Source organism: Miscanthus floridulus, chromosome 18, assembly GCF_019320115.1.
Source record: "Miscanthus floridulus cultivar M001 chromosome 18, ASM1932011v1, whole genome shotgun sequence".
NCBI lineage: Eukaryota > Viridiplantae > Streptophyta > Magnoliopsida > Poales > Poaceae > Miscanthus > Miscanthus floridulus.
In genome coordinates this window covers 73,047,336-73,119,009 of record NC_089597.1, presented here as the reverse complement: position 1 = coordinate 73,119,009, position 71,674 = coordinate 73,047,336, and the positions used below count along the sequence as shown (strand labels likewise).

The window sequence follows — 71,674 nt, the reverse complement described above, 5'->3', positions numbered from 1 at the left end:
TTTTATGAGCCCCACATTTGCATCCAAGTTTAAATAGAAAACATACACCATAGAGGGTGAGGGTTATTGTATTAGGGCTGCCAGTGGTAGTATCCCAACAAAGCTAGTAGTTGGGGGTGTGCAACTTGAGGTAGATGGACAAAGTTATCAGGTTGATTAGGTAGTTTTACTGGGGCTGGGTATTGATGTGATATTGGGAATGAATTGGATGAGCAGTCATGGGGTTCTTATTGATACATCAACTAGAGTAGTCATGCTCAGAGATCCTAGTAATCAGGAAGGTTTTCTAGTGCAACTACCTAGGGACATCAATCTCTCTTGTGCGGCAAATGCGGTGCAAGCAAAGGCTATTGCAGATATCCTAGTCATGTGTGATTTTCCTAATGTTTTTCCTAATGATTTGCCTAGATTGCCTCTGGATCGGGATGTGGAGTTCAAGATAGAGTTGCTACCTGGTACAACGCCAATATCTAGAAGACCTTATAGAATGCCTCCCAATGAACTAGCTGAACTTAAGACCAAGTTGAATGAACTTCTAAAGAAAGGCCTTATCCATCCTAGTTCATCTCCGTGGGGGTGTCTGGCTATCTTTGTGAAGAAGAAGGATCAATCACTGCGCATGTGTGTAGATTATAGGTCTTTGAATGCAGTCACAATCAAGAATAAGTATCCTCTACCACGCATAGATATCTTATTTAATCAGTTGTCTAAAGCAAAAGTCTTTTCCAAGATTGATTTGAGATCTAGTTATCATCAAATCAAAATCCGACCTGAGGATATTCCAAAAACTGCCATCTCTACAAGATATGGTCTTTATGAGTATCTTGATATGTCTTTTGGATTGACCAATGCCCCCACACACTTCATGTATTTGATGAATTCGGTGTTTATGCCCGAGTTGGACAAATTTGTGGTGGTATTTATAGATGATATCTTGGTCTATTCTGAGAATGAAGAAGATCATATTGAACATTTGCGAGTGGTTCTCACTAGATTGCGGGAACACAAGCTTTATGCAAAGTTCAACAAGTGTGAATTCTGGCTTTGTGAGGTACCTTTTCTCGGACATGGGTTGGCCGACGGTGGAATTATGGTGGATCCCACTAAGGTGCAAGAAGTGTTGGACTAGAAGGCTCCAATCTCGGTGCATGAGATTTGGAGTTTTCTGGGGTTGGCTGGTTATTATCCTCGATTCATCCCAGATTTCTCTAAAATAGCCAAGCCTATGACTAAGTTGTTGCAAAAAGACACGAGGTTTGTCTGGACTTTCGAGTGTGATGCGACTTTTCACACCCTGTGAACCATTCTAACTTTGGCTCTAGTTTTGGTGCAACCGGACATCGAGAAACCTTTCGATGTGTTTTGTGATGCATCAGGCATAGGTCTAGGAGGTGTTCTTATGCAGAAAGGACGAGTCATTGCTTATACCTCTCACCAACTTTAGAAGCATGAGGTGAATTATCCTACGCATGACTTAGAACTCGCTGCAGTTGTTCATGCTTTGAAAGTCTGGAGACATTATTTGCTTGGCAATGTGTGCAACATCTACACTGATCATAAAAGTCTTAAGTACATCTTCACTCAACCTGAGTTGAATATGCGTCAGAGAAGATGGCTTGAGTTGATCAAGGATTATAACCTCCAAGTGCACTATCATCCTGGCAAGGCAAACGTCATTGCGGATGCCTTAAGCAGGAAATCTCATTGCCACTCTTTGATTGAAAGTGATCGCCATTTGTCACAGCTCCTACATCCTGTAGTCCTTCACAACATCATTGTCAGTTGTACTCTACAGAGTCAAATTATTGAGCTATAGAAGACAGATCTAGGTGTGTACCACATCAAGCGCAAGATGAAAGAGCAAGAAACCAAGCATTTTCGGGTAGATGAGAATGACGTGTTATGGTTCAAGGATAGGTTAGTGGTCCCAAAGGATAGAGAGCTTAGAAATCAAATCATATCTGAAGCACATTCCTTGAAATTATCTATTCATCCTGGTAGTAGCAAAGTGTACCATGATTTGAAGCCTCGTTTTTGGTGGACTAAGATGAAGATAGAGATAGCCGCTTATGTGGCTAGGTGTGACACTTGCTGTCGAGTTAAAACTATGCACATGAAAGCTAGATTGCTTCAGCCACTCTCTATTCTAGGTTGGAAATGGGAGGAGATAAGTATGGATTTTATTGTTGGACTCCCTACTACTTAGAGGAATTTTAACTCTATTTGGGTGATTGTAGACTGTCTAACCAAGTCTGCACACTTCATTCCTGTTCGCGTAGATTTCTGTCAAACTGACTATGCTGAGTTGTACTTCAATCAGATAGTCTGACTTCATGGGGTACCTCGCACTATTGTCTCTAATAGAGGACAATAGTTCACTACTCGCTTTTGGGAGCACTTACACAGATTATTGGGAACTAAGTTAGTACGAAGCTCTACCTATCATTCGCAAACCAATGGGCAAACTGAGCGAGTGAACCAAATCTTAGAAGATATGTTGAGAGCGTGTGTAATCTCGTCTCAGGGTTCATGGGAAAAATGGTTGCCCCTAGCTGAATTCTCTTACAATAATAGTTATCAAGAGAGTATCAAGATGGCACTATTTAAAGCTTTGTATAGCTAGAAGTGTAGAACCCCGTTGAATTGGGTTGAAGCCAGTGAAAGGAGATATTATGGAATTGATTTTGTTCAAGAAGCCGAAGAACAAGTCCGTACTATCCAAACCCATATGGCCATAGCTCAAGCTAGGTAGAAAAGTTATGCTGATCATCATAGAAAACCTATCGAGTTCAAAGTTGGAGACTTTGTTTATCTGAAAATCTCACCCATGAAGAGTGTCCAACGCTTTGGTGTGAAGCAAAAGCTTGCGCTGAGATATGTTGTCCATTTCAAATCATTGGACAAAGTGGTAAGGTAGCATACAATATCCAATTACCTCATGAGATGAGTGCTATATTCAATGTCTTTCATGTATCTCAGTTAAAGAAATGTCTTCGTGTCCCTGAAGAGAGCGTTCCACTGGGGGATATTGAGTTAGAATCTGATTTGACTTTTGAAGAAAAACCAGTCCGAGTAATTGACACTCGTGAGCGAGTGACTTAGAGTCGGGTGGTCAAGTTTTACAAGGTCATGTGGAGTAATCAGGGTAGTGAACGCGATGCAACTTGGGAAAGAGAAGATTATTTGAGGGAAAGTTATAAGGAATTCTATCAACAATGGTACGCTTGTCAAATCTTAGGATGAGATTTTTATAAGGTGGAAGGCTGTAACACCCTAGGTGTTTGGCCTCCACATTTGCACTTGCATTTCATAAACATGAGCATCATTCATCCATTCATGAGCTTGGATAGTTGAAACATGCTTTTGAAACATTGCAATATATTGTTATATTCCATGTGTGTTTGTTTTATGAAATGAATAGTGTGCTACACTTAAGTGCAACATGTGCAACTCACTCCTGAAATAGGTCACATACTGTAGTAACATGGTTAGTTAGTACTATGCAACAAACTAATGAAACATATGAAACATGGCTTTGAAACAAAAGTAATATTTCACTTGTCCTTCCTTGTTTCAATACATGTGATGCTTGATTTTGGTGTGATCAAGGTGTGGTGTGGCTAATTATCCTCTTAAACAACTTAGCTACACTTAGAATGTTATTAGGAACAATGTTTGTCGGGTTCATAAACCCAGGGTCCCTCGAGGACTGGCTTCCACGCCCGGGCTTGGCCTAGGAAAACAACATGTAGTTCATGGGCCGGCCCAAGAGTCTAAAACATAACAGGCCAGAAGGGCAATCCAGTCACCGACTGGAAGGTCTACCTAAAAGAACAAGCACCCATTCGTCAACTTCTTTAGCCCACCTCTCTGACCAGAGCACTCGCTTTGGGCACTAGCCGCCTTCGAGAGGTCTCTCCAATCAAAAGGCTTGGCCCAAAACGCTGCTTCCTACTCCAACCCCACGACTCCAACCCCACGACCGGGACTTGTGGGAACCCTGCTTACCACTCTTCTCTGACTGATGCACTCAGAGCTGACTAGAGCCATCCGACCAGGGGCACCCCGTTTAGTAGGCACCAAAAGACGTGTGGAGAAGGCAAGGCTCACAAGTCAAAACCACTATACCAGGGACCATACCCTGCATGAAACAATACTCTGCAGCCACCCTGACATAAGCAGTATTGTAGGTGCCAACATCTCCCCCTATAGTATTGTAGGGGTCGCTAAAACTCCCATACGGTAAGCCCCCCCCATGTGTCTCTAAACACCGATCACAATATGGGCACCAGGATCTGCCATACCGGGTGAACATAGCATGACTCCTCACATGCCACTAGGCATCAAATAATATTTGCAGGTACCGGCATCCATCCTTCCTGAAGAAGATAGCACGACCTCCCATGCGCATCTGACATTCTACAGCGACATCAGCAGTGTTGGGGGCTCTTACCATTATCCAATCTTCATCAGCATGGGCAACAAGGCTTAGAAACATCTATATTCTCTCCCTCTCACCTATAAAGCCATCCCCTTTATCTATAAAAGGGGATGCACTCCTTCCAATAAGGGGAGGCCGACTTCTTCAAGTTTAGACTCACTAGATCGATAGCTCACAATCCCTCAAGCACACGCTTGGACTTTTAGCTCATAGCAGAGTTTTGGTCGCCCTCGGCCCTTCTAGTTGGACCTGACCAGGCCTCTTGAACACCCCTCCTTTCTCCTTCTCATTTATAACCCCACTACAGACTTCGAGCGCCTAGGCTCAGGAATAAAGTCATCGATCGACCCTGACTGGACGTAGGGCACGTTGTCCGAACTAGTATAAATCCTATGTCATTGAGTGCTAGGCCACCTCTGATCACAACATACAGCAAAACTACAAATATTTACTAGTTGGTCACTTTCTGCACCGATAGTTGGCGCTGTTCATGGGGAAGACGTTGTATGTTCAATAGTTTTTAGTCATCGGATGGCCCACCTTTCCGCTAACCTCACCGTGATAGGCTTGGGTGATACAATTCGCTTTGGCTCGTTGGAGTTTCCCATGCCCTCGCCTGCCAAAGCGTGGGTTCCACCTGTCTTCGAGCCATCCTAGGCCTTCCTCTTCGGAAGCCTAGACTTCGTTGCCGACCAACTCGGCGTACTCCACCTCCACGAGAAGGCTCGTGACCTGGCACCCGTCGGAGGGACATCCTCCATCGACTCTAGGACACATGACTTCAATGACGCGGCATCTGTGGTTCATTCCAAGCATTGTCGTTGCGCTGGTTGCGGCGGTCAAAATTGTCGTTCTGACCATGGTTGCCATGGTAGTCGTCGCGGTGTGGGGGGTGGTCGAAGCATGGAACCCTTGCTGCTTCTTCGATAATTATCTTTTTAGTGTCGTTGGCATCCGCATATTTCTTAGCAGTGGCCAAGAGCGCTATGACTGATTCAAGTCTCTTACAGAGGAGCTTATCCCTTAGGGCGTCATGGAAGCAGAGGCTAGTGATGAAAGCCTCGATTGCCTCGTTGTCAGAGATTGATGGGACCTTGATGCGCATCTCTGAGAAATGCCAGATGTACTCACGCAGTGGCTCATCCTTCTGATCTTGAATCCGCTGTAGATCATATTTATTGCCGGGTTGCTCACAAGTAGCAATGAAGTTGTCGATGAAGGCTTGCTTGAGCTCTTGCCAAGAATCAAAGTAGTTCACCGGCAAGCTGACCAGCCATTGGTGACCTGCATGGCCAACAGTGACTGGGAAGTAGTTAGACATGACGTGCTCATTAGCCATGGCTAATCTACACGTAGTTTCATAGAGCATGACCCATAATTTAGGGTTCTCCTTGCAGTCGTACTTCTAAAGGTTTTCGAGCTTGAAGTTCTTGGGCCATATGACTTGGCAAAGGTGCGGAGTAAACTGCTTCAAACCCGGTGGGCCGTGGGTAGTATCATATTCCATACGGCGATAGCTTTCATGGGATGCATGATCGTTGGCTCTCTGGTTGATGCGATCGCGTAGATCACGTCCTCCGAGGTATTGGCGGAGATTGTTATTGCCATCACGACGATCTTGGTTGCCATCCAGATTAGCCCTGCGACCGTGGTTATCGTGGTGATTATCGCGGTTGTCTCGGTGGTTGTCGTCCCGAACGTCGCGGCGGTTGTCTTCCCGACGGCGGTTGTCATCCCGACCACCATCATGACCACCATTTCTGCCTTGACGGTTGTCTAATGGGTCATTGTTGCGCGAGCCACGTTGGTTGGGTGGCTGTGAGCGACTTGAGTACTGGCGACTGTGGCTTGACTCGACTGAGACAGATGGAGCCCGGGCTTGATTTACGATCTCTGTGGTCTGGGCCATAGCAGCCGTCAGGTAAGCTTGTATATCATCGCGAACTGCCTGGGTTTCTAGGGTATTGGGTAGCCGTTCCATTATCGCCATAGCAACGGCTACACTAGCGCTTGGAATCCTGAAGACCTATTTATCCCCCACCCTATCGAAGGCATTGTTAAGGTCACGTGACTGGACTTGTATACGTCGTGCCTCCTCTTCTGCTTCGGCTTTGATTTGTCAGCGATTAAACCGGTCAATATTGCATGCTTCGTGTGCAATCCTTTCTTGATCTATTTCGCCAACTGCCAGTGGTTCGTCATTACTGACAACATTGATCAAGTCCCCTCACCTTGGTGGGAAGGACGGGAATCGTGGGAACCCTGGGGCATGGTCTGGGATATCCAGATCGTATTCCACATCTTCATTGTCGTGATGCTGGAGCTCGATGTGGATGGAGGCATTAGATGCGATGCCAGACGAGGAGCTAGAGCCACCTTCTTGGACTATGTGGATGGATCCTTCTCGATAATCCTCAATCCAGACCATGTTGACGAAGTTGTGTGGCTTCAGCTGAGGTTGATGTACAAAACACCGATCCGAGCAGCGTTGTATATTGTATGCGTAGTTGGAGGCAGCATTTCGCAGGCCGTAGGGCTGGGCCTAGTAGTTCTCCATCGAGGCTTCATACTCAGAGAGCCGGAGGCCCATCACGGAGGCTGGCTGGCGATGAACGGGGCACCCTTCAGGAGTAGATGTGACCACAAGATCTGTACTGAGTCGTGCAGGGTGACTGGCCCGAGCTGGTCGGGTAGATCTGTTGTGGGCTGCGGTTACCTGCTCATTAGGTTGACTTTGAATTGAACTTACCAGAGCTAGGGTTTCAGCAAGTTTGGTGCTGACCCAATCGATGGAGTCGAGCAGGTCGGTGTTGCCGATCTGCTTTCCTTTGTAGCGAGGAAGCGGATGACGGGTTATCGGCATAGCTGAAGATGATGCGGGGGTCAGAGCCAGATGTACCATGGTCGAGACTAGATCCACCATGGTCGGAGCCGCACCCACCACGGTCAGAGCCATGGCTGATGCAGGTGAATTAGTGGTCGATGCAGATTGAATCTGTGCCTCCTCTATGGTCATGGCGATGAAGTTGTCAGAGCCGGTGGTCTAGGTGATCTGGCTGATGGTGAACGTGAGGCCGTTCGGCATAGCCACGAAGTCAGAGATGATGACCATCTTGTTTGCTTGGAGAGCAGTACGCACACCCCCTACCTAGCGCACCACTATCAACGAAATATGGTCGGCAGTCTACCTAGGGGTATGCCTAAGGTAGTAGATTGTCGGCAGACAGATGCGCAAGCCATAAACAATATGGTGACACAAGACAGACACAAGGTTTTATCCAGGTTCGGCCGCCAAGAAGGCGTAATACCTACGTCCTGCGTTTGATTGTATTGCTGTATGTCAATGAGAGATGTTTTTTAGAGGGGGTCCCTGCTCGCCTTATATAGTCTGGGGGGCAGGGTTACAGATCTAGAAACTAATCCTAGCCAGTTACAATTGCTATAGGTGGCTGGATAAGGATTCCTATTCTAACTGACCAGGATCTTGCTTAATCTCCAAATCTGCTTTAACTCCTTGCGTGGGACTCTAAACAGGTTGGCTGGGCCACGCATCATCTTCTAGTGGACCAAACCCCCTAATCTGGGCCGGCCCAAGCCTAGCCGTAAGGGTATAGGGGTTAATACCCCCACACCGACCAACTCGGCGTACTCCACCTCCACGAGAAGGCTCGCGACCCGGCACCCATCAGAGGGACGTCCTCAATTGACTCTAGGACGCGTGACTTCAACGACGTGGCATCTGTGGTTCATTCCGAGCAAACTCTCTGCTCAAACCCCCCTGTGAGTAATATACACGCTGTTATGTACTCACTATTGTCTATCTTCCGCTGATTTCCCGGTGGAACCCCATTGTCCCTAACGCAACCACCGTACGACCAGTTCCCCTGTGGCCTCATGTCTTCCATGGATGCATATGCCTAGGGGCTCTAAAGAATCCTCACGCTGGCTCCTCTTGCATCCAAATTCGTGGGAATGGTGAGCTATGCTCCCACCTATTTCTTTGACCTCATAGATGATGATGGCGAGAGCGATAACTCTAGCATCAGCGACATGGCACCTAGCCACCGTCGGTCCCAGGAATGCACCATGGCAGACCCTCCGGGACACCCACCAACGGAAGCGGAGTCCTCACGGACTCATGCCCCTCCGGGCCCTCATTCGGAGGCCCTCGAGCTCACACGTGAGCACGGGGAGGAATTGCGACAACGATGGCTGCATGAGCCACCAACTGCACTAGCTCGCTTGGCGCACCATACTGCGCCCTGTGCGCATAGACCGGCAAATGGCGCTTAGGGTCACGTCTGTCAGCCCCAGCACAATGTCCTAGTTTGGGGGACTAATCCCCCATAGTTCGCTCAGGCCAATCAGAACGTTGCCGCCGCGGCAATGCTCCTGCATAACCTACCCGAGCCGAATGACCCTCGCGAATGGGTGATCCACCAGAACCTCTGGGCACTACTGGAAACCACCGCCATTCAACAAGCGGAGTGCTCCATATCGTGACATTGACTCGCGACCTTGCTCCCTGTCCAGGGAACAGGGACGCAGCAGATGGGGCACTACACCCTATCACCACAACAACCATAGAGGGCGGCACAGGAAGCCATTGTGGCACCTCACCTCGACTTGACGACCGCCCCATGCCGACCGCATATCTATGCGTGGCTCGGGCTAAACCGAGATGCATGCAGCGTCGACCAGAGTCCCAGCCCTGATAGCCTGGAACCATGGACCTTTGTCTAACACCCCCAGCAAGCACCTTTTCTGCCGCGCTTCAACGGGGGCCGCGACAAAGGTAAGGCCAAGCGCCAGGATCAAGATGAGGGCCCCTCCACGTAGAGGGAAAAAACAGAAAGGATCGCCACCGACTGGCCAACTCCGTGTTGGTCGCCACGGCAGATTACGCGGGCACTTAGCCCCAGCAAGACCCTATGGGCCACTTTCACAAGCTCATGGAGAGCCCGTGCACCAACCACAACTATCCATCAACCATCTCTACAAGGATTGCCTGCTCCTCAAGCGCCTGTTGAGGTAAGCTAGTAGGCCAAAGGAAGGAAAAGGTGAGGAAGCAAGCAGATGGGGCACTACACCCTATCACCACAACAACCATAGAGGGCGGCATAGGAAGCCATTGTGGCACCTCACCTCGACTTGACGACCGCCCCATGCCGACCGCATATCTACGCGTGGCTCGGGCTGAACCGAGACACGTGCAGCGTCGACCAGAGTCCTAGCCCTGATAGCCTGGAACCATGGACCTTTGTCCAACACCCCCAGCAAGCGCCTTTTCCACCGCGCTTCAACGGGGGCCACGACAAAGGTAAGGCCAAGCGCCAGGATCAAGACGAGGGCCCCTCCACGTAGAGGGAAAAAACAGAAAGGATCACCACCGACCGGCCAACTCCGTGTTGGTCGCCACGGTAGATTACACGGGCACTCAGCCCCAGCAAGACCCTATGGGCCACTTTCACAAGCTCATGGAGAGCCCGTGCACCAACCACAACTATCCATCAACCATCTCTACAAGGACTGCCTGCTCCTCAAGTGCCTGTTGAGGTAAGCTAGTAGGCCAAAGGAAGGAAAAGGTGAGGAAGCAGCAACCAAAGAAGGGGGCGCAGCAGGCAAGGATCCAGACGACTGAAGGATGAAGTGATCTGACCAGACGCCTACCGACTGAAGGACAACGACGACGACGCTCTTTCCGAGCACCTTGGAATAGCTATGTCATTTCTTCTTTTACTAACTTTCAGTCTTACCTTTACTTAGCGAGCGCCCCTATAAGAGCACCCCGACCCGAACACTTTTTGGCTCGAGGCGCTCGGGGGCTCCACTAGGGGGCTCTACTACCCCTCTATTTTCATTTTTACTTTAAGTACTCTTCTACTTTCATATGGAGAAACTCCTTCCTACCCAAAACAAAAGGGCAGGTCGTTCCTTTGATTTACCTTACGTAGCTTTGCTTTAAAACATTCTGACAGATTGCACCCCACCTTTTCATATGGTTATGACTGGCCGAGCCTCGCGGGCCACGCCTCAGCTCACAAAGTTGCAGCCTACGGAACGAATGGGCAGGTATGAGAAAGAAAGAAATTTAAAACAAAATTATGCTAAGGGAAAACTAAGGAACGAAAGGGAACAAGCTTCCCTAAATGGAGCAACTCCATCACAAAAACAAAAACCGATTGCAGTCATTAAAACACACACGAACGTTTTTCACGGGGGCTCCCCCATGAACTTAAACTCTTTACGTTGACTAAACTACTTATATTTATGCAAGATATTAAACCCCCCAAACCAACGAAGGCACAGGCTGCTCACTCCCTGGCGGCACGACATTTGGCTCGGTCGAGGCAAAGGTGACATCCCTCCCCAAACTAGGCTCTGGGCTATCCACAGGCTCGGAAGCATCCTCTCCACGCATGCTTTGAGCCATGTCTTGATGGTGAACATCCATCACCCACTCAACGGAGACTTGCTCTAACACTGACCGCGCGTGCGGCAGTAAGCTCTCCCCGATTGTTTGGATGTCCTCCATGCTTAGGCCTTCAGCATACCCGCTGTAGATAGTGGTGAAGTCCAGATTCGGGTGGTACGTCGCCACCGAGGTTAGCACCCCCGACGCTCCATAAAATAGCCCGCTCTTGACAAGGTCCTTGACCTCATCTGGGACCTCCGCCAGCTGAACTGCGGGCGCGCTAGTACTTTGCGCTGACTCGAAGACTTCCAAGATGACGAGCTAGGCAGCGTTGTGGATCTGGTCGAGCTCCCCTTTGAGAGCATGTCGCTCTTCATGGGACTTGGTGAGCTCCTCGACATTCTGGCTAAAGTTCGCCTTGGTCATCTCCAGGTCTCGCTCCAGCGCCTTCACCTTTTCACCCAGCTCTGCAAGAAGGGCGACAAGCTCAGAAATAGGCTAGGGGAAAAAATCAACACCATAAGAAAACAAAAAGGTACGCACCAATGCGAGAGGCCTCAAGGGTGGAGAGATCCTCTGCCTGCCGAGCCACCTGCTCGCGCAGCCAGGCACTCGTGTCCTCCATCCCCATCACCTAGTCCTGGAGCACGAGCACCTCCCGATTTGCTTCCGACTAGGCCCTCTGCTCTGCCCCTAGGGCCTTCTGTGCTGACTCTAGGGTGGCTCGCTCTGGCTCAAGGGCTGCCAAGGCCTCTTGAAGCGCCGCCTCGGTGTTCGCTAGGGATGCCCGTAGCCCTGCCTCAGTCTCCTCCTAGCGGACCCTTGCTGCCTTGAACCCTTGCTCGACAGCAGTCGCCCGCTCCACCGCACGCTACCCCTCTGCCCACACCGCGACCGCCTTGGCCACCCGAACCTAGGACTCATGGCAAGCGGACTCCACCCGATGCTCAAGTTCGACCATTCAGGCATGTTCTGCTCGGAGGAAGAAAGACTTGCGGGATGACACCTTCCTTATTTCCTATGAAAAATAGGCATGCTAAAAACAACCGACGAAAGATTCAAAGGGCAAGGATAAGTACCAAAAACTCACCTCCATGGCAAGCTGCAGGTCAACCTCAACCAACTGCCAGGCAAACTGAACCTACTTCCGGGCACTCTCAAGCTTCGCGGATAGCTTGGTGAGTTTGGACACCACGGCATGCCCTTGCCCCCCAAAAATGTCCTACAGCTGGCACTCCTAGGAATCTCGAAGGATGAACCTCACCTTCGATGGGCCCCTAGGGCAAGGCCACTCTAGGTCACCCTCCGACGAACCGCCAGAGGGCCAAGCCTCCGACCGGACCACCGCCAGCTCCCACGGTGACATCGATGATTTCGCCACGGTATCCACCTCGTCATCAGACGAGATCTCCACCACCTCGCTCACATGGGACACCACCGGGCATCCCAACTCCATCCCAGCCATGCTTCCCTCCGATGCCTTTGGCCCCAACGGCAATGATAGGTCGTGCAGCCGTCCACCCGGTGAGGTAGGGAGCTCACCCCCCTTGTCTCCTCCACCGCGATCGGTGAAGGAAGGGCTACGAGGGTTACCTCTGATGCAACCTCTACCATCGGCATTGGGATCGCCACCAACAGCATCGCCACCACTGTCACGTTATCAGTAGCCGCCCCAGGCAACACCACCCCTGGGAGGGAAGGCTTCACTGCCGCCACCCTACTATCCCCTTCGCTCACCGCAACACACTGCAGAGTGGGCCTCCAAAACTGCCGCACGGGGGTCGGGGCAATGCTCAACCCCAGCATCCCCCATCTGCTGACAAAAAATCATGGGTAAGCCACACTCCAAAAAAGACTCAACCACCAAAAGTTGAAGAAGCAACAAAAGGAAACATACCGGCTGGTGAGCGACATGACTCTGAAGGTAGGCTCCGATGACGATGGGCCCATAGGACAAGGACTGCTTCCAAACTGCAACCCGTGACCCCTCACTTCAGATAGGGTCAGAGTCGTTCAGACTGGCTCCTACCTGACCTAAGGGTCGCTACGACCTCCGGCTCAGGGCTCCCCGACCAGAGCAGCGGGTGAGGCGTCCCCCGACTGCAAGTTGCACATCGACCAGACGCCAGTCTACCCCTCAGACCACCCGAACTAATCGACCACACCCATGGCAGGTGGGGCCTCCTCCGGCCGCAAGTCCAGCATTGGCACCGGCCCCGTCGCCGCATAAGCGTCGGTCCGCTCCTTGGACTACCCAGCTCCCCCAGTCATGTCTGCCACAGGCAACAATGGGACCGGCGATACCACCGAGAGGCGCGGTGACCATGTCCGCTTCACCGCTCGCTCACCAACGGTGTCTGCACTCACCGCACACTTCCTCGATGCAAAACCTCCGCACGCTGCATGGCCTCTTGCCCCTCATCGGCGGACGACGCCGTAGGGTCGCAACGCACCGCCGATGTCACAACAACCTCCCGACTCTCCTCCTCATCGGAGAAGACCATGTCGTCCAAATCCATAGGATCATCTAACGTGAGTTCCGACTCGATGTCGCTCCTACGTTCCCCAGCCTTCACACACCGGGCGACCTCCTTCTTCTCTTCTTTTTGCTGAACCTCCTTGGTTCTCTTCTTCCGGGTGTCTGCCGCCTCCTTCTTGGTGGGCTATCGGGCCTGGCCCGCCGGTCCCTTGGGAAGGTGCGGTTAGGACTTGTACCTCCCAAGCCCCTATGGAACGAATGAACCGAAATAAAAAAAAAGGGGAGTAGAGAAAAAGCATGAACAAAATAAGGAAGCATACCAGCGTGGGCACGATCGAGGCATTGAACGGTATGGGTTTTCCCACTGCCATCTCTCTGGGCCTCAGCTGCAGCACTCGACCGATGCAACTCCAGATCTTGTCATCCAATAGCTCCTCCGATGATGCATGGTCCGGGTCCAACCAGCCATCGTACGTCCACATCGGGTGCGTCCTCTCCGCCAATGGCACAACCCGATGGTGGTAAAGGGTATGGAACACCCGCACCCTATCGAGGCTACCCCTTACGAGCTTCTAGAGCTCCTCCTCGATGGCCTCCACCTTGTGCTTCTCTGTGTGGGCACAGCCCCATGACCAACTCTTCTGCTTCATCGACCTCTCGCTGGTAAACGCTGGAAACGGTGCCCCTACCGGATTCCTGATATAAAACCACTCCCCATGCCATCCCTGGTTGGAGTCACATGGGATGTATGTAGGATATGAGCCTCCTGCATGTGGCTTCCTCTGCAAGATGAAGCCTCCAACCTGTGCACGGGGTATCCTAATCTGCGCTCGTGGAAGGTAAGGAAAGAAACCACCTCATCGGGACAAGGTTGCGGGAACTCCTCCCCTCTAGGGACCCTCCAGTGCGCCACCTCCTGCGACGGTAGAAACCCCTTCATGACAAAAGCCTCCAGCACCGACTTCCTCACGTTGGACGTCCACCAATCCGACATTTTGCTCCGAATCAAAAAAAGGTCAGTGAGTTCCTCTCTTCTCCCTCGCTCTCTCCCCTTCTTTCCTAGAAACCTCCGTGGCTCTCAGGAATGCTCACGGCAAAAAAGGAGGAGAGAAGGTGGCGGCAGATGAAGAATAGGCAAAAGAACAAAACAAAAACCCTCTCCATGCTCCTACTTAAAGGAAAGGGAACAGCAGTTAAGGAAGGACATGCCGATCGGGGAAGGCAGAACAACGGAGCGAGAATTTCTCTCTCTTTTCCATTTAATGCAGATAAGACGTGCCATGAACTGATAAGACACACCATGCTCGATGGAACGACTCCTGATCAGATAGGATGTGGCCTAGCCATGGCCCACCACTACCGCATGATCAACCACTACCACACAACAGGCATAGAACCAAAGCGCCACCACACGTGAGTGTAGAGACCAAAAGCGAAATCTCCGCCATAAGAGACCACCGGACCTCCCTAAGTCGATCAAATCACCCAGGAGGGACACCAGGCGATAGGTAAGGAGCAAAGGGACACCTCATGCAGGTCATGCCAACTCTATCTCGAATGACGAGCATGGGTCCTGGTCGGACATTTCTGACTGAAGCTCTCCGAGCCCCGTCACTCCAATCATTAAGGTAAACATTACCAAAACCCCTCTATTTCTTTATAAATCATTCATACATCCATACATGCATTCATCTCATATGCCTGAACCCCCTGGATGGTTAGGGCATGAACCGCCTAGGGGCTCAGGAACTAAGCATCGCACATGTAGTGAAATGCACCACAACACTCCGTGTTGCGTCACGAAGCGGTGGTTTGCCCCATTCAACATGAGCAACTGAATAGAGCTAGGGGAGAAAACAGTAGATGAGCACCATGTGGCCCTAGCCCGGTCCGGCAGACCGGGTCATCTCAACCTTCTCGTTTGATCCTGAACCTCTCACTAGGCCCATAGAATCTCCATCGAAGGGGAGGCCGCTGGGCCACTCGAGTCAGTCTCTAGAATGACCTAGGCATCTATTGGGTTATAGGTAAAGGAGTAGTGGAATGTCACAAGAGGGCTATGCTGACCCCGTCACGAACGATGGACCTAGATTCCACTCGATCACACCCATTAGCGAGCTCACCGAACTAGTCTTTGAGCCTGAGCGATTGGGACAGGCGATGAAACTCAGCCCCTCCAGTTGTGAGGAACCGAATGGGGTAACGCACAATACTCACATCGACCCCCATGAGGGCCCGATAGGGCTCGGGGGCTCAAGAAAAATGCCAAGGACAACAAGCTCGAACTCGCCAGATCAATGACTATGACTCGCCCGGTCCCATGGCGCACACCGATGCCAGGATCTGCAAGCACCACCTCGTCCAATCTTTAACTTAACTAACAACATCTTCATAACAGCTTCACTTCCGACTGCGCTCCAAAGAAACTCTTGGGACCATGACTCCGAACTTACGTCGACAGGATCGGTGACATCCGGCTATGGATATTGGGACCACGACTCCAAACTCGCATCGACAGGATCTGCGACATCTAGCTACGGCTCTTGGGATCGTGACTCCGAACTCGCGTAACGGCTTCATTAACTGAAACTAACAAAAACTAACTCTCTTGATCCCACGGCACGCACCGACGCCTGGGTCTACTCGCAACTCTACCTCACCCGATCCTAAGGCATGCACCAACGCCTGGGTCTACTCGTGACTCCACATCAACCGATCCCACGACATGCAGCGATGCCAAAGATCAGTGAACTCTGTCGCATCAAAACTAAGTTGTCTCCATTCATGGCGCGCACCGACGCTAGGTTTTGTCTCAAACTAAACTTCCTCGCCCGATCCCCGACGCGCAACGATGCTAGGATCAATAAGTTCTGTCTTAATCCAATCCCTATGCCTAAAAACGCCTCAACTGCACAACGACGCCATGGTTAAACAAAAATCCGTCTTAGACTAAAAACACGCACACACGCTCCAAACACCCCCCAGACAGTTCTGCCCGAATTGCCTAGGGGCTCGGGGGCCACACCCGTGGGTGCGCTCGCGCACACCCAATGAACACAAAACCTCTCCCGCCGACAACGCATAAAACCCCCCAGCCGGTTCCACCCAAACCGCCCAGGGGCTCGGGGGCTACACCCGCCGGCAAGACAAAAAATCCCCCGGATGATTCGGCTCAAATCGCCTGGGGGCTCAGGGGCTCCTGTCGGGTTCATAAACCCGGGGTCCCTCGGGGACCGACTTCCACGCTCAGGCTCGTCCCAAGAAAACAACATGTAGTTCATGGGTCGGCCCAAGAGTCTAAAACACAACAGGCCGGAAGGGTAGTTCGGTCGTCGACCAGAAGGTCTACCCAAAAGAACAAGCGCCTGCTCGTCAACTTCTTTGGCCAACCTCTCCGACTGGAGCACTCGCTTCGGGCACCAGCCGCCTCCGAGAGGTCTCTCCAATCGAAAGGTCTAGCCCAACACGCTGCTTCCTACTCTGACCCCATGACCGGAGCTCGTAAGAACCCTACTCACCGCTCTTCTTCGACCAGAGCACTCAGAGCCAACTGGAGCCATCCGACCGGGGGCACCCCATTCAGTAGGCACTAGAAGATGTGCGAAGAAAGGCAAGGCAAGGCTCATAAGTCAAAACCACTATACCAGGGACCATACCCTGCACAAAATAGTACTCTGCAGCCACCCTAACATAAATAGTATTGTAGGTGCCGACATCTCCCCCTACAATATTGTAGGGGCCGCTAAAACTCCTATATGGTAAGCCCCCCATGTGTCTCTAGACATCGATCGTAGTATGGGCACCAGGATCTGCTGTACCAGGTGAACATAGCATGACTCCTCACATGCCACTAGGCATCAAATAATATTTGCAGGTACCGACGTCTATCCTTCCTAAAGAAGATAGCATGACCTCCCGTGCGCATCTGACATTCTACAGCGACATCAGCAGTGTTGGGGGCTCCTACCATTATCCAATCTTCATCAGCGTGGGCAACAAGGCTTAGAAACATCCGTATTCTCTCCCTCTCACCTGTAAAGCCATCCCCTTTATCTATAAAAGGGGATGCACTCCTTCCAATAAGGGGAGGCCGACTTCTTCAAGTTCAGACTCACTAGATCGATAGCTCACAATCCCTTAAGCACACGCTTGGACTTTTAGCTCATAGCGGAGTTCCGGTCGCCCTTGGCTTATCTGGTCGGACCCGACCGGGCCTCTTGAACACCCCTTCTTTCTCCTTCTCATTTGTAACCCCACTACAGACTTTGAGCGCCTGGGCTCAGGAATAAAGTCACCGACTGGATGTAGGGCATGTTGCCCAAACCAGTATAAATCCTGTGTCATTGAGTGCCAGGCCACCTCCGATCACAACGTACAACAAAACTATAAATATTTACTAGTTGGTCACTTTCTGCACCGACAATGTTTATGTTGACCATATTGCCTAATTATGTTTCCTAGTAATGGTTTGACTTGTGTTGACCCCTAGGACTCTTTTGTTTGACTATTTAAAAAGTATAGCTTAGAGTGTTTGCATGTCTAAGCAACCTAAAGCAAAGTTGTAGCAAATTTTATAAGGAACCAAAGTTATTTTATGACCATCTCATAAAAATGTGCAGAACATGCTCAAAAAGGGCCCATAAGTTAGTTTTAAGGTCTATTTGGAGACTATGAAAATTTTCTAAGTCACAAATCAAATTTTAGTTTCATGTACTCAACTTTGGCATGATTTTACTCTGCATCAGTTGAAAATTAGGCCTTGGTCCTTTAATAGAAGTTGAAGATGGGAGGAAGGGCTATGACTTTCATTTAGACTATTTTCGCTAATGATCAATGGATTAGAATATTTATCGTCGTCAAGTATCATTGTCAGGCTTAGATGGCCTAACTGAATGGAAGCTACAGTACCTGACTGGTTTAGATTTTCAGCGCCGCGCGTCATCGGCGTCCTGACCGTGTTGGCCACGTTGGGCCAGAGCATGCCAATTGAAGCCCCAGCATGCGCCCATGACTCCCAGCACCTCATTTCATTTCTTTGCCTCCTCTTCGCCTTCCTGCAGCGGCCGTAGCGGACCACCACCGTCGCCATTGGCTCTGCCACGCTCGCGCAAGCTCGCCGCTGCACCATAGCCAACAATTTCCCACCTAGAGCTCCGCTAGCACCCCATGAACCTCATCAACATTCTCTCCGAGCCAGACTAGCCTTAGGTGAGGGCCTTTGGCCAATTCCGACGTCGTTGCCTTGACCGTTACCTCATCGGAGTTGGAGCTCACCGTGTCCAGCACAACATTGCTCCTCTCCTCCTTCCCTAGCTCTCGCCTAGCCTTCTCCATCACGTGTAGATGCTCGAGTGAAGGTGCTACCGTCAATGCTGGTCCAGCCAAGCCGGAACACAGCCACGCACTGCCATGCGCCATGGCCGAGCCACCGTGCACCATGACCGACGTACCTAGAGGCCGGTAGAGCTTAGGATTAGGAAGTAAATCGATGCAGGAGGTCGAGGCGGTCACGCTGGTGCCATCCTCGTCGTCGGAGATGCCGTCGTCGACAAGCTCCGCCGGTCCGCATCGAGCAAGCTGCCTCCTCTGTTTTTCGTCTCACTGTCAAGCGGGCCCGACTGACCTGCGGGTCCTAGCTGCTAGGGACTGTTAGGAAATAGGATAGCTCATTTATGCAGATTTTGATGATGTTTTGTAAAATCCATATCTGGAGTTTGGTAGATCCAAATTTGGTCATTCCAATTTTGTTAGGATCTTGGTGAAGTGTAGTATTTAGGAAAAATATAATATTAGCACTTGTAGTAGGAGTTTCTAGAAGAATTAAATTGAAACTTGAAATATGTTTTTAAATGGATGCAAACTTGTTTAATTCATATCTAGAGTTCCTGTGCTCCACAAATTATGAAATTTGGATGGTGAGCTTTTCTTGATGAGTATAAGCTCTGGTAAAAATTTGAGAGTGAGTGCATGAATAGTTTTTGAGTTATAGATTTTCCTTTTATCATTAGATGATCCTTGTGTGAATTTTTATAATTAATCTGTGAATCCAATGGCCATGAAATTTATTGGAGGTTGTCCTAGTATCTTAAGGATGCTAAGAAAAATATAAAATCTGTTGCTTGACACTTTTCACTAGGGTTTCCCATTTATGTTATTTTAAGCCTTTATGCCTTGTCATTTTTGTGTAGGATGTTATACTTGTTCAAATGATGTGAATTTTTTACAATAGCCTACTTGGAGCATGTAGTACCTACTGTAATTTTTATAGATTAAATGATGCAGTTTTCATATATGTTTATTATTCCTCTTAAATAATTAAATAAATTAAGAAAGGCATTAAAAGAAATAAATTGGTGGTGAACACTTTACTTTCTAGTGTTATTTTGATATGTGTGATGAGTTAGTAAAGTTGGTTTTGTCCATTTATATGTTTGCAACATAAGTTAATAATTATTCTCTTGCATTATGTCTTTCTGGACAGTTCTGGGAACTTTGCAAAGTTCACAACGATAATTTAGTTTTCTAGGAAAGTGGTGAATACAAAAGTTGTAGATAACTTATGTATCTAGCTCCTGTTAAAATTTGGTGGCATTTGGCCTAGTAGTTTAGGAGTTACAGTCGTTCGAAGTTGGATCACAGTTTTGCTTGCTCTCTGTCTTGTTTGGACCTGATTATGTGGTTCTGTAAATTCGACCTGGTAAAGGTTGGAATCATGCCTTGAGATCTGAAAATGAATTGTAGGCAATTTCATAAGCTTTCCAAATTGTCTTGTTGCCTATCATTTCAATTTATAGATCTCCAATTATGATCAGTTTACTGTACCACTGTATAGTTCATGTTTTGCTGAAATACGAATGTTTGTGTGTATGCTTTGTTCCAATGTTCTTGTTGATTGTTTAGGTGCTAGCCTAACTTGAGAACATGCTTAGGTGCAGGTTCTAGGTCCTTAACTGAAGATGAGCAATTGTACATTAGGTTGTATAAACTTGGTAAGCTAAAGTGATTTGAATAGAGCTTAAGTTAGAATATGCGGACTGCAGTAAGCATGTGCATTCCCCGAGCATCCCTAACTTCATTCATGTGCATCCATGATATTTATCTTGCGCATGCATGCAATAGGTGTGCCAGAGGGAGTGACGCTTCTGGAGTTCAAGGGAGCGAGCTAGGAGGAGGAGGAGCCTGAGGTTCAGGCAATCGACGAAGCAACCATCGAGGAGTTGCCCGAGTGCCCTGACCGCCGCCCATCCTCTTTCCTGAAAGGCAAGCCCCAGAGCATATTAAGTCTCCCATGTTTTTACAAATATCTTGAGTATCTTTTATTGTCGATGATGCATTAAGTATAGGAATTTGTTGGAACCAATTGTTGCATTATATATCTATCCTTGTCCGGATATCGCACTTGAATCCTATTTAAGTTCAGAAACAAGTTAAATGCTTAACCATGCTTAGTGCGGTAGAAGTCGGGTGATTTCATATCACCTGCGAGCTTTAGGATGAGGTGGATCACGGTTGGCTATATTTGCTATCGTGGAAAAGAACCATGTTAATAATGAATTAAGACCAAGCGGAGTCTTGTGTAGGGTTCGACATAGTGACTCCATCTATGTCGTTTAAGGACCGACACGCTGTACGTCCTTATGTCATGTTGAATGTAGCCTAACATTTAGCTGGCTAGATAACTCATTCCGACCGTGAAGCCTAGTAGCTCGATTCAGGCTAGGAACATGAGCAATTGGTCGCAATCTGCATGGCAGTAAGGATGTGCGGAGAGCCATTGGCATAAGCCCAAGGGCGGGTTAAGTCACTGAGCACTCATGGCAGAGTGGTTCTCTAATTTTGTGGCACTGATCAGACTCATGACTCCTGAATTATACCAAAGGTGACTTGTTTGCGACCCTGATGAGGAAAGCAGGGTTTGTGTTAGGAATACCCCTCTAGCTGGATAGGAATCGATTCGAATCGTCGTCTCTCCCAGATAGTGAGAACTTGACTGAGCAGTGGCAACGTAGATTCACTTAATTGAACGATATGGTTAAATGGAGAATGATGATAATGTTGCCACAGTTTATACCTGCTATGGTTAATAATGTTTGCATCTTAATCAAGTGATTGCTTAGTACAGGTGCTAATATAGATGATAGGTTAATGGCTAAAAGTCACTGCTAGCTCAGGTTAAGAGTTGATCATTATTACTTATGCTTTTCCACAAAATGAAAGTGTTAGCTAGATCCACTAAATTAAGCTATGCATGATCCTTGATGTCAATTATTTTGGTTTCTGACAGGTAAGTCTAGCTGAGTATATTCTCGTACTCAGGGTTTACTCCCTCTTATTGCAGATGACCTTCTTTATCAGGGCTTCTGTAAGTACTGTCTCCACCCAGCGGGTGACGAAGACTAGATCACGGGCATGATCTCTGTTTATCTTATCTGAATGCTTTTGTGGGATGTGATCGGTAAGCTGGTACTTGTATTTGAACTCGTGTGTGTGAGTTAAACTATTTGGTTCCGCTACTTTATAAGACTTGGTTTATAATAACTATGACTCTGATGTGTTATAATCTATCTGCGAACTGTTTGTGAAATGTTGTAATGTGCGATGTGTTATGTTGAATTACTATGATCTTGGTTGTATGCAAGTTGGTTTGAAATCCTTCATGGTTTCAGTTGACTACCGGGTTTATATGGGCTCAAGTGCGAGAATTTGATCGTTCCAATGATCGTTTTGTACTTGTGCTCTTATAAATTGGACGATTCTGCGACACCACATGTACACGTCGGATGGAGAAAGGACCATGTGAAGATTTATGATGAAGTGCCATTCGTTACAGATCGAATATTGTTCATCACAGATATGTAATTAGTTCAATGACGAAGCCCTAGTCATCATAGTTCTAAATAAGATCGTCACAAATGAGCAGGAATAGTCACACGAGTGATCTATGACGAAGCCATGTGCTATTCTATGACGTTTTTTTGTGAATATCCGATTTCATCATAGATAAGAGGGGTTCGAGGATCATCATCGACTCACCGCTGTTCTATGACGAAACTAAAATATTCGTCATAAAAGGTGACTTATGATGGTTTTGGATTCGTCATTAAGATTTTCATCATAGAAGTGGATGCTTCTAGTAGTATTTATTGTTACTCTTGCCTTTATATAAACAGAAACTCATGTGCACTATTAATAGAAGCAATAGTGGCAGGAGCCTAAATTTTAGATCATCATTTAATTTTGAAGTTGTAATTTTACACCAATCAATATGGTACTTGTGCATTGTGCTTATGTAATCTATATCTATAACCTAATGTTTACTACTTGAATTTCATAGTATGTAATCCATATTAGTACCTGTGCATTGTGCTTATGTAATATATATATATCAATATGAAACCTGTGTTACTTGTCACTCTTGGGTTTTTAATTAAAGTCCTCTTTCACTATTTGTAACCTAATGTTTACTCCTTAAATTTTATAGGAAGCTATGGTAACTATAAGAGCAGAACCTGTTGCTGATGGGCACGAACCAATGACTAGTGCTGATGTTGTTTCCAAGGCCCTTTGCATCTCCTAGGGCTAGGTCCACTCCTAGGTCAGCATCAACACCCTTTTCTAAAGAACACTGGTATCTTGACAAGCTCCGTCAGAATAGAGATATCGGTGGAGAGAATGCTTCGGGAATAACTTGTTGAACAGGAAAGTTCTGCTAACCTCGTCAAACAAGTGGATAAACTGAAGAGGAAGACAGAAAAGTCAACTGAAAGGGAGTTTGTGGAGTTCAAGATACAACAACAGGTGGAGTACAATAAGCTACGTGAGGATATCATGCGCTTCAACTCTTCTGGTAACTCTCAGTCATCAACTCTATTGGTTTAATGCAGTGAACATTTGTGGTTTCATGCGTGGACTCGTGTGTCATTCGATGTGGTAAAACTCTGTCAATGGCTTGCTGCTAATGTGTGAGCTATAATTTGTTGTATTTGATTGTCATGCTGAATAACTATGTAGACCTTTGTTGAATAATTATGTCGTCAATTTGTGCAGCAGTGATGATCTCAAATTTTTTTTCTAATGAAATATTGTTGAGCACGTCACCTGGATATGCCATGTGATCAAATAAAAACATGACATGTGAACCAACCAGTGCATGACACGTGAAATAGTCAGGGCACAACACGTGGGCTAATAAAAATCAGAGACGTGGAAGACAGTCATCAAGCTATGTGGCCAAATCAAAAAACAAAACATGAACGAACAACACTGTGATATGTGGTCGAATAAGAAACGGCCACGTGGACTAATAAAAATACGACACATAGTCTAATGAAGAAGTGACACCTGCTCCAACCATAACACGACACGTGTGCCAATAGAAAACTGACATGAGGAACAATAGGGACTCGACACGTGGTCTAGTAAGAACCTAAAATGTGCAAGAACTAGAGATGGCCACACTGTCCAATAAGGTGACATGTACCCGAACCATTAAAAGCTCTAGTTTGGTTTTGGTTAATTGATGAAACCCTAAGTGCTAACCTAGTTTATCAAAGTGATTATGAGATAGGTAGCACTACTCCAAGTGATGAAGCAATGACGAAGATCATGACAATGGTGATAGCATGGTGATGATCAAATGCTTGAACTTGGAAAAGAAGAAAGAGAAAAACAAAAGGCTCAAGGCAAAGGTATAAAATGTAGGAGCCATTTTGTTTTAGTGATCAAGACACTTAGTGAGTGTGATCACATTTAGGATAGATAGCCGTACTATTAAGAGGAGTGAAACTCGTATCGGAATGCGGTTATCAAAGTGCCACTAGATGCTCTAACTCATTGCATATGCATTTAGGATCTAGTGGAGTGCTAACACCCTTGATAATATTTGTGAAAATATGCTAACACATGTGCACAAGGTGTTTGTAGGGTTGAGTTGGGTTTGGGTCCCTCTCTCCCTCCCGCCGAGCTTGCTCGGCGGGATTCGGCGCTTTCGGGAAAATGAAATGTCTATTTTCTATTGCGCCAGATGCAAAATTCTTGGTGGTTGGCACACTTGAGAAAGGGTGAAGAAGTTAGAGTTGAAATGGAGTTGGTCAAAATGATGCTGGCGTCGGTCTACTGACCGGACGCTGGGTCACTCAGCGACCGGACGCTGAAAGGCTGCGTCCGGTCGAGCTGGCAGAGAGGTCGCCAGTTTTGGTGTTACACCGGACGCTGGACCTGAGATGCACCGGACGCTGGTTTCTACGTCCGGTCAAACTAACGGGTCTGCACAGTGGCTAAGGGTTGAGCACCGGACGCTGGCTGCGTCCGGTCAAGGTGGACCGGACGCGTCCGGTCGAAAAAACATGCCTCGGGGAGCTTACTAGAAATGACCGGACGCTGGGGCTTCAGCGTCCGGTCAGTTTTACCGGAGCGTCCGGTCAGCTTCGTAGCCGTTGAAATCTGACGAACAGCGTTTGAAGCCGGTGACGCGTGGCGTCCATCGGGCGACCAGACACTGAGGGCCAGCGTTCGGTCAGTATGACCGGAGCGTCCGGTCAGAGCGCGTTTTGCCTAGTGAAGGGGTATAACGGCTCTATTTGATGGGGTCTCTATTTATAGCCCCATGGCCGGCTCAAAGGACAACTCTTGCACATTTTCATTGACATAGCATCCTTGTGAGCTTAGCCAAAGCCCTCCCACTCATCTCCATCATTGATCCATCATCATTGTGAGATTGGGAGAGAATCCAAGTGCATTGCTTGAGTGATTGCATCTAGAGGCACTTGGTATTCGTGTTGCACTGCGGATTTCGCTTGTTTCTCTTGGTGGTTGCCACCACCTAGACGGTTGGAGCAGCGGTGGAGGATCGGCACGAGTTGGTGATTGTTCGTGGCCGTCTCCGGTGATTGTAAGGGGAGTTGTACCTTCCCCGGCGGAGTGCCGAAAGGTAACTCTAGTAAATTGCTCGTGTCATTGAGTTACCTCACTTGTGGGTCGGTTCTTGCGGTGTCCAATCGTGTGGACGAGGTTTGTGAAACACCTCTTAGCCGCCAAACCACCAAGTGTTGGTCGACACAACGGGGACGTAGCGTGTTGGCAAGCACGTGAACCTCGGGAGAAAATCGATTGTCTCTCTTCTTTGGCATTCTCCCGGTGATTGGCTATATATTCATCTTGTGATTGGTTCATCCCCTACACATTGGTATAATCACTCTACTCACTCATTTACATTCTTGCAAACTAGTTGATACAAGCTCTTTAGTGTAATTAGAATTGAGAGCTTGCTTTATTATTTACATTCATCTAGTTGAGCTCTTTAGAGTAGCAAGGTTGAGAGCTCTTAGTGAGTAATTACATAGCAAGTTTGTGTGCCTAAGTATTCATTGCAACTAGAATTGTTGGATAGGTGGCTTGCAACCCTTGTAGAGCTAGAGCAAGTTTGCATTACGCTATTTGTCATACTAATCAAATTGCTCTAGTTGATTTGTAGATTTTTAAATAGGCTATTCACCCCCCCCCCCCCCTCTAGCCATATTAGGACCTTTCAACCATCTCCAATGCAATCGGCTATAGCATGTCCACGTGGAAAGCATCTCCAATGGAAGCACCCGCCAGCGTGGCTGCCCCCTGCCATGCATGCCAAAACAGTTCTATGACTGTCAGTTTTTTGTCACAGATCAAGCTACTTCTATGATGTATTCCTAGATTCATCACAAAAGTTCAAGTATGACGCGTTTTACGTCATAAATTCGTCATAAAACTAAAATTATGACAAATTTGGCTTCTTCAATGATGAAAGTTGTTCACCATAAAAGTGCAAATTCCTAGTAGTGCTATGTTTATACTATAGGTTACTACTCTAATATGAGTCCTTAAAGTAGACTAGAGCACTCAGTACGAGTGATAAACCTGTAAACAACCTACTCAATTAGTACTCAATTCCCATAAAATATTCACTGGATGTTCACTCGAGATGAAATTGCATCTACCAAGGTACAGGATGGAAAAGATGCCAATAGACTCCGACACTTCTCCAGACTCTCCCTCACTCTCTCCCTATTTTGTAAACACTATAGAGGCAAAGCTTCACTTGGATCTTTACTTGTGTACTCGTTCTTGCTATGTTGTGAAATGAGACGATCACCCCTATTTACAGTGACTATGAACCAAAGGAGTACTTATAGAAGAGGATGAGGCAATTTGGCGCAAAGGTAGTGTTAGGCGGTCATAAGGGTAGTCCCAATGAATAGTTTCTAGATGAAGTTTCCAAAAGAGAAAAGGAACAATTAATGTTGAGTAGAAACTATCCTTCACAATCCATGATTTCTATAGCAGTTTGTACACAAATCAAAACTTAAATGCAGCACTAAAAAGAGTGCATCAGCTGTGGCAAGCAACCATGTAGCCTCCTTTGCACAGTCTGGCACTATCTGCATCAAACACAAACAAGATTGAGTGCCACAAGGAGCCAGTAGAAGAGGTCGAGCCTGTCCTTGTTCAGGTCGTATTTGGCAAGCCAGCCGTCATTGCTTGCTATGGACTTGGAGCTACCGGTGATCCTGCATTCCTGTTGACAAGCGACACGAGCACGGAGCTGGTGTAGAAGCCGGAGTAGGAGCTGTAGGTCAGCAAGGCTTGCATTCCGGTGAGCGACTGCTTGACGGCGCGATACAAAAGATGGAGAGGAGCCAATCGTCCGTGGCCACGGCATGCCGGCGCCGGGCCTCGACGAGTGAGGCGAGCACGAAGAGGAGCCAGCCGTCCATGGCCACGGCATGCTGGCGCCTAGCCTCGATGAGTGCGGCGGGCATAAAGGCAGCCTCCTACGAACAGCGCTCGAGTGATGGGTAGCAGTGGTGCAAGCGCAAGGGATCCGGTGGCTAGCAAGAAGAAACGACTTGGGTGTCCCCAACGCAGATTTGTCGGTTTCTTGGCCCATCGGTGCACGTGAGCACTCGGTTTCCTCTCTAGGGAATGGTTTCTCTCTCTCTGTAATAAATCTACTGCCACAACAGTAAATTGCTTAGTTGACATGATAAATAATAGAGATAGAAACTATAATAAATACACCATTGGGATTGCCTTAAGGGGTCGATGGATTCTCTACTGCCTCCAATGCCATTCAAACTTTGTTGATGCATTGATCCACGACCCACGAGGCATGTCCCAAGTGGCTACGATGTATTTGAGTAGTTTTACTTTGGTTGGTGGGTCCATGAATCCTAATAATATCTTCCACTTGGCTTCATCACGTTCCTTAGATCTAAATGACATTGAATCCATGGCTCACAATGATGAGAACTGCGCTTTCAAGCATGCGAGTGGGATCTCGAGATGGGCCTCAATATGGTTGCCTGACCCCTGGTTGGGCCAAATTTCTTCCACCTTTTTCACAGAGATCACTAGATTCACATAATCACCAAAACTAGTGGATTTAGAAATAAGTCCTATGGCTATGTTGATGATAAAAACTTTGTCATTTTTATATAGGGTTGATGGTCGGATTGTGAGGGTTAATGACCATCAACAATCTACAAGAGCTCGAGCAAGTATCCTCTTTGTAAGGATCAATTGGATGGTTAGAGGAGGATGAATAACCTATATTTTTTTCAAAGATGCAAACAAAATAAGGCACAATATTAATAAAAGTGGTTGTCCCAAATAGTTCTACTGGCCTAGCCTACCAACAAAGCAAGTTTTCCTACACGATTCTAAGTAGGAAGATAAACAACTAGCTAAGCTCCATAGTAGTCAAGCTACTTGGCTTTGAAGCTATTGTCTTGTGTATTCGTTTGATAGGACCACTAGTAGAGAAACGACCTTTGATCTCACCTCAAAATTTGGCTTTAGTCCCAGTATTTTTCGCGCATGGAACTAGAGATACCTTTAGTCCCCGTTTGTAGCTCCAACCGGGACTAAAGGACCCTACCCAACGGCTACTACGGCAGGCTTTTGCTGCAGGGGACCTTTAGTCCCGGTTAGAGCTACCAACCGGGACTAAAGGTTAACTTTTACTCCCGGTTGGTCTCTCCAACCGGGAGTAAAAGTCTACTCCCGGCTGGAGGCTCTGTCCGGGACTAGGAAGGGACCTTTAGTCCCGGTTTTTGTCTCCAACCAGGACTAAAGGTCCCCTCCTATATAGCCCTTGTTCCTCCCCGAGCCTGAGCCACTTCGAGCTCAGTGTTCTTGCTTCATCGCTGGCCTCTCTTCTTCCTCATCACCGGTGTATCACAAGATTTCTTCCATTCCTCCATCGATTCTTCGGTTCTGAAGGTTACCAACTTTATACTCTTATGTTTCATCAGTAGCTTATTTCATTTTGAGGACTAGATATATGTGGTTTTTTTATGTTAGTTTTTTTTATTTGTAAGCCAATTAAGCTCAAAATCACTTTAAAGTTTGCGTATTTGGATGAAGGAAGGTTAAAGTAGTTATTCAAAACTAGTATTGAGTTTTCAATTCTAGCATGCATAGCACACTTTATGGTTTGGAGATATAGAGAATTTTAGAGTTTTTTTAATTTTATTTGTTTATAAAATGAGAAATTTATATTATATTAAAAATGATTATAGAGAGTATATGGCAACTGCTTCTAGGTCCTCGGCCTCTCATCGGGTTTCAAAGCAACTGAGGTCGGACCTTCCTCTCATTGCATACGACAAGTGTGAGGAGAAGATTGTGATGGAGTACTAGGTGAGGAAGGAGTGTCCTAACAAGGGCCGTATCTTCTACAAGTGTCCGGATCGCAATGTGAGTTATTTTGTCGCATTTGATTATTATGGTTAATTTATACTTATTTTCATGATGATTGTGATTAAAGTTCTAATTTTTTGTTTTAATTTCAGTGGGATGGCACTGGATGTTTAGGCTGGTACTGGGAGGAAGAGTATGTTGAACACATGCAAAACTCTCTTGCACAGGTGGCTATGGCGGCTGACGAGGCAGTGATCCTGCGGAAGAAGCCCATAGATGTTGAACAAACACATGATCTATCTATTTTAGTTGGGATTGGTCACGAAATCCTTATGCTGCTGAAGTGCATTTTAGCTTTAGTTTTTTTAGTGGTAGTTGGGATTGTCTACATTGTAGCGAGACTTTCATAAATTAATACCTTGTGTGATGGCATGCATGTCGTATAATTAACTGATTATGTTCTAGGTTTTAATATGGTATGTATGTCATGTAATGCAGATGAGCCGGCATTAGATGTACAATGCTGATCGCCGCTCCCAAGAATTCATTGAGGACGTGCATTCTTTCTTACGTGTGGCCGAGGCAAACAAACGTGATGGTTTCATGTGCTGCCTATGTGTCATGTGTAAGAATTTGAAGGAATATGCTAGCTCAAGGAGTCTTCATTCACACTTATTGAAGTCGGGTTTCATGCCAAACTATATTTGTTGGACGAAGCACGAAGAAACCAGGGTTGTAATGGAAGAAGGTGAAGAAGAACAATGGGACGATGATGACATTATTGCTGAATATGGTGCCTTCAATGATACTGCAATGGGGGAAGCTGAAGAAGAGGTAGTGGCAGAAGATGAGCCCGCTGATGATCTTGGTCAAGACATTCGTGATGCACAAAGAGAATGCGAAAGTGAAAAGGAGAAGATCAAGTTCGAGCACATGCTAGAGGATCACAAGAAATTGCTATACCCAACTTGTGATGCAGGACAGAAAAAGTTGGGTACCACACTGGAATTGCTGTAATTGAAGGCAAAGAATGGTGTATCTGACAAGGGATTTGAGGAGTTACTGAAAATCCAAAAGAAGATGCTTCCAAAGGATAATGAATTGCCCGTCACTACGTACGAAGCAAAACAGGTAGTCTACCCTTTGGGATTAGAAATCTAGAAGATACATGCATGTCCTAATGACTGCATCCTCTACCATGGCGAGGAGTACGAGAAGTTAGATGCATGCCCGGTATATCATGCATCGTGGTATAAGATCAGGCGAGATGACCCTAGTGATGTTGAGGGCGAACGTCCCACGAAGAAAATCCCTGCCAAGATTATGTGGTATGCTCCTATAATACCACGCTTGAAATGTCTGTTTAGAAACAAAGACCATGCAAAGTTATTACGATGGCACAAAGAAGACCGTAAGGTAGACAATATGTTGAGACACCCTGCTGATGGGTCCCAGTGGAGAGCAATCGATAGAGAATTCCCAGAGTTTGCAAATGACGCAAGAAACTTAAGGTTTGCTTTAAGTACGGATGGTATGAATCCTTTCGGGGAGCAGAGCAGTAGTCATAGCACTTGGCCTGTTACTCTATGTATCTACAACCTACCTCCCTGGTTATGCATGAAGCGTAAGTTTATTATGATGCCAGTGCTCATCCAAGGTCCAAGGCAACCTAGCAACGACATCGATGTGTACCTGAGGCCACTAGTTGAAGAACTTCTACTTTTGTGGAACAGACCAGGTGTACGTGTGTGGGATGAGCACAAATAGGAGCACTTTGACCTTTGAGCATTGTTGTTCGTAACAATCAATGATTGGCCTGCTCTAAGTAATCTTTCAGGATAATCAAACAAGGGATATAATGCATGTTTCGATGACATTAAAGGTATATTCTTGAAAAAATGTCGAAAGGTTGTGTACCTTGGCCATCGTCGATTTCTTCCTATGAATCACCCCCTAAGAAAGAAAGGCAAGCATTTTAAAGGTAAAGCAGACCACCGGTCCAAGCCGGGCAACCGAACTAGTGAGGATGTACTCAATATGGTCAAGGATGTGAAAGTAGTATTTGGAAAGGCACATGGCAGCGAACCTGTTCCGAACGACGCTGATAGTCATGCACCCATGTGGAAGAAGAAGTCCATATTTTGGGAGCTACTCTATTGGCAAGTCCTAGAGGTCTATAGCGCGATCGACGTGATGCACTTGACGAAGAATCTTTGTGTGAACCTGCTAGGCTTCATGGGTGAGTATGGGAAGCCTAAGGACACACTTGAAGCACGATAGGACCTGCGATGTTTGAAAGAACGAGACAACCTACATCCAGAGAAGACAGATGATAGACACCATTACTTAAGTCCTGCCAGCTACACTCTTAGCAAAGAAGAGAAGGAAAGCATGTTTGAATGCCTAGCAAGCATCAAGGTACCATCTGGATTCTCCTCGAATATAAAGGGTATAATAAATATGCTAGAGAAGAAATTCCTAAACTTAAAGTCCCATGACTTCCACGTGCTCATGACGCAATTGCTTCCAGTTGCATTAAGAGGAATTCTACCTCCAAATATATGTCTAGCCACCGTGAAGCTATGTGCATTCCTCAATGTAATTTCTCAGAAGGCAATCGATCTAATGGATCTAGCTAAACTATAGAATAATGTGGTTCAATGTCTTGTCAGCTTTTAGTTGGTGTTCCCTCCTTCCTTCTTTAATATCATGACACACCTCCTAGTTCACCTGGTCAAGGAGATTAGCATTCTCGGTCCTGTATTCCTACACAACATGTTCCACTTTGAGAGGTTCATGGGAGTCCTAAAGAAATATATTCATAACCGTGCTTGGCCAGAAGGAAGCATCGCCAAGGGCTATAGAACAGAGGAGGTCATTGAGTTTTGTGTTGACTTTATTCCCGACCTTGACCCGGTTGGTGTTCCTGAATCGCGACACGAGGGGAGACTAAGTGGAAAGGGGACATTAGGGAAGAAAACATATATTGGTATGCAGGACAATTATTTTAATAAAGCACACTACATAGTTCTGCAAAACTCCTCCTTGGTGGATCCGTATATCGAGACACATAAAGAGTTGCTCCGATCCGAGTTTCTAGGGAAGTCTAAAGCTTGGATTATGTGTTAGCACATGGAAACTTTCAGCGACTGGTTGTGAAAAGAATGTCAGGGTGATGAGAGTACTGATGAGCAACTGTATTTGTTGGCTAGGTAGCCATCGTGGCATATCCTCACATACAAAGGGTACAAGATAAATGGGAATACATTTTACATAGTAGCCCAAGATAAAAGGAGCACCAACCAAAACAGTGGTGTCCGCATAGATGCCACCGACCCTAATAGAAATAAGCAAACATATTATGGCCGCATAGAGGAGATATGGGAACTAAACTATGCACCTACTTTTAAGGTACCTTTGTTCAAGTGCCAATGGGTAAAGGCGACTGGAGGCGGGGTAGCAGTCGACAACCAGTATGGAATGACAACCGTGGACCTCAACAATATTAGGTACAAAGACAAACCATTCGTCCTTACCAAGGATGTGAATCAGGTGTTTTATGTCAAGGACATGTCTACAAAGCCGAAGAGAGGGAAAAACAACAATGGCCCAATCTATGAGCCAAAGCGCCATATAGTTCTTTCAGGGAAAAGAAACATCATCAGAATTGAAGACAAGTCAGACATATCAGAAGATTATGAAAAGGATGATCGAATTCCACCCTTCACAGTGAACAAAGACCCAAGCATCTAGCTAAATGATGAGGACACTCCATGGTTACGACGTGATCATAACCAAGGGATATACGTTAAGAAGAAGTTCACTACTGTGCCCGCTTGATATATTTAGTGATGTATTAGACCTATTATGTAATAATTATGACTTCAGATTTTTTTTGTCGTGTTTTCATATTTTCTATGGTTTAAATGAATTTTCTGCTAGACGGTGGATTTCCCGTGGAGAATGTGTGATGAAAAACCAAATGAACAACGTTAATAAGATGTGAAAACTAATTTCCTATCGAAAAGCAATAGTTTTAATGATGTTAATTAAGTAGTATATTTTTGCATGGTGCAAATTATAATTATTATTTACACTATGTCAAATATTCATACAGTAAAACAAAAGAGTTTAGGTTATAATTTTTTGTTGTGTATAATAATGCAAAACCAAGTCTAGGATTTTTTTTATAATTTTTTTGGTAATATTTTATTTATTAGGCAATTAATAACTCTATGCATTTTTATATAAAAGAAATATATAAAAAAGAAAAAAACTTATGGAAACCAAAGAAAGCCAACTGCAGACCACCTTTACTCCCGGGCCTAAAATGCCCTTTACTCCCGGGCCGTGGCTACACCCGAGACTAAAGGTGGGCTGCGTATTCGCAGCCCGCCAAAATGACCTTTACTCCCGGGCCATGGCTACACCCGGGACTAAAGATCCGACCTTTAGTCCTAGTTCTAATTATCACCCGGGACTAAAGGTGGGCTGCGTTTTTGTAACCCACCAAAATGACCTTTACTCCTAGGCCGTGGCTACACCCGGGACTAAAGATCAGACCTTTAGTCCCGGTTCTAATCATCATCCGAGACTAAAGGGTCTTTAGTCCCGGTTCGTAGAGGCAACCAGGACTAAAGGTCTCCCTTTATAAAACCTCTCTGCCTCCGCCAAGCCTCATCTTCTCCACTAGATCGATCCAGCAGCGCCGCCGCCCCTAGGCCACCCTAGCCTCGCCTCACGTGCGCACGCTGTCACCGGCCGGCCAATGCACGCCTCACGTTGTCCTCATCCCCGGCCCACCTTGCCCCCAAGTAGTCTTCTCCAAGATCCGCAGCAGGCCATAGCTACGGTAGGTCTCCAGGTTTGGCCCTAGTCTCTCTCTTCCTCTGCACTTCCCTTGATGATGTCGTAGTTGGTGTTCCAATGACGATGGAGATCGCCGGGCTAGGTTGGGAAGATGCATATCGGTATTAGTGATCAGCGGTAAGATGATCAGTGTTGTGCATGACAGTTGTGTGTGTTGCTATTGCTAGGAGGTAGCATGCCCAAGTGTAGAAGGGGCAAGGGCCAAGGGGCTTGTTCTGTCATCACAAGAGGGAGGACGACGGTTAGCAGTGTGTTTGTGAACCTGCTTTGCTGGCTTGAAGTCTTTCTCGTGATATATGTGTTATTATAGATGCTTAAGATATTGTTAATTAGTTCTTATAGATGCTCTACTAGATGATCATGTTTATTAGAATTATGATTTTATACATTTGTACATACTTGTTGCAAATGAGCTTTTGTATGAATCTAGAATCTGGGCAGGAGCTAACTTTGATCTAGTAGGAGTTATGGCTGATATCATGAGCTTTTGCAATTTCTACAAGTCATAAAAAAAGATGCTTCTGTATGAATCTAGAATCTATGCATGATCTTTGAAGTTTGGATTGGAACCTGAGTGGTAGAAACTTTTTGTGACAAAATCTCTATGCTGATGAGAGCAGCATTGACAATGGAAGCATTTTTTAAGATATAGTGAGATGCTTGCTTTTGCATTTGTTTTGTACATTTTGCTGTTATAAACAATAGTATGCTGATTTCCATTAGTATCAATTTGGCTCATCAATTTGGTGCATACTTCTGTAACATGTTTTTTTAGTAAAGTCTAAGTCTCTAACATGTTTTTTTGCTGCAGGAGCCGGACCTCGCATTTGACACCTTAGATGTGAGCCACCGCCGCCACCATATATAATCCGTTTATGATGGATTAATTGCTCCAACCTTTTGTAATCGGATGGATGCGTGTGCCGAGCCCTCGTGCCGACAATCTTGTAATGCGATTTTGCGTTGAGTCATCGAGCTCAGTGGAGCACGGGCGCGCCCGGTGTCTTGTCGTTTCCTTCTTTTTGCGCGGTAGCTTATAACGAATAGTTAGAAAATTATAGAAAATCCATACTAGTTGAACTTGCGGACCATGTTCATTTTGGCAAGCATGTTCTCTACCGAGCGGTAATGGACGTCAAGGAGGAGCTTTGATTCTACGAGGGAGAGCAGCAACGGTTGTGGAAGACCGTGTTCCCTTCCTCGTAGAATCAGAGCTCTTCCGTGGCCAAGTACGGTGCCATCCGGTGGAGAAATGCTCACCGAGATGATCACGTAAGCAAGGTCAACTAGTATGGATGGTTATTTATTCACATGTCCTGATATCGTCGCAGTAGTCTATCAATCACCATACCCAAACGTAGTATATATATAAATATAAATGATAATCGATTGTTATGTGTGTACACTCCTATTCTTCTGTTAATTTGTGGAAATATCATGTGAATTACTTACCTGCCGTAGTAAAAGACGAGAACACAATGACCATGGCCACGGCCATGAAAAATGCCAACGACACAACACTAGCAACTTTCTCGGCAAGCAGAGTAGTGTTAAATGCTCTGGAAACCTTTAAACTTTGTCATTTAAGATTTCCCCTTCAAACAAGCTAGGCACTTAAATAAGGCTTATGCTACATTCTATCACTAGTATAGATACAGAAATGATTTTTACAAATGTTACTATCCTTGAGGTGGCACGTCTTGCAGGAGTTCATTTTATAGATATAGTTTTTATTTTTTATAGATATATCTGGTGGTGTAAAAGCTAGATGGCTGCCCCGAGAGACAACATGGATGAAGAAATGATGAATATTATCAACATCGGCACTCAATTTGCCGATGGTGACCAACAGGATGTAGATGACAGGAGTTAATACCTGGCTCTTGAAGATAACCAAGAAAATATTGTGCAAGAAAATACAGGCTGAAAGCATCTAGGCCCCTAGTTGGATTTCGGTGATTAATGTCAATACAAGATTACTATGACTAACGTGTATTTTGCAGAGGCAATTAAGTTAGGTCATGATAATGGAGATCGATTGGGCAATCGAGGTTGTCATGCCCCTACGATGGAAATCGTTTCGATTTTTAAAGGATGGATGACAAGGTTAAGGATAACTAGTTCTAAGTGTCTATTGGAGTTGGAGAGACACTTAAAGTAGTTTAGGACTTTGTTTTTCCTTTGGCCGTACTATTAAGGGGGGTATAAATGGGTAGCTTGACCTAGTTGAGTTTAGTGAGTTAGGTGTGGTGCACACTTGTTAAAACTAGCTCTAGGTAGCTCCTATGAATGCCTAAGATCCTTTGGAGCAAACTTCATTCACATATGTTCAAAAGTTGGAAGTGAATGGAGGGTCAAACACTGACCGGACGCTGGCTCCGTTGCGACCGGACGCTGGCCGTGGGGTCCGGTCAGTTCATTTGACCATGAAGAACAAGTCTGGTGTGACCGGATGCTGGAAGGTCGTGTGACCGGACGCTGAGGGCTAGCGTCCGGTCGACTCTAGTAAGGGTCTAGACTTGGGAAAGAGTGACCGGACGTGTCCGGTCAGTGGTGACCGGACCCTGAGTATCCAGCGTCCGGTCGTTTACAGTAAGCATCCAAGAGCGACCGAACACGTCTGGTCGGTACTGACCGGACCCTGACAGCGTTCGGTCATCACTTGAAAACTGTTCACGGGTTGAACTGACCGGAGCGTCCGGTCATCCCGCAGAAGCTCATAACGGTTCGTTTTTCAGGCTGCCTTATAAATAGAAGCTCCACTCGTGAGTGGAGCAACTTTTGCTCATTCCAACAGCTAAGAAACACATTTGTGAGTGCCAAGAAGAGCAAGGTCCTAGTGAGGTGTTTGTGATTTGAGAATCCAAGAGAGTAGCCTCACTAGCAAATCAAGAGTAGCAAAGTGTGCATCCATCTTCTCATTAGGCTTCACGTGGTCAAGTGAGAGTTCGTGCTTGTTACTCTTGGTGATCGCCATCACCTAGACTGCTTGGTGGTGATTGGGAGTTTGGTGTTCACCCGGCGGAGCTTATTGGTGACCCAACTCAAGTTGTGAGCGGTTTTGGGTGATTCGCCGTGACGGAGTGTCGAAGAATCAACCCGTAGAGAGCACTTGATCCTTGCATGGATCAAGGGGGAGCTACACCCTTGTGCGGGTGCTCCAACGAGGACTAGTGGGGAGTGGTGACTCTCCGATACCTCGGCAAAACATTGCCGCGTTCCTTTCTCTCTCTATTTACTTTGAGCACTTACTTTGAGTATTTACGTTGAGCAATTCAATACTTGTTTTACATCCATAGAATTGCTTGCTAGAGTAAGTTTGGAACATAGGTCGCAAGGTTGTTGTGCATTAGTTTGATTTAAACACTTTTCTAGGCACAAGGGGTTAATTGGGCTATCCGTAGGATTTGATTATTGCAAGAGAATTTAGAATTAGCCCAATTCACCCCTCTCTTGGGCATCTTGATCCTTTCATAGGCGAGGTATATATTTATATATATATTTGAATGTTATATATATATATATATTTGAATATCTATCATCTATTATACGTAGCCCTCTGGATCGACGACAACAACGGTGAAAAGCAAAAAAAAATCGAGGCCCGAAAAAGCCATTGGAGGGGCGCTACATAATATCGGAATTCAATATCGAGACAGGCGAACCACTTGGTCCACACGCAAGGAAATTCATGCAACACTGTGGGTGCCTTGTAAGAGATAGACTTCCAATTAGTGCCCGTGAATGGAAGCAAAAGATCAACGAGCCTCATGTTAGTTTTATCTCTAATCTTGATAAGAATTTAATTTGGGATGATATTCTCCAACATTTCACGTTGCAAGCAGATGATTATGATGCTATCAACGATGATGAATTGAAAGAACTAGTTCAAAATTGGGCTATGAAGAAGATGGCCATATAATTTCAGACTTGGAAGAAATCCCTATACACGAAATACGTCAAGAAGAACATAACGCCCAATTTCAATACTAGTGGCCCGCTCACGAAGTTGAGGCCCTACTGGAATGATTTTGTATAGTACAAGACATCGGAAGAGGGTGAGGAACAGGTGAGAAGGAACCAAGAGAATGCCCGACAAAAGGTATACCACCATGGCATGGGATCTGGTGGCTACGCGACTGCCATTCCCAAGTGGGAAAAAATAGAAGTGGACATTCTTGCCAAGGGTATCACACCAGAATCACTCAATTGGCCCAAACGCGCGAAGAATTGGTTTTTCGCTCATGGGGGAAGACTGGACCTAGAGACCGGAAAGCTGGTTCATGGCTCAAAACTCAAAAGAGCAACACAAAGATTATCTTATGCTCTACAAGCTAAAACTATTGGTGCGTTCAGGCCCAATAGAGAGAAGGATGAACTGACGTATGCCCTTGATACTGCTGAACACAGTGGCCAAATGAGAGGTTTAGGACAGAATATTTCTTGGGAGCATGGTTTTTCTAATGACAGAGATACTTACAGAAGCCGACAGAGAAGGAAGGATGAGGATGCAGCGCGGATCAGCAGGTTGGAGGAATTGGTTCGTGAGTCACGGGAGGCGTTGCTTCAAGCACAAGAGTACGAAAAAGACATGCATGCTAGAGTGCAGGACGAAATCATAAAGCAAGTGCAAATAGCAATGAGTGCCCAGAGGCAGGCATTAGATCCAGGAATGAACATTAATATTAGTCCCCCTGATTAGTTGAAAAGCAGCTGCGCTTCCACAGAGTTGCCAAATCAAGATGACGCAATGCTACGTTTCCCCGTGGATGACATCACTGCACCGTTTACATCATGTGAGCTATATATTCCAAAAGAGAATGCCACAATCATGGTGGCTCTTGGTGTTTTTTCTCCTCTAGATCCTACCAAGTCACCAAGAATCCATGGGGCGATAATACCACCTAGATATGTTAGCGTCTCAGTTGATAGAGTTAACAAAGGTTTTAGTGACCTGCCTCTTGACATTCTAGGAGGTGATGGGGAGAAGACTCTAGGAGAAGCAGAGAAAACATTCATACTATGGTGCAAATGCTACATCATTATTCCCAAGGTCTCTAGTCCACCGCCGCTTCCCCAACTGCCAGACAATAGGTGCGGACAAAAATGAACAAAACAATTTTTTCACAAACTTTCTATTGACATGCATGATTAATAATAACAATTTCTTATACCTAATTATTCTTTTTTGTAATCACACAGCAGGGCCTCCGCCAACCTAAGTCCAATTATTCAATCTCCAAATCATCATAGTGCTACGGGCAATCAGGTGGCAACGCCACCACCGCCGCCACCTCCAAGGAGGTCTCCAACACCTCCAAGGAGGTCTCCAATGCCTCCAACGGCTGCCCCGCCTCCCTTGATGACTAAGAGGAAGCCAGCTCCTAAGAGGTCCGCCCCGTAAACAAAGTCATTGTCCCACAAGCCGGCAAAGAAGAAAGCCTTATCTAATCTAGTTATTCCCCAAAAACTATCTTTCGAGAAAAGTGAAAAGGAATTAAAAGCTACAGTAAAAAAAAGATGTGGACAGTTTCTTCAAAAAAGTAAAAAAGCAATGAGAAGAGAGGGAGAATTCGGAGAAATCATACTTCTACCTACCTCCAGATCTTCTAAGAAAGAAGGTGGACCAGAAAAAGCAGGAATCTCAAAAGACCCGGCCAAAATTAGACTACGACCGCTCTCTCACCAAGTCATTTGAGGCGGCGCAGAAAAAGACTAGACCAGAGAAAGATGTTGCACAACTCAGACAACAATCTCAACAATCAGTCCCCCTCTTGTCGTTCGTAATCAATATGGTTCGAACTTAGACTTAGACGTCGATTTTGAGGAGCTGGCTCGGTTTTACGAGGAAACTAGTTTGGACCTTGCCCAAGTGCTCGCTGAAGGACCATCTGCTCCGAAAGTGGATCCTCAGAAGAAATTTGAACGTGGAAAGAGTCTATACAACCCTAAGGCCTTAGGTGAACTGGGTACGCAAATGTACCTGCTAAACAAGTGGTACATGGTGGCGTGTGAATGGGGAGAGGCCTTTGTTACTGTCAGAGTTAGAAACCAACATTACTTCCGTGGCGATGACGTTATATATGTCGAGTTTAAAGAATTACACCAACTATGCCACCTGGACTCTCTCGATAAAAGTCTCATTAGCTGCTATTGTCTGTAAGTGTGATTATTTTCTACTATTAAAGTGTGTATATATAAAGCTACATGTATATATATACATTATATATCCTCACACTATATTTTTATATATGCAGATATGAGATGACAGAACTCAGAAAGAGAAAGGATAATGATGTTGGTTTCATTGATCCAAATGTCGTATTCAAACACCCTAATCCCCCGCCCCAATGAAAAGCTGAACTCGAGAAAAATCTCATGAGGTTCTTAGTGAACCAACAAAACAAGGACATACTCTTCCCCTACAACTTCAAGTGAGTGTTAAATAATTAATGTCGATCATATGGATATTTGTTCAATTATTTGCTTACTAGCTAAGCTATCTCCCATATATATACATATATATTGACTCTAGTTAATGTCGATCATATTTGTGTATAAAAACATATGCAGCAATTACTGGATATTAATGGTCATCGATATGGCCAATAGTCGGTTGAGAATCTTAGACTTGTTAAGAAAAGAGTAAACAGAGTACCAAGACATGATATATATTATCCAAGGGTAATATGGTCTCTCTAGCAACTATATATACCCCGATCTCTTAACTGCAACAATTATTAAAGACCAAATTAATGTTTTTTTATTGGGCGCAGTGTTTGAAAAAGTTTCATTGAGAATCACCATATGAAACATTGCAAAGCGCCACTGGATGTAATCGCACACAAAGTAAATACTATCTACATTTATATATATATAATTCAATTAACACCATGCATGCTTTCAATTCACTGGATCTTTTTTCTCGTAAAAGTGGGTTCTGAGGCAAGAACAGGGGAACAACTGCTGCGGATACTATGTTTGCGAGTTTATCGGGGCGTACACAAAAAGAACTCCTGAAAAGATCCTCAAAGTATGTTATATAAATATATTCATATATTCACAATTTCTTTTGTTGCTCATATATATAAGTAATCAAGTGACCAACACACACACATATATATATAATAATACTTTTCCTTTAACTTTTATTGAAGACTCTATGTTTGAAGAAAAAAGTCATACGACGTGACCAACTGAAAGCAATTCAAGAGACCATAGCAGGATTTCTTAATGACTAGGTCCTCAACCCCGGCGGCGAGTTCTACAATGACGTCAACGAAACATGGAAGCCAAACTAGATGGAGTGATTTTGTTATCCCAAGGATATGATAGAATATACAATGCAACCTTTATTTGTAATATATATATATATACACACACATACATACATATTATATGTACATAAAATAACGTACAATATATGTATATGCATGCAATATATACATTAGTTTCATACTTTAGTTTGTACAAAATGTTCGAACATTATAAACGTGTAGAATACGTATATTATTAGCAGCGTAGAATGTGTATTCGAAAACCAAAACGAATCATCAATTGAAAATAGAAACAAAAAAAGAAAAAAGGAAACCTTTAGTCCCGGTTGGTAATACCAACCGGGACTAAAGGTGCAACTTTAGTCCCGGGCGCGAAACCGGGACTAAAGGAGGGAACCTTTAGTCCCGATTTCGTACTCCTGATTCTAAAACCGGGACTGAAGGCGGTTGAGAACCGAAAGCACAGTCCGTTTCTCTCCTAGTGGACTTTAATTAAACTGGTGGAGAAGCCCCCTACAAAAGCCATATGAAAGAGGACCTTAAGATTGGATGGTTGAAACAATGATGTTATTGTGGCTTAACGTGATCGTAGAGAATTCATAATAAATGACCCTTAGTGGATTCCATCAATAAAGGTTATATAGATTCGACTCTTTTCTGTGGCTAATACAATGATTCATATGCATTTTTTACTTTTTTTCAAAAAAGTGTAAATGATCATGCAAGAACTCATCTATAACTTAATTGATCGTATATTAGGTGTTGCATTTAGTAAAGAGGCCGTAGCAACGCATATAGGCATTTAACTAGTATTAGTTACAAATTCGTATGCACAAAATATGCAGATTATGCACTATAATATATGTATATAAGTTTATTCTAAATATTTTTGGCCAATCTTAGTGGGAGTTGTATTAGAGTTTCATTTGCATTTAATAAGCTGCCACATAAGCGTTTTTGATAATGTGGCAACTTTTTTAAAAAGAGAGAAGAAACGATAAAACTCTCCTAGCACGATTGCCAACTTTTTGAGTCATGAAATTAAATGTCTATGAAACCATATAATGAAATTCTTCATTGAGAGTGGGTGTTTCATCCATATTTTATTTTATTCTATATGACATGACAGTTTTTGAAACGACATCATAAAACTCTTCACTGACGGGTGGTGTACTCCCTCTGTCCCTAAATATCTATCATTTTTGCTTCTCAAGAAACAAATTTGACTAAATATATATTAAAAATATTAATATTTATGGTACATAACTAATATGAGAGGTCTTTGAATCTAGTTTTTTAATAAATTTATTCAGAGATACTAATATTGCACGTATTTTTTACAAATCGAGTTAAGCGGCACGCATACCAATGGTGACAGTTATTTAGGGACGAAGGGAGTATGAGGCTATGAGCAACTTCCTCCCTCCTAAATTATAAGTTATTTTAAGAATTTTGGAGAGTCAAAGCATCTTAAGTTTGACTAAATTTATATGATAAGATAATAACATTTGTGATACCAACTAAGTATCATTAGATTCTTCATTAATTATATTTTCATAGTATACATATTTGATGTCACAAATCTTTTTAATTTTCTCAATAACTTCAGTCAAACTTGAGATGCTTTAACTCTCAAAGATTGTTGGGATGGCTTATAAATTAGAATGGAGGCAGCAGTAAAGAACAATTTAATTAGTAGGCCTGTAAGTCTGTGTAACGATATATATTTAACGTTTCTTCTACCAGTAATCCCCACAGGAGCAGGCACCGTCCACGAAATGGTGAAACCTCCTCACGTCCCTCAGCACAATATCCCTCCCAACCATCCTGGAGATGAACTTAGCAGTCTCATGGCAGTCGTTGCACACCCTCAGGTTCTTGGCCACCCTGATGGTGGCGCCCGGTGGCGTCCGCAGCAGCCCGAAGGCAATGGCGAGCTTCTCGCTGTGGTACCTGAGGACCGCCGCCTTCTCGCCCTCCTCAATGTCATGAAGCACAGACGACGTGTCTGGCGTGTACCCCTGGTCTCTCATCCGCTCCCAGAGTGCGTCCATGTGCGCGTGCACCAGCGTGCTCTCTGGGTGCGCAGACTCGCCAGCCATGAACATGTGGATCACGCCGTCGAGTTCGATCCAGCTGCAGCCGGGTTCCTTGCTGACGCCCCTCTGCCGCATCCTGTTCCGAACCTCTGATGACTTCTCCCATAGGCCGGCGGCGGAGTAAATGTTGCACAGGAGCACGTAATGGCTCGCCTCGTCGGGCTCCAGCTCGAACAGCCGCTCGGCAGCAATCTCGCCAAGAGGGACATTCCGGTGCAGCCGGCATGCTCCAAGGAAGCTGCTCCACGCGGACACCTGCTGCTCTCCTGGCTCCATTGAGCTGATGATATTGTAGGCCTCGTCCAGCCTGCCTGCCCGACCGAGAATGTCAACAGCGCAGGCGTGAAGGTCTGGCGTTGGCTCGACCCCGTGGTTCCTCTTCATGCTATGAAACAGCTCCAGGCCGCGGTCGACCATGCCGGAGTGGCTGCAGGCTGCTAGTGCGGCGATGAAGGTGACCTCGTTCGGCTTAGCCTCGTCGCTCGCCACCATTCGGTCGAACAGCGCGATGGCCTCGTCACCGAGCCCATGCATGCCGTAGGCCATGATGAGAACGTTCCAGGTGATGACGTTCCTCCTCGGCAGCCGGTCGAACACGGCCCTCGACAGCGCCAGGCAGCCGCACTTGGCGTACATGTCCACCAGCGCGCTCCCGACGGCGACGTTCGAGTCCAAGGCGTGACGCACCGCGTAGCCGTGGATCTCCTTCCCCCTCGCTGGCGCCGCAAGCATCGCGCAGCCAGGGAGCAGGGTCATGAGTGTGATGTTGTTGGGCACCACCGGCTCTTCATCCGCCCCGGCAATGCCGTCTTCTGTTGTGGCATCAGTGAATCTCCCTTGCTGCTGCATCTCCCGGACCAGTTGGAACGCGTCGCGGATGTGGCCCTGCACGACGCAGCCGGTGATGAGGGTGTTCCAAGAGACCACGTCGCGGGGCTCGATCGTGGCGAAGATCCACCGCGCAGCGTCCATGTCGCCGAGGCGCGCGTACAGGTCCATGAGCGCGTTCTGCACGAACGGGTTGTCCGCCATGCCGCGCTTCACGACGTACCCGTGCACCGCTTCCTTGCCGGCGAAGGTCTCCGAGCGCGCGCACGCGGGCAGCACGCCCGCAATGGTGGTCTCGCTGGGTACGACGCCGGCCTCGGCCTCCATCCGGGCGAAGAGCTCCAGTGCGTCCTTGTCCATGCCAGCCTGCGCATACCCGCAGACCATGGCGTTCCACAGCCCGAGCTGGCGGTGGCCGCCCGGGACCATGTCGAACACCCGCCTCGCCGCGCCCACCCGCTCGTGGCTCGCGTACATGTCCACGAGGGCGCTGGCGACGAACAAGTTGGCGGCGAGGTCGGTGTCCTTGAGGACGTAGGCGTGCATCTCCCGGCCGAGGGAGAGCATCTCCAGCTGCGAGCACGCCGGGAGCGCGCTCGCGAACGTGACGCCGTCCGGGCGCACCCCGCGCGCGATCATGTCGTAAAGCACCTCGATGGCCTCGCCGCAGCGGCCGCTCTGCACCAGCAGGCTGACCATGGTGTTCCATGTGACGATGCCGCCGCCCGGAGCGTCGGTGGCGCCGACGGAGCCGAAGAGCGTCCGCGCGTCGTCGACTAGGCCGAGGCGCGCGTACATGGAGAGCAGCGCGTTGAACGCGAACCGTTCGTCCCCGTCCAGGAACCCGTTCTTGAGAGCGAACGCGTGCGCCTCACGGCCAAGGCGCAAGTCCTCAGCGAGGTGGGAGCACGCGAGCAGGACGCTGACAAGCGTGAATGAGGTGAGCGGGTGGCCCTCCAGGAGCATGTCGCGGAGCGCGTCGAGTGCCGGGAGCCAGCGGCGGAAGAGGCAGAGCGCGGCGATGAGGGAGTTGAAGGTGACGGCGTCGCGGCTGGGCATGACATCGAAGAGCGCGAGCGCGGCAGTGAGGTCGCCGCATCGCGCGTAGGCGGTGAGGAGCGAGTTGGAGACGGTTGGGGTGGGCCCATCGAGTAGGTCGTGGCGCAGGGCAGCGCCGTGAATGGACCGGACGGCGGTGAGGGAGCGGAGCGCGGCGGCGGACTTGGCGGCGGGCGGGAGCGCGAAGCGGTCGAGCGGGGCTGAGTGGGAGGAGGACGCCGCCGACAGGGATGATAGCGCGTGGAGAGCGGCGGCGTGGTTGCCCGCGGCAGTGAGAGAGCGGATAGTGGCGGCGGTGGGTGGCTGCGGTAGGGGTGGCGTGGGTGGCGGAGGTGGGGAGGTGATAGGGAGGGGCGTGGCGGCCATGGAGCGCCGGAGGGGATTGGCCGATTCGGATTTGGGAGCTCAGCTAGAGCCGGCTAGGGAGCTCGGCTTCAGCGTCGAGTCCATTCGAGTCGAGTGTTTGGGTGTGGATGACGACAGGATAAGCCTGCGAATGCCGTTGCCGGGTCGTGCCGTCCTGGCGTCCTGCTGGCTGCTGCTGTGGAGTCCACGGTCCACGACGCCCTATATTTTGTTTTCCTCCTGTCCTTCCCCCGCCAGCCCGCCACGTCCAGTCCACCGCCACCACTCCACCAGTCCACCACCATCATGCGGCGAAGACCCCGTGACCGTGAGCGCGAAGCTTCATCGCATTTCTCTCCACCCGCCTACCCCGCCCCGCCTACAAGGGGAAAGGACGCGCTCGCGCCCCCAAGGCCCCAAGTCCAAACCCGAGGTAAATCAACCTACTGCTGTTCCTGCTCCTCCGGTTTGATTCATTTCCGCTTTGCGCTAACCCGTTGAATTTTGCGGTTCGGATAAACGCGGGCGTGCTTGGTTTCCGCGCAATTTGGTGTCGCGTGACTGGTGGATTGTGCCCTAGCTTTCGCTTGGGTTTTGATGCGGGGAACAAATATCTGTACTGCTGGCTGTTCTCTTCTTCAGTGCCATGCTCTATTTTGATCCGTTGTCAGTCTAGGTGGAACTTGTGGCATGTAGGTTGGTGTTTGGGCGATTTGGGGTTTCCTTATTTTAGGGCAAATTCAGGCCGTTAGTGGCGGCATGCTGTTAATTATACAAGTTTTTTTTTCCCGCCAGCGTGAACGTGTTTCATTAATAGGAAGAAAGAAAGTGTGTCCGCACACGGTGGGGCTCAGGCGGCAATGAGTTTACAAAAGGTTATTACAATTTCTGAGACTGAGAGGCTTATTTTGGAATGTTGTGGGTTATGCTGCTACTCCCAGGCTATGTTTGGGAGCAATTAGATCATCAAAGATTATTTCTCTGATACTGGATCTCAATTGGGTGTTTTGACATTGCTAAATTTCTTTATCTTATCTTCTGATTACTGAAAATACTTTACAGGACAGTTCGCATGCCACTGTTGGTGTTCTTACTTGGCTGTGGTTATAATCATCCGGGACCTTGATGTATGTGGATATCACGCTTAAAGATTTGATCTACTCGTGTTAGCAGCTAAATTCGAGGAAAATGATGATGGGAAGAGAGGACAAATATGTGAGGTTAGACATCCCCTGTTGCTTGAGAAGTTGAGATAGTTTCTAGACTCTAGAGTACATTATTTTTTCGAAGTATTTTTGCGTCTATAGCATGTTATGTTATTAGCAACACAAAAGCATTCGAATAATGTGTTAGTATTCTAAGGTAAGGAACATGTCTATTGCAAGTGAGCATTTGAATTAGATCATGGAGATGGTCACATGGACCATCTGATCAGATGCAGACTGAATGGTTATAAGAGGGACTTGGCAAATTATCCAAGTCTCTTATGTGAGCCATCAGAAAATGCCCACAAAAATATGTGCTTTTGGTGGCAACCATTTGCTTCTGGCTTCTAACCTGCACCCTTTTTCCTGAATTGTTCAATCCCAATCTCTTGACGTTCAATTCTTGCTACGGCTCATGCCACATGGTCAAGGCAGGATCCAATTGAACAGTGAACCCCAAGATCCAGAATGCAAAACCAAGCTCGGGTGCATATGTCAATGTATGTAAATGTTCATGCAAGCTGCATAGTCATTTATATCCATCTCAGAAAGGCACAGGGTGCCTGAAATTTCTCAACCTGACCCATGCCTTTGACGACTGAAATTGTATGCCATGTATATCCATGTCAGCAAGTTGTATAGAGCCAACATTGTTTTCTGTGCATCAAAACCATCATAGAGGTTTTGTGGTTCTGAAAGTAGAGAGATGATACCGGACTTCCCATTCCCGAACGTAAAGGGACCACAAGAGGCTTGATGCAAGCATAGCTTGCGACACCACACTACCATTGCACATATTGGAGATTGGAGTTTTGGTCTATCACAGGATTTAATGGATGGGGCCCAACTAGACTAATGAAGTAAGAACAGAATTTTAGGCCTTTGGCAACCTGATTACTAAAATAAAAGGCACTGGGATCCAATTTTTTTTTTAGAAAGGACGGAAAAAGCTTTGCCGTGATTTTTATTAGACGAAGAAATAAAAAAGGCAATTGCCAGCCAAGTTTTTTTGAATGGAACTGGGTGATTTGGGGAACTTTTAACATGCAACAATTGTCCTGACTACTGATTGTTTTGTTTGGTTTATTATATGTGCAGATTTCAGGACTGGAGATCAGAGCAGTCTGTTAGTTCTGAGAACATAGTTGCTCCACATAGAGATGATGTTTCAGTATTCAGTTCACTTAAAGAAAGGACTGCCAGGGTTTTTGCATTGCTAGGAAATCTTTTGCACTCAGAAACCTCAAATAGATCAATGCTTGAGGAAAGAAAGTCTGCAACAGGAACACTCATCCTCAAGGGCCATTTCTGCAAAAATGGAACAGGATATTTGTGATATGATGTATATTTGCAGTTTCAGTGGATCCATTGTTCTTGTATATCCCAGTTATCAATGATGAAAAACCTTGCTGGTATTTGGATAGAAAGTTGGAAAAGGCAGCAAGTGTCCTGCGTTTTTTCACAGATATTTTCTACATACTCCATATCATATTTCAATTCCGGACAGGCTTTATTGCATCATCTCCTACAACCTTTGGGCGGGGTGTCTTAATCGAAGATAGATATGCAATAACAAAGCACTACTTATCAACATATTTTTTCATTGATGTCTTTGCTATTCTACCCATCCCTCAGGTACTTGGTCTACAGAACAATTTTGATGGCATCATAACATGTGTTCTTTTGCAATATACTTTGGTTAAGCTCTTTGCTAAAGCATTTTGATAGCATCATATGAAATGTGTTTTACATTTGGTAGCATGTTGGTATACATGAAACAAATTATTACCATTGGTGGACTTCTAGTACTTCTTAATAAGAAATTATCTTGACCTGTTAAAATTTACAGATTTACATTATAATCCACGCATTGGAAATGATAGTTTTCATAAATTTGTATCCTGAAAATAATTACCTTTTTATTTGATGGTTCTTCTGTACTTTGGCTGTCCTGATCATGCATTAAGTTAAGGCTTATGCATGTTTGTAGCTTGTTATATACTCTCTTCATCCCAAATTATAAGTCATTCCAACTTTTTTGGAGAATCAAAGCATCTTAACTTTGACCAAATTTAAATTAATAACATTTATGATTTCAAATAAGTATCATTAGATTCTTCATTAATTATATTTTTATAATGTAACCATTTGATGTCATAAATTTTTATTTTTCTCTCTATAATTTTGGTCAAAATTGAGATGTTTTGACTCTCCAAGAAAGTTGGAATGACTTATAATTTGGAACGGAGGGAGTAGTTAAGATTCTACTAATGATATGTCTGTTGCCCTCAATGGAAAATAATGATACTTTCTGTTAACAGGTTATTATTTTGGTTGTGCTACCTAATCTTCAAGGCTCGAAGGTTATGAAAGCCAAAAATGTGTTAATGCTTATAATTATATGCCAGTATGTTCCTTGGCTAATATGGATAAGGCCACTATACCTCCAAATCACAAGGTCTGCTGGTGTAATTACAGAGACAGCACGGGCTGGTGCTGCTTTCAACCTTTTGCTTTACATGCTTGCCAGCCATGTAAGTGCTCTATTTGTAAAACTCTGATGGTATCTAATTTCAGTTGTCATTAGTGCAGTAAACTGGCTGCATTAGCAACACACGAGTCATTTTTTGTACGATAGAAATCAATTAAGTAGATTAAAAAACCATGAGATTTTTTTTTTCATTTGCTTATTCATGAGGCCTTGTTTTTTTTTAACCAAGGATAACCCCATTTCAATTCATAAAACGGAAATACAGAAGTTTGTAAAGAACAGCACCAGGGACAAACGAGGAATCCTACACCTGCAGAGTGCAGACCATGAACAAAGACCTGTCTCAGGCACTCAGACACAACCGAAAGGGTAGGTGGGTAGACCAACCACCAGAATTCGCCACAAAAGTATCTACCACCAGAGTTTATCACACCAGAAGATAACCAACCTATTACAACAGCTGTTTACATATTACTTTTCCAGACCCGGATCAACACAGACCCAATACATAAGATCCAGCCACTGTCTTCAGGCACATCACCTTCAGGCACATTCACAAGGCCTTGTTCATGGACTTTAGCATTCTGTTAGCTGTACAGCATTTGTTTCCTTTTTTCTTTTGATATAAACTCTACCATCAGTTGTTTTTTAAAATGTCTACATATTGATATCAATACATTTAGTTGGGAATTATGTTCACCCTAGACATTTAGGAGGTGTGCGCTGCGAGGCTGGAGTTGGAGAAACTGACCCTCTGCGAGCGCCTCTTCCTGATGGAGTGCGACATGCCCTTTGAGAGCGCAACCACTATCGCATCCGTTGACGCTGGTGAGAAGGTAGGCACGGTGGACGCCATGGAGAACCGAAGCAGACTATGGCGGCAGTCACCAGTTGGGTAAGGAGAGAGATAAGCACGATAGAGGAGGTGACCCAATAGGCTGACATGTGGGTCTGTGTGCCACGGTGTCAAATCCCGCCAGCGTCGATTACCAGCTTAGCAAAACCACTTTTCAATACCATCCAAGGGGTTCTTTGCACGGTGTCACAAACTTTAATGTGCACAATACATGATTTCATAGGTCGGGGAGTTAATTATGTTGGCACCCAGGCTCCCTGCACAAGTGAGCAGCAGCTCACGCGCGCGCACACACACAACACCTTGGGCTGGAGGTAGAAGGGGTTGAGCACAGAACACAGCACGCACAAGTGCACCAACTGAATTGGTTTCTCTGTGTTGCATTCCATAGACTATATACATCTAGGAGTAGTAGTTGAACAACTACAAGGTACGCTAGTACCATGCCTGAGATCAGAATCAACTACTCTACATGGCTTACATCAGCCTTGACTTAGTGGCCTATTGCCATACTAGCAGCAGTAGAGAGTGGAGAAGAAAAGATAGCAAGGAATTGACATATTGCCAACTTCCTGCAGCAAAATCAAAGAGCCCGGCAACATATTATCTTACAATTGTTCCCATAATCCTGTTGCTACTCCTTGAGCTTGAATTCCACCGTCCCAATCTTGCTCCTCAGCTCCAAGAATCAAAGACACCCGAGAGGTTTGGTGAGGATGTTTGCGAGCTGTTGGCCGATCTCAATGAACTCGAGGTCGATTTTTCCCCCTTGCCAATCACGAATGAAGTGATACTTGATTTTGATGTGCTTGCTCCAGTCGTGGAGGATAAGATTCTTTGCAAGAGCGATGGGCACACGACTTGCCGCTCTGGTCACCGCTATGTACTTTGCCTCGAAGGTAGAAAGCACTGCCACCTTCTGCTTCTGCGACCGCCAGGCGACATGGCATGAACCAAGCAGGAATAACACACTGGAGGTGCTCTTCCACCCGTCGACATCACCCGCCATGTCGCTATCTCTATAGCTAGTGAGCTGTAGCGCCCTTAGGGAAGACAACGGCAGAGCTTCCCTTGATGTAGCACAACAGGTGTTTGACCGCGGCCAGTGATCCTCCCTTGGATCCTCCATGAACGTATTCACATAGCCCACAGTGAAGCCAATGTACGGCCGTGTCGGTGTTTTGGACCGGCGGGCCCTCAACCAACTAGTGAAAATGTACTGCGTGCCCCTAATCCTGGATGGTGATGCAAAGAGACACAAGGTTTATACTGGTTCAGGCAATAGATGCCCTACGTCCAGTCTGAGAGATCGATCTTGTATTCTTTGCACCGAGGTGCTTGTAGTAGGGGGTTACAAGTAGGGCGAGAGAGGGAGCTAGTCCCAGGTCTCTGCGCGGAGCGGTGTGAATTGCTTGAGATGTTGATCTCAGGCAGCGGGGAAGCGTGTGTATTACAGAGTGTTGCGCGTTGCTTGCGCGTGTGCGTGTTTGAATCTCCGTTTGTTTGTGCGTGCGTCTATGCGTGAGTTCGTGAACCCGTGAGCTCGTGCGTCTATGCGTGAGTTCGTGAACCCGTGAGCTCGTGCATCAGCGTCCCTAGAAACGACCCCGGTCACTCCCTTTTATAGTTGAAGGGGGGACAGGGGCGATACATGTGTTCGCTACGCAGCGCTTTGTAAGCGGAGGCGGTGTGTCCGAGCCCTGTAGCTTGTCACTGTGGCGGCATGGTCGCCGGAGTGGTCTTGCCCTTGATGCACTAGAGCGACGTGCTGGTCACGCCCGATCCTGTACGACGTGGGAGCCCCAGTGATAGCTTGACGCAGGGCATGGCGGACGACGTGCCAGTTGCTGTATGTCGACAGCGTAAAGAGCCGAGGCTCAGTCGGTGCAGAGGCTGAACCATCGTGGGGGGCTTCGGCGGGCGCGAATATCGAGGCTGCCGAGACCCTGAAGCGGATTGCCGAGGCTCGGAGGGAGTAGTTGGTCTTGTACACTGTTTCCGAGGCTACAGGTACCCGGACTTGACTCCCCACGCCGCGCTGTCCTCGGAGCAGGGGTTAGGTAGCACAGTGCAGTACGGGCGTCAGTCGTGAGCACAGTGCCGAGCACAGCGGCCGGTAACCCTTGCCCCATCCTGTCCCGGACGACATGGTGTTGATGCGACTCCCATCTCGTCGGTCACTCCGCTGTGTCGAGCCGTCGTTCGGCTAACGTCGCGGGAGTGGTTGGTCGCGTTAGTTGGACGTGACGTTCTGTCAGGGAAATCGGTCGAGGCGGAGGCGGCGGGTTTGTCGCCGAGCCGGCCTCGAGCGAGGCGGAGAATCGGTAACCTCATCCGAGGCCTTGCGGGCGGGGCCTCGGGCGAGTCGAAGAATCGGTACCTCGTCCGAGGCCTTGCGGGCGGGGCCTCGGGCGAGTCGGAGAATCAGTACCTCGTCTGAGCCCTTACGTGCAGGGCCTCGAGCGAGACAGAGAATCGGTACCCCATCCGAGGCCTTACGTGCGGGGCCTCGAGCGAGACGGAGAATCGGTACCCCGTCCGAGACCTTATGGTTTCATTTTGGGCCGAGCCCGCTTCGGGTGGGCCCGGATTTTGTTCGAGGTGGGCCGGGCGGCCCAGCTGAGCCTCGGATAAGGTGGGGGTTTGCCGGTGGTTGTCTCTTGGCTTTGATTTTGACAGGGTCTAAGCGATTTTTTCGGTCTTTGCTTAGGGGACCCCTTTTTATGGTACTCGACAGTAGCCCCTGAGCCTCAGGGAGAGCGTGAGCGCTCTACCCGAGGTTTTGACGAGACTTGGCTCGCGGCAGCTCCTGGCGGGATGGTGTTTCGTACTCGAGGCCTCGGTGGGTGCGCGCGAGCGCACCCGCCGGGTGTAGCCCCCGAGGCCCTGGAGGAGTGGATTTATTCCTCCAGGGGCTTTTCACGTGTTTGAGCGAGGGGTTTTATTGCGTTTGCCGAGCCCATGAGTGCGAGTTCGGGTCGCTGGGTCTCAGCTTGGTTGTAGGAAGAGCCCCCGAGCCTCTGCGCGGAGCAAAGGGCGATCAGGAGTTTCCATGTCTTTTTTGTGCGCCCATCACACATCCTTTTTGTTCGGAAGGAGGGGTAGATTATGCCAGGCTACCCTCGGTGGGCGCAAGCAGTGACACCTCCGGTGAGCTGTTATCGGGTAAGTCCGAGTGGAGGCCCGTGCCCCATTCGATAGGGGTCGGCTGGTGGTCCAGAGACGCACTCCAAAAGTAACAGAGGGCTTCTCTAATGGGTTCCAGGGCCGTTTGATTGGCCCCGGGGGCTCGATGCCTCCCTTCGGTGGGATCCCATTCAGAGACCTCCCTGCTGGTCTCGGACACGACTTAGGGCATCTCGAGCGATCGCTTGCTCGGGCCTCGGCCATGTATGGGCTCGCCCATAGTCATTCCTGACTCTGTTGTCCTAGGGCGGCTGTCGAGACCCTCGGGGGGCCCAGCCTTCGAACCCCTGGACCATAACGGGCTCGATGCCCTTTTATCGCGTTTTGCCGAGCCCCTGAGTGCGAGCTCAGGTTGCTGGTCTTCGACCGGGTTGCAGGAGGAGCTCCCGAGCCTCTGCACGGAGCGAGAGGGCGATCAGGGGTTTCCCCGTCTTTTTTGTGCGACCCTCGTGCATCCTTTTCGTTCGGAAGGAGGGGTTGTTTGCCGAGCCCTCGAGTGCGAGTTTGGGTCGCTGGGTCTTGGCTTGGTTGCAGGAAGAGCCCCCGAGCCTCCGCACGGAGCGAGAGGGCGATCAAGAGTTTCCCTGTCTTTTTTGTGCGACCCTCGCGCATCCTTTTTGTTCGGAAGGAGGGGTTTTTGCCGAGCCCTCGAGTGCGAGTTTGGGTCGTTGGGTCTCGGCTTGGTTGCAGGAAGAGCCCCCGAGCCTCTGCATGGAGCGAGAGGGCGATCAGGAGTTTCCCTGTCTTTTTTGTGCGACCCTCGCGCATCCTTTTCGTTTGGAAGGAGGGGTTGTTTGCCGAGCCCTCGAGTGCGAGTTTGGGTCGCTGGGTCTCGGCTTGGTTGTAGGAAGAGCCCCCGAGCCTCTGCACGGAGCGAGAGGACGATCAGGAGTTTCCCTGTCTTTTTTGTGCGACCCTCGCGCATCCTTTTCGTTCGGAAGGAGGGGTTGTTTGCCGAGCCCTCGAGTGCGAGTTTGGGTCGCTGGGTCTCGGCTTGGTTGCAGGAAGAGCCCCCGAGCCTCTGCACGGAGCGAGAGGGCGATCAGGAGTTTCCCTGTCTTTTTGTGCGACCCTCGCGCATCCTTTTCGTTCGGAAGGAGGGGTGGAGTATGCTAGGCTACCCTCGGTGGGCGCGAGCAGTGACACCTCCGGTGAGCTGTTATCGGGTAAGTCCAAGTGGAGGCCCGTGCCCCATTCGATAAGGGTCGGCTGGTGGTCCAGAGATGCACTCCAAAAGTACCAGAGGGCTTCTCTAGTGGGTCTCAGGGCCGTTCGATGGGCCCCGGGGGCTCGGTGCCTCCCTGCAGTGGGATCCCATTCAGAGACCCTCGGGCCTCGACCATGTATGGGCTCACCCATAGTTGTCCCTGACTCTGTTGTCCTGGGCGGCTGTCGAGACCCTCGGGGGCCCAGCCTTCGAACCCCTGGACCGTAGCGGGCTCGGTGCCCAGTTCCTTAGTCTGAAAGGAATCGGGTGGGGGATATTCCCCTCCCATCGGCTGACAACGGCGGGCGTGCCTTTTGAGGCGGGTTTCTCGGGGAGACGGAACGACGCCTGCCGTCGCTGCGGTCGGATGCGATGTGATGTCAGCGGATGGGACGTTACTGTACGTGCGCGATTAATAAGGAAAAGGTGGGCGCGTGGGCGGTTTAATCGGATCTGGATTAACTGTGCCAGATCTGAGGGAAACTTCCCCGATTTCGTCGCCCGTCCGTTGCCCCCTTCCCGCATAAATACGTAACGAGCCTAGCCCCTCTCCTCCTTACCTTGCCTTCATTTGCCTTTGCTGCCCTCGAGCCGTTGCTAGGAACAGACAAGCAGATTCTACGTCGGGTGAGAGAGACAGTGGAGGGGCGGCTGAGGAGCAGTGGTCTGACCCCGTTCGCGATGCGCCCGTCGTGGGGGTAGCTCTCTCTGGTAAGTCACGCGCCGCTGCGGCCCTCGAGGCCTCCTCGCTCCTCGCACTTTCCTGTTCCCTTATTTGTGTTCGCCGTTCCTGCAGGAGATGAGGGATGTGCGAGCCTCCCCACCGCCCGTTCCCGAGGACGCAGAGTGGCGGGCGGTGAACCGGGCGCACGCCGAGGCGCAGAAGAAGCGGAAGGACGCCGAGGAGGCAAGGCGCAAGAGGAAGAACCTTGAGCACGAAGAGCTGGAGAAACATCGCCGGAAGCAGAGGCACGAGGGTCTTCCGGTGGAGCCGTCCCCGTCACCGTCGTTGTCGGATTCCTCGAGCGATGACGACGAGAGCGAGGCGGGGCGGGGTATCCTGGACCATCTCCCTGACATCAGGGGGACGGCGTTCGGGGCGTCGGCGAGCAGCCCAACGTCTCCGGGAGGAGGAGAGGACGCCTCGGGGCCGAGGCCGACGCGCCCGAGGCACGGGCGCTAGGGAAGCGCGCCGTCAGCCCGGTGGGCTCGACGGCGGAGGTGGAGTAGGCGGCGGCGGGGGCGACGCAACCACCTTCGTAGAGGGTCGAGGGGGCGCCGGAGTTCGGCGAGGGCCGGCCGGCACCGGCGGACACGGAGGCCGTGCCTTCGCCGCCGCCGCCGCCGTTGCGGAGGACGAGGGACGCAGTGCAAAAGCGGTTGTGTCCCTTTTCGAGGTAAGTGTTTTGTCAATGGAGTTGCAGCATTTCCCAGTCGTCCCTTGGTCGTATGCTGACCTTGTTGGTGCTTTGCCTTCAGCCGGAAGTGTCAGGCAGAAGTGCTCGCCCTGGCGCTACGTAAGGCGCTCAAGGTGAGCACCAGCTCCACCGCCCAATGGGTGGTGGAGGCGCAAGCCACCATACAACGTGGCGCGGCGTCGGTGAGGGCCGACCCGAAGGAGCCGGTCACCCAGGGAGAGGCTACCGAGGCGGCCACGGAGCAAGCGGAGGAGGAGCCTACGCCCCACGAGGTCGAGGCCCGCGAGTTAGATGGGGCTGAGGCGCCCTCTGTCGCTGAGGCTACCGAGGGCGCGGCCGAGGCCTCCCGGACCTCCGAGGCCGAGGCGACGGAGGCCGAGCGTCCAGGACCACCGAGGCCGAGGTGGCGGAGGCCGGAGCCCCCGGGACCACCGAGGCTGAGGTGGCAGAGGCCAGCGTGGGCGCGGCGAAGCCGGCGGCCCAGGAAGCAGAGACGGAGGCGGGGCAAGCTTCAATACTGCCCCCGGTCCAAGGCCCGCCGCCGTCGCAGGAGAGCGCCCGGGAAGTGGAGGTCCATTCGATCTCCTCCGACGATACTTCCTGGGGGAAGGAGGTGGCGGATGTCGAGGCGGCTAGCACCGTGGAGCAGCCAGCTCCGACGTCTGGCGAAGGAAGTTCGGCCCTCGTGCGGGTACAACCCGAGCCCCGTGGGTGGGATCACCCGCGTGTCTTGTGGCGGAGCCGGGACGACCCTGAGGGGGAGCCTCTGTTCGCCCTCGAGGACGCGGCTGAGGGGAGTCGCTGGGGCTCCTTTGAGCAATTCCGCCAGCTGGCGGAGCGGTCGCTACGGACAGCGCTGCCCGTCATGGCTGACGATCTGCCCGGCGTTGCCTAGGTACGCGTCTTCTTTTCTCGTGCGATGTCGTCTTTTTCTGAGTTTTCTCGTAGTGCATGACCCCTGTTCTGCCTATCCAGGAGCTCGAGGCCCGGTCCCTCGGGAAGTCGATGTTCCTCCGGCGGGAGAGGTATGTCTGGGACCAGCTCCAGCGGCAGAAGGACTTTCTCGCCCATGCCAATGAGCTTCTGTCAGCGTGGAGAGCGGAGGTGGAGGACCTCCGCCTTCGCTGTGCTGATATGAAGGCCGAGGTGGCCACGGCTCGGGAGCAGGCCGCCCCTTTGGCGGCGCGGATCAAGGAGCTGGAGGAGGAGCTGACCCGGGAGGCCGGTGAGCAGAACACCTTTAGGTCCCAGGCTGAAGAAGTGACGGCCTCTGCCAAGGCCATCGCTGGGCAGCTGGGGGCGGAGCAGGGTGCGCACCTGCTGACGAAAGGTGCCCTGGCGGAGGCCCTCAAGGTGGCCGAGGGTGAGCCCTGTTCCCCTTGTTTTATTTGTTTTTCTTGCGTTTGACCCCTAACTCCCCGATGTGATGCAGAGCTGGAGTAGGAGGCTTCCAGGGCGGTCGAGGCCGCTCGGGCCGAGGTACAAGGCTGGAAAGAGAAAGCCGAGGGTGAGTCCCGTAGGCCTTCGTCCCTGTTTGGCTTATTTCCTTTGGTGCTTGATCCCATTCCGCTTGTCTTGCGCAGGGTTGGAGAAGGAGGTCTCCCGAGCAACTGAGGCCTCCGTTGAAGTGCAGGCGGTGCTTGAGGCCGAGATCGGGGAGCACAACGCGCTGCAGAGCGCCGCCCGTACCGCCTGCGAGGCCCTGGAGGTTGAGGGGGTCGAGTCGGGCAGCTCCCTTGGGAGCCGCTTGATCGCGTTGAGCGGCCAAGTGCGCGAGCGACTCCAGATGGCGCTGCACACGGGCGTCAAGCGCGCCCTAGCCGTCGTCTCCTCGCACTACGCCGGCATCGACCTCGAGGCTGTCAGCGACGGCTACGTCTTGGCTGAGGATGACGAGGAGGCCGATGAGGAGGTCACGAAGCTGATGGAGGCGGCTGAGGGCCCCGGCACGGCGCTGGCCAAGCTGTTCGAAGAGGAGGTGGTTCCTCCCACGCCGTTCGCCGACGCTGGCGACCCTTAGTTTTGACCTGGGCCAAAGGGGTCATGTAAACAGATTAGAATTATTATTGTACCGTAACGCTTGTGGCCGTCGAGGCCTTTTAAAGTACTCGTGTGTATACGCTTTTTAATCGTTTTTTATTGTATTTCCGAGCCTCTGCCCTCTGTCTCGTCTCTGAACATATTTCTTGCAAAAAACTTCCTCGGAACCTAAGCTGCCCCTCGGGAAAAAGGTGGTAAGGGAGTGCCGTAGCCCGGAGGCGTAGGCCGTCTCGCGGCTCAGCCGGCCTTTTGGCCCTGAGACAGACTTTCGGTCCTTAGGTTTTTTACAATCGATTTGTCAGAGCACGCTAGAGAGTTTGGCATAGAAAATTTTTCGAAAAACGATTAAAAAATGGTGCCTGGGACTTACGGGGGTCCCCCCCTTCTAGCCCCCGAGGGAGGCTCGGTTCTGCTGAGGCAGAGCTGAGTCTTGTTTGAGCCCCGTGGTGGGCACCTCTGCAGAGGCAGAGCCGAGTCTCCCTTATGGTGTTATCGTAACGCTGAGCCCCACGATGGGCTCGGGGGGGTTCTCGAAAAATTAGAACAACTAAAGAACGCTTCTTTATTGTATTTCGAGAAACAATGTATACAATGCTTGAAAATTTAAGGGTTGAAGCGACGTAGCTGTTCTATGTTCCAAGCGTTGGTGAGGATTTCGCCCTTCTCGTTGGCTAGCTTGTAGGTCCCGGGCTTTAGCACTTGGGCGACGATGTACGGCCCTTCCCATGGCGGGGTCAGCTTGTGGCGGCCCTTGTTGCTTTGCCTCAGTCTCAGCACCGCCCTTGTTGCTTTGCCTCAGTCTCAGCACCAGGTCGCCCACCTTCAGGTCTCGGCTTCGAATGCGCCGGGCTTGATAGCGTCGTAGGGCTTGCTGGTACTTGGCCGAATGTAGTAGCGTAACATCTCGGGCTTCCTCCAGTTGGTCGAGGGCGTCTTCGCGGGCAGAGCGGTTGCTTTGCTTGTTGTAGGCCTGTAGCCTCGGGGAACCGTACTCCAAGTCAGTGGGGAGGATGGCTTCGGCTCCATAGACCAGGAAGAACGGTGTGAACCCTGTGGCTCGGCTCGGGGTGTTCCTCAGGCTCCAGATGACCGACGGGAATCCGGCAAGCCATTTCTTGTCAAATTTCTTCAACCGGTTGTATATTCTCGGGTTGAGGCCCTGTAGGATCATGCCGTTGGCACGCTCTACTTGGCCGTTTGTCCTAGGGTGTCCTACGGCCGACCAGGCCACACGGATGTGGTGGTTGTCGCAGAACGTCAGGAACTTGTGGTTGGTGAATTGCGTCCCGTTGTCAGTGATGATGGTGTTTGGAACCCTGAACCTGTGGATGATTTCAGTGAAGAACAGCACCGCTTGCTCGGATTTGATTCGATTGATCGGACGAGCCTCGATCCACTTGGAGAACTTATCGATTGCTACTAGCAGATGGGTGTAGCCCCTGGGGGCCTTTTGCAGAGGCCCAACCATGTCGAGCCCCCACACGGCGATGGCCATGTAATGGGGATGGTTTGGAGGGCTTGGGCCGGGAGATGCCTCTGCCGCGCGTAGTACTGGCATCCCTCGTAGGAGCGTACGAGCTTGGTGGCGTCAGCAACTGCTGTTGGCCAGTAGAAACCTTGGCGGAAGGCGTTTCCGATGAGCGTCCGAGGCGCTGCATGGTGCTCGCAGGCCCCCGCGTGCAAGTCCCAAAGTAGGGCTTCACCTGCCTCGGTGGTGATGCATCGTTGGAGGACGCCGGATGGGCTTCGCCTGTACAACTCGCCGTTGCTGAGGACGTAAGTTTTGGTTCATCGCGCAAGCCGTCGGGCTTTGGTCCTGTCTGCAGGGAGCTCTCCTCGAACGAGGCAATCAAGGAACGGGACCCGCCAGTCCGTGCCCTGGTTTGCCTCGGGAGGCTCCGCGTTGACTTCCATGACCTCGGGCTCGGCCGAAGGGGTCTTGGTGACAGAGGGGGCCTCGGGCCCTGCGGTGGGCTCGACCGGTGAGCCCTCTTCCGCCGCCGAGGCGTAGTCGATGGAAGGCCTGTGGAGGTCTCTGGCGAAGACGTTCGGTGGGACCGGGGCCCGTGCCGACGCCATCTTTGCCAGTTCGTCCGTGGCCTCGTTAAATTTTCGCGCGATGTGGTTAAGTTCGAGACCGTCGAACTTGTCTTCAAGGCGACGTACCAGCTTGCAGTACGCCTCCATTTTGGGGTCATGACAGTTCAACTCCTTCATCACTTGATCGACGACGAGCTGCGAATCGCCCCGTTCGTCGAGACGCCGTACTCCAAGTTCGATGGCGATCTGCAAGCCGTTGACGAGGGTTTCGTACTCGGCTGCGTTGTTGGAGGCGGCGAAGTAGAGCCGAATCATGTAGCGCATGTGCACTCCGAGGGGTGAGATAAAGAGCAGACCCGCGCCTGCCCCGGTCTTCATCAGGGACCCGTCGAAGTACATGGTCCAGCATTTCGCCTGTACTTGAGCAGGTGGGAGTTGGGTGTCGGTCCACTTAGCCACAAAATCGGCCAAGACCTGGGACTTAATTGCTTTCCGAGGCGCAAAAGACAGGGCTTCCCCATGAGTTCGGCGGCCCACTTGGCTATCCTACCCGAGGCCTCCCGGTTATGGATTATCTCTCCCAGGGGGAAAGACGACACCACGGTCACCAGGTGGGACTTGAAGTAGTGACGCAGCTTGCGTTGAGCCAAGACTATGGCGTAGATCAGTTTCTGGATATGGGGGTAGCGTGTCTTGGTCTCGGAGAGCACTTCGCTGTTGAAGTAAACAGGTCGTTGGATAGGTAGAGCATGCCCCTCTTCCTGCCTCTCGACCACCACGGCCGCGCTGACCACCTGGGTCATTGCGGCGATGTAGAGTAAGAGGGCCTCGCCCTTGGCCGGTGGTACCAGGACGGGAGGATTGGTGAGCAATGCCTTGAGCTTGGCGAGGGCTTCTTCGGCCTCGGGGGTCCGTGAAAAGCGTTTAGATTTTCTCAAGAGGCGGTACAGGGGCAAGCCTTTTTCGCCAAGGCGCGAGATGAAGCGGCTCAGGGCCGCGAGGTATCCCATGACCCTCTGCACTCCCTTGAGGTCTCGGATTGGTCCCATGTTGGTCACGGCCGAGACCTTCTCTAGGTTGGCCTCGATGCCGCGTTCCGAGACTGAATCCCAAGAGCATGCCTCGGGGGACCCCGAAGACACACTTCTCGGGGTTGAGCTTGATGCCCTTCTCTCTGAGGCATTTGAAGGCTATTTCCAAGTCGCCGGCGAGATCACTGGCCTTCCTGGATTTGACCACAATGTCATCCACGTAGGCCTCGACGGTTCGCCCGATGTGCTCGCCAAAAACCTGGGTCATGCACCGCTGGTATGTGGCCCCTGCGTTTCTGAGGCCGAACGGCATAGTCAGATAGCAGTACATGCCGAATGGTGTGATAAAAGAAGTCGTGAGTTGGTCGGACTCTTTCATCTTGATTTGATGGTAACCGGAATACGCATCAAGGAAGGATAGGGTTTTGCATCCCGCAGTGGAGTCAATGTGTCGGTGTTTCGGACCGGCAGACCCTCAACCAACTAGTAAATTTGTACTGCGTGTTTCCAATTCCGGATGGTGATGCAAAGAGACACAAGGTTTATACTGGTTCGGGTAATGAGTACCCTACGTCCAGTTTGAGAGATCGATATTGTATTTCTTGCCCCGAAATGCTCATAGTAGGGGGTTTACAAGCAGGGCGAGAGAGGAAGCTAGTCCCAGGTCTCTACGTGGAGCGGCGTGGATTGGTTGAGATGTTGATATCAGGTAGCGGGGAAGCTCGAGCGTTCGTCTGTGCGTTTATGCGTGAGTTCGTTGCGTGGCCATAGGCCTAATCGTAAGTGTCTGATCCTAGAAACGGCCCGGGTCCCTCCCTTTTATAGTTGAAGGGGGGACATGGGTGATACATTCGCTAGCTACATGGCGTCATGCAGACGAAGGCGGCATGTCCGAGCCCTGTAGCCTGTTATTGTGGCGGCGTGGGCGACGGAGTGGTCTCGTCCTTGAAGTACTGGGGCGACGCGCCGGTCACATCCGATCCTGTGCGTCGTGGGAGCTCCAGTGTTATCTCGAAGCGGGCGTGGCGGTCGGCGTGCTGGTCACTGTGTGTTGACTGCGCGAGAAGCCGAGGCTCAGTTGGTGCCGAGGCCGAGCCATCGTGGGAGGCTCGACAGACGTGAATCCCGAGGTTGCCGAGACCCTGAAGTAGATTGCCGAGGCTTGGAGGGAGTTGTTGGTCTCATACGCTGATTCCGAGGCTATGGTAACCCGGACTTGACTCCCCATGCCGCGTTGTCTCTGGGGCGGGGGTTAGGTAGCACAGTGTAGTGCAGGCGCTGATCGTGGGCACAGCACCAGAGCACACTGGCCGGTAATCCCAGCCGCGCCCTGTCCTGGTCGGTATGGCGTTGATGTGACTTCTTTTCTCGTCGGCCACTCTGCAGTGTCGAGCCGTCGTCCGGCTGAGATTGCGGGAGTGGTTGGCGCATTAATGGGTCGTAACGCTCTGTCGGGGAACCCGGTCGAGGCAGAAGCGACGGGTTATTGCCGAGCCGGCCTCGAGCGATATGGAGAATCGCTGTCTCGTTCGAGGCTTTACGCGCGGGGCCTCGGGCGAGACGGAGAATTGGTTCCTCGTCGAGGCCTCCCGTGCGAGGCCTCGCGCGAGGCGGAGATTTGGCAGGCCGTCGAGGCCTTCCGTGCGAGGCCTCGTGCGAGGCGGAGAGCCGGTTGGCTCGGACAATGCCGGTGGTCTACCGATGGTTTACCTTTTGGCTTTGTCTTTGGTAGGGCTTAAGTGATTCTTTCGGTAAACGTTCGGGGTACCCCGTTTCATGGTACCCGACACAATAATTTGGTCGATTCGAGGTAATGGGAAAGGGACTTTTGGACATGCTTTATTCAAACCGGTGTAGTCTACACACATTCTCCACTTCCCAATTTTCTTTTTAACTAATACAGGATTAGCTAACCACTACAGATGGAACACTTTCTTGATGAATCCAGCCGACAAAAGCTTCTGCACCTCCTCGCCGATGGCCCTGCGCTTTTCCTCGTCGAATCGGCACAGGCGCTGCTTCACCGGTCTGGAGCCGGCCCGGATGTCTAAGGCGTGCTCGGCGACCTACCTCGGTATGCCCGGCATGTCCGAGGGACTCCACGCGAATACATCGGCATTCGCGCGGAGAAAGTCGACGAGCACGGCTTCCTATTTGATGTCGAGGGTGGCGCTGATCCTCAGCGCCGGTCGTCGAGGCAGGTGGGGTCGACCGAGACGAGCTTAACGGCCTCTGCGGGCCCGAAAGTCCCGGCACGACGCTTGGAGTCAGGCGCCTCGTGACCAAGTCGGTCGAGGTTGACGATGAGGGTCTCGGTCTCCACGAGAGCCTCGGCGTACTCGATGCATTCGACGTCGTAGTCGTATGCATGCTCGTACGTGGACTCGATAGTGATGATGCCGTTGGGGCTCGTCATCTTGAGCTTGAGGTAGGTGTAGTTAGGGACCACCATGAACTTGGCGTAGCACGGCCGCCCCAGGATGGCGTGGTAGGTTCCCTTGAACCCAACCACCTCGAAGGTGAGGACCTCCTTGCGGTAGTTGGAGGTAGTGCCGAAGCAAACGGGCAAGTCGATGCGCCCGAGGGGTCGCGTGCGTTTCCCCGGCACGATGCCGTGGAAAGGCGCGGCATCACCCCGGAGCTACGACTGGTCGAGCTCTAGGAGCTCCAGGGTGTTGGCGTAGAGGATGTTGAGGCCGCTGCCTTTGTCCATCAACACCTTGGTGAGCCGGGTGTTGCCGATGATGGGGTCGACGACGAGTGGGTATTGTCCGGGGTTCGGGACATAATCGGGGTGGTCATCCCAATCAAAGGTGATCGCCTCCTGAGACCAGTCGAGGTACCGGGGAGCGGCCACCTTCACCGAGAAGACCTCCCGGCGCTCCCTCTTTCGCTGGCGCGCCGTGAGGCACGCTGAAGGCCCGCCAAAGATCATGAAGACGCTGTGCACCTCGGGGAACCCGTCGTTCTTGTCGTTGTCCCTATCACCGGCGTCCCTCATCTTGGCATCGTCGCTGGGGAGCCCAAGCTTGGCGTAGTAACGCTAGAGTATGGTGCAGTCTTCGAGGGTGTGCTTCACCGGGCCCTGGTGGTGAGGGCAGGGTTTCTTAAGCATGTCGTCGAAGAGCCCGGGGCCTCTGGGGCCTCAGGGATTCTTGCGATCTATGGCCGCGACTAGACCGGCCTCGAGGACCTCCTGCTTCCCCTGGCGACCCTTTTTCTTTTTCTTGGGGAGGTGGGGAGCCGAGGCCCCGGGGGCCTCGTCCCTCCACTTCCCCTTGGCGTCGTTGTCAGGGAAGATGGCCCCGACAGCCTCTTCGCCCGAGGCGAAGTTGGTGGCGATGTCGAGGAGCGCGACAGCCGAGGTCGGCACGTTCCGGCCTAACTCTCGGACCAGGTCTCGGCAGGTGGTGCCAGAGGGGAAAGCCTGGACAATTTCTGAGTCGCCGACGCTGGGCAACTCGGTGCATTACTTGGAGAAGCGTCGGATGAAGTCTCGAAGAGACTCGTCCGGCCCCTGGCGACAACTCTTGAGGTCCCAGGAGTTCCCGGGGCGTACGTATGTGCTCTGGAAATTCCCGACGAAGACCTTTACCAAGTCGCGCCAGTTGTGGATCTGCGAGGGAGGGAGGTGTTCGAGCCAGGCTCGCGTCGAGTCTAACAGGAACAACAGGAGGTTGCGGATGATGAGCAGGTCACCGTCCGCGCTGCCTAGCTGACAAGCCAGGCGGTAATCGGCCAGCCACAGTTCGGGGTTGGTTTTGCCGCTGTACTTTGTGAGGTTGGCCGGTTGCCGAAACCAGGCCGGGAAGTGAGCGCTGCGGATGGCCCTGTTAAAGACTCGAGGGCCAGGTGGCCCAGGAGAAGGTCTGTGGTCCTCCTCGCTATCGTAGCGACCGCCTCGGTGCGGGTGGTAGCCTCGGGCGGGCCCCTCGTTGTTGTGGCGCCGTCGCCTGCTGACCACATCGTGGTCGCCTTGCGCCTCGCGCCGGTCGCCGAGGCGGTCGTGCACCAAGGGAGCCCTGTTGGCCGTCGGTGCCCGAGCGGGCTTGGGACGAACCGAGGCCTCCCTATCCTGCCGAGGCGGTGCCGTGGGAAGTTCCGAGGCGCCTCCGCGCCGTCGAGAGGCGGAACTCTCGGCCTGCTGCACCGCGGCAGTCTCAAGGAGGTCTCGGAGCTCGCCGTGGGCCCGTCGCCCCTCCGTGGTAGAGGGCTCGGGCATCCTCCGGAGTAGCATCGCCGCTGCCGCGACGTTCTGGCTAGCACGATTGAAGATAGGGGGTTGCTCGCCCCCTTCGTCGTTGTTGATACGCTGGTTGACGTCGCGAGCTCTCCGCCGGGCTGCTCCGCCATCACCGCGACCCCGCTGCTCTCGCTCGAGAGTGTCTCGGAGCTGCTGCAGAAGGAATCGATCTTGTTCGACCTTGGCCTGAAGCTCACGGAGCTGCTCTAAGTCAAGGCGTCGAAGCTCCTCGTTGGCGGGGTTCTCGTTCCGCGTCGCCAGGGGCTCGACGCGTGGAGGTGTGGCGTCGCCTGCCCCTTCACGGTGCGGGGAGCGGTTGCCTGCCCCTTCGTCCTCATTGCTCACTCTCGGCATCCCGAGCCCGATGTGGAAGCACTCGCGAGTGGGGTTGTAAGTGCCTTCGTCATCGGAGTCGGAGTAGCCAAAGCAGTAGTCGCTCGCGGTCATGAAGTGGCGCATGGCTTCAGGGTCGCGAAGCCCGGAGAAGTCCGCTCCGGCCCACGCCTCGTCCTTCTCCGAGGAGTCGGCGCGGGTGTGGGTCGAGGTAGTGGCATCGAGGTCGAGGGCGAAGCGTTGGTGGTGTCCTGAGGGCTCCGTGTGAGCGGAAGCGTAGGCGGAAGCGTAGGCGGCGGCGGCATTAGTCAACCCGAAGGGGTATGGGGATGGTGCCATCGCCAGGCTTTGCTCCGCCGGAGTCCACCCCTCAGGAGGTGGCGGGGCAAAGCTTGATGACGGGGCGTCGCTGCGCGCCACCGGCGTCTTTCTTTTGCCCAGGCTTAAGCTGGACAGGTCCGCAACTAGGGACTATGTACCAACAGCCGGGCATGGGGTACCGGCGGGGCGCAGTGCGTTGTCCTAAGCTTGCGTGGTGTCGGGGCGGTCCTGCCCGCGGCGTGCCTGGCGAGCGCGACGAGAGCGGCGGCCCGGGCGCCGTCTGCACCTGGGCTGCTGGTGCGTGGTGTCGTCTTCGGTCGGTGGGGCTCTGGGTGTGAGGAGTATCATATCGTACTCACATTCTAGAGACATGAACTCTAGGCTTCCGAACCAGATCACTGTGCCGAGACGCAGTGGTCGTACAGGGTCTGCCATCCGGAACTTGTTGGGATGACGAAGCTGACACGCCGTAGAACCCCTACCTGGCGCGTCAACTGTCGGTGTTTTGGACTGGCGGGCCCTCAACCAACTAGTGAAAATGTACTGCGTGCCCCTAATCTAGGATGGTGGTGCAAAGAGACACAAGGTTTATACTGGTTCAGGCAATAGATGCCCTACGTCCAGTCTGAAAGATCGATCTTGTATTCGTTGCACCGAGGTGCTTGTAGTAGGGGGTTATAAGCAGGGCGAGAGAGGGAGCTATTCCCAGGTCTCTGCACGGAGCGGTGTGAATTGCTTGAGATGTTGATCTCAGGCAGCGGGGAAGCGTGCGTACTACATAGTGTTGCGCGTTGCTTGCGCGCGCGTGTGTGTTTGAATCTCCGTCTGTCTGTGCGTGCGTCTATGCGTGAGTTCGTGAACCCGTGAGCTCGTTCGTCCTCTCAGCGTCCCTAGAAACGGTCCCGGTCACTCCCTTTTATAGTTGAAGGGGGGGGGGGGACAGGGGCGATACATGTGTTCGCTACGCGGCGCTTTGTAAGCGGAGGCGGTGTGTCCGAGCCCTGTAGCTTGTCACTGTGGCGGCATGGTCGCCGGAGTGGTCTTGTCCTTGATGCACAGGAGCGACGCGCCGGTCATGCCCGATCCTGTGCGACGTGGGAGCCACAGTGATAGCTTGACGCAGGGCATGGCGGACGACATGCCGGTTGCTGTATGTCGACAGCGTAAAGAGCCGAGGCTCAGTCGGTGCAGAGGCCGAACCATCGTGGGGGGCTTCGGTGGGCGCGAATCCCGAGGCTGTCAAGACCTTGAAGCGGATTGCCGAGGCTCGGAGGGAGCAGTTGGTCCTGTACACTGATTCCGAGGCTACAGGTACCCGGACTTGACTCCCCATGCCGCGCTATCCTCGGAGCAGGGGTTAGGTAGCATAGTGTAGTACGGGCGTCAGTCGTGGGCATAGTGCCGAGCACAACGGCCGGTAACCCTTGCCCCTTCCTGTCCCGGACGTGTTGATGCGACTCCCATCTCGTCGGTCACTCCGCTGTGTCGAGCCGTAGTCCGGCTGACGTCGCGGGAGTGGTTGGTCGCGTTAGTTGGACGTGACGTTCTGTCAGGGAAATCGGTCGAGGCGGAGGCGACGGGGTTGTCGCCGAGCCGGCCTCGAGCGAGGCGGAGAATCGGTAACCTCATCCGCTGCCGCCGCATGCTCTGGCTGCTGCCAGCTCCGCCGCTGCCAGCCTCGACACCCTTGCCGCCGCCGCAGCGGTCTCTGCCGCCGCTCGCTCGCGTTCCTCTGCCGCGGCAAGTTCGGCCTCCTGCCAACGCCGCGTGCTCGAGGCGACCGAGCGCTGAGACTGCCCTGCGGACATGACGTGCTACCGGGGGGCTGCTGCGTGGGGAGAGGGCTACTTCATACGAGCTGCTGCTCGTTTACGCGGGGGAGGAGTGAGCAGGAGCGGCCGGAGCTGCTGCTCGCAGCTGAGGCTGTTGTGTGGCTGGGAGAGGAGATGAGCAGGAGATGCTCAGGCTATAGGATAATACGGCTCTGATACCACTTGTTAGTCGCTGAATTCTCACTCTTGGAAGTAGCAGAATTCTTACTCTCATCGAGAGAGCATGACATTAGGAGTTGGGACAATTTTCTGGTTTATTTCTCAATCCCACACCAACCCGAAGGGTTGGGGATACATATTTATGGGCTGCTAGCCAACCAAGCATATGCCAAGATGCTAGTCTAAGATGTCCTAGATGCTAAGATGCTGTCCTCTGTCCTCTAGTCTAAGATGCTGTCCTATGCTGTCCTAAAAACACAAGGACCACAACAGCCCCACGACTACAACAGTCAGACTTATCCATCAGGGCTGTCATGGCGCCTGGCGGCGCCCCGGCACCGGGCGTCCTCTACGGGGGGTGGACGGCCCCCTGTTCCACGGTGGTAGCCTGATGCCGACACTCTCCGCCGCGTTGCCCTCGCTGGATAGCACGGGCGCGGTGCCCTCGGCCAGCGCACGCTCGCCTTCGACCGTACCTGGCTCGCCTCCTATCATCTCCGGGGGGCGGCCCAGACTTGGTACTACGCCCTCGAGCAGGACGAGGGCATGCCACCGTGGGAGCGCTTCAAGGAGCTGTGTCGTCTGCGCTTCAGCCCTTTGATCCGTGGGAGTCGGCTGGCTGAGCTGGGTCGGCTGCCGTTTGTTTCCACTGTGTAGGAGTTCGCCGATCACTTCCAGGCGGTTGCATGTCACGCCTGGGACGTCTCCACGCGTCAGCGGGCCGAGCTCTTTGTTGGTGGCCTTCCGGATCATATCCGGGTGGACGTGGAGATGCACGACCGCCCGGACCTCCAGACGGCCATGTACTACGCCCGGGCGTTCGAGCGTCGTGCGGCTGCCATGCAGCCGGCGCCGGCTCCGCGTCAGGGTCAGCCTCCTCCAGCGTGCGCACCCGAGGCGGCCCAGGCGAGGCAGGTCCCCGCTGCGGCCAATGCGGCCCACACGGCGCCCCCGTTTCGCTGCCTTACACCGGCGGAGCAGCTAGAACGTCGTCGCCAAGGACTATGCTACAACTGCGATGAGCCCTATATCCCTGGACGTGTGTGTCAGCGGCTCTTCTACCTGGAGTCCGGGGACTACATTGAGGAGGACGCCGCGCCCGCCGAATACGGGGACACGGCCATACCACCAGAGGACTCTTGACGAGTTCCGCAAGCACTTCCCCGACTTCCAACTCGAGGACGAGTTGTTTGCGCAGGCGGGGAGAGATGTTATAACCGGCATCCCCTATGCCAGGCACAGGCCCAATAATGGCTAGGGGGCCGGTCTGTTAAGGGGCTTAGAGGCCCAATTTATCGCTTATTTGATATTTTCTTAAGGATAGATATAGTTTCTTAATTATAGCATCTATAGGGAAGGATAAATGCTTGTAATCGGGGATGATTGAAATTAAGCAGAAAGCAACAATTCAGTTGCTGGCTTCCCTTGGGAGCCAGCCGTCCCTGCCCTCTCCCTCGCGTGAACAGTACCCACATTACTGTAGCGCGGCGTGAACTCTAGGGCTGCAGCAGTAGCCGCCACGGCCCCTCGCCGACGTTGAGAGTACAGACCACGTCCTCCCCTCTTCCACCCCTATAACCTGTGCAGCAACACCGGTAGGGCATCAAGTCCTATCAGTTTCATTGCATAGAGTATATATACATCTAGGAGTAGTAGTTGAACAACTACAAGGTACACTAGTACCATGCCTGAGATCAGCCTCAACTACTCTACATGGCTTACATCAGCCTTGACTTAGTGGCCTATTGCCATACTAGCAGCAGTAGAGAGTGGAGAAGAAAAGATAGCAAGGAATTGACATATTGCCAACTTCCTGCAGCAAAATCAAAGAGCCCGGCAATAGATTATCTTACAAATTAGACTCCCTAGAAAATGTGGGGTTATATAGACTTTTTCATGCAAAGTGCAGATGCGCCACACACAAACTAGGAAGACAATGTAGGAATGACATTACTGCAGCAACGTTTCCAGCCCTTTTGCCCCTGCAGAGCACCAGTGGTCAGCTTCATCCAGACCGCCCCTAATAAATGCATGCAGGCTTGATGACATTCCATCGAACACAAGCATTCCCGTGAATTTCAAATTTGCCAAGCACATAATATGACCAAGGAGTGGAAGACACTGTGCTGTTCTTTTGCTGCTTTTAAGTCGCGGTTCTACACCAATCTGCAAACCCACTAGGCTCAGCGTGTTGAACCAAACTTGACACAAGTGTTGCAGCCCACCAACAAATGAGTGATTGTCTTCTCCTGGTCGCAAAGGGGGTGATAGTTAAGCCTAGTGCTTGTATCTTACTATTTCCTGTCATTTACTTTTCGGCTGCTAATAGCCTACTATTAGGAATATGCTCATCACCCACTTTAGTGGTTAGGAAACTGCTGGAGCAGATGAGAGGGAGAGAAGCCATCTGCTCTATAAAAGCAGTGTCATAGACCACTTTGTATTTAGCTATTTTGCAGTTCAATTCAATCCAAGCGGCCTAGGGCCAAGCTGCCCTCTGGCCTTACCCAAATCTGAGATCCACTTTGTGTTTACCTGGCCAACAATTGGTATCTAGAGCCCTAGGTTCTCGAGAGAGCAAAGCAGCCATGTCCACCTCTAGCGAGCGAGCGCGTCGCGCTGCCGCTGCCGGCGTGCTGATCAACCTCGATGTGGCGGTAGGAGATGGAGCTGACGACCGCGCTGTACGCCTTGCTGCCGCAGAGGCAGTGATTGCGTAGGCAATCGAGGCGGCCAGGCAGGCTGCGGCTGCGGCCGAAGCGCTGTGCGCGGAGATGGAGAGGGAGCCCCGCGGATCACGAAGCCCTAGGAGGCGCCGCGCACCGTCACCATCATCAGAGCGCCGCTATGGATGCGGAGGCCGTCCCATGTCTCCGGTGATCGAGACGGTGTACCGGGAGTCAGGAGTGGGCTCACCATGGCCGATGCTCACCAAGTCGAACTACCACGAGTGGAGCCTCCTGATGAAGGTAAAGATGCAAGCTTGGCAGCTCTAGGAGGCGGTTGATGTTGGAGGCATCGACTTCCACGACGATCGGTAGTCGCTCGAGGCGTTGTGCGCCGCCGTACCTCCAGAGCTCCGTGCTTCCCTTGCCAACAAGGCCACGACGAAGCTAGCGTGGGAGTCCATCGCCACAGCACGCATCGGCGACAACCGTGTCCGCCGCGCGACGCTGCAGCGACTCCGCCAGGATTTGGTAGCCCTCGCGTTTCACCCCGGTGAGCAAGTTGAGGGCTTTGCTCTCTGTCATTCCAATCTGATACAGCAGATGTCACGCAACGGCGACATGGACCTCACGGAGGCACGCGCGGTGGAGAAGCTCCTGCGTTGTTTGCTGAAGAAGTACTCTCAGATCATGCTTGCGATGGAGACGCTCCTCGACTTTGAGGCGCTCTCCGTCGAGGAGGTGACCGGGAGGCTGAAGGCGGTGCAAGATCGCGAGGTGCCTCACACAGAGCCGGGCACTGTCGGCGGCAAGCGGCTGTACAGGGTGGAGTAGTGGCGCGTGTAAGGGACCGTGTCGCCTAAGAGGGGGGCGGGGTGAATTAGGCAACTTAGAACTCTAACTCTAAACTATGGTCTCTTTTTCTATATTTAGCAAAGATCTATACAAAAGATAAAATATCTAAATGTGCAACTATGGTTTTGTTAGTGTATTGCTATCTTTACCGCAAAAAAAAGTCATGCAACCTAGGTTCCAAACCTATCAACTAGCCTATCACTAAGCTAGGAAAGTAAAGCATAAACCAAGATTGCAATGTAAATGCGGAAGCTAAAGAGTAAGGTAGAGATATGCAAACTCCCATCGACGATTCCAGTATTTT

General features: G+C 50.2%; 2 protein-coding genes and 1 pseudogene across 2 annotated transcripts; 2 read left to right on the top strand and 1 right to left on the bottom strand.

The window, feature by feature from the left end:
- Window positions 1-42,806: 42,806 nt before the first annotated feature.
- LOC136521099 (pentatricopeptide repeat-containing protein At3g57430, chloroplastic-like) lies at window positions 42,807-45,586 on the bottom strand. The gene has a single exon (XM_066514814.1). It carries the CDS (start codon window positions 45,506-45,508, stop codon window positions 42,896-42,898), a length of 2,613 nt encoding a protein of 870 aa, XP_066370911.1. The 5' UTR covers window positions 45,509-45,586; the 3' UTR covers window positions 42,807-42,895.
- Window positions 45,587-45,756: 170 nt separating this feature from the next.
- Window positions 45,757-50,603, top strand: LOC136521813 (cyclic nucleotide-gated ion channel 1-like; annotated as a pseudogene).
- A 6,132-nt stretch (window positions 50,604-56,735) lies between these two features.
- On the top strand, window positions 56,736-57,872 carry LOC136521814 (uncharacterized). Its single transcript, XM_066515580.1, has 3 exons — window positions 56,736-57,213; window positions 57,283-57,357; window positions 57,434-57,872. Exons 1-2 carry the CDS (start codon window positions 56,802-56,804, stop codon window positions 57,291-57,293), a joined length of 423 nt encoding a protein of 140 aa, XP_066371677.1. The 5' UTR covers window positions 56,736-56,801; the 3' UTR covers window positions 57,294-57,357; window positions 57,434-57,872.
- Window positions 57,873-71,674: the final 13,802 nt, after the last annotated feature.

Excerpts from the sequence above, each read along its gene's own strand:
- LOC136521099 (XM_066514814.1), bottom strand. The coding sequence starts at position 45,508 with ATGGCCGCCACGCCCCTCCCTATCACCTCCCCACCTCCGCCACCCACG.
- LOC136521814 (XM_066515580.1), top strand. The coding sequence starts at position 56,802 with ATGACCCCTGTTCTGCCTATCCAGGAGCTCGAGGCCCGGTCCCTCGGG.